The sequence below is a fragment of the Peromyscus eremicus genome, chromosome 8b, assembly GCF_949786415.1.
Source record: "Peromyscus eremicus chromosome 8b, PerEre_H2_v1, whole genome shotgun sequence".
In the NCBI taxonomy this organism is placed as follows: domain Eukaryota; kingdom Metazoa; phylum Chordata; class Mammalia; order Rodentia; family Cricetidae; genus Peromyscus; species Peromyscus eremicus.
This window is the reverse complement of record NC_081424.1, coordinates 36,676,102-36,748,190: the sequence shown is the minus strand read 5'-3', so window position 1 is coordinate 36,748,190 and position 72,089 is coordinate 36,676,102. Positions and strand designations below refer to the sequence as shown.

At 42.2% G+C, this 72,089-nt stretch overlaps 2 long non-coding RNA genes across 3 annotated transcripts; both read left to right on the top strand.

Moving 5' to 3' along the window:
- The first annotated feature begins 31,216 nt into the window (after positions 1 to 31,216).
- LOC131918544 (uncharacterized) lies at positions 31,217 to 65,878 on the top strand. 2 transcript variants are annotated; one of them, XR_009381019.1, is made up of 4 exons: positions 31,217 to 31,578; positions 31,821 to 31,933; positions 60,616 to 60,781; positions 64,307 to 65,878. It is a non-coding gene; the product is annotated as an uncharacterized LOC131918544 (long non-coding RNA). The 2 variants fall into 2 exon arrangements; XR_009381018.1 differs by lacking the exon at positions 60,616 to 60,781 and having other exon boundaries at positions 31,239 to 31,578.
- On the top strand, positions 47,828 to 49,287 carry LOC131918545 (uncharacterized). The gene is made up of 2 exons (XR_009381020.1): positions 47,828 to 47,919; positions 49,086 to 49,287. It is a non-coding gene; the product is annotated as an uncharacterized LOC131918545 (long non-coding RNA).
- Positions 65,879 to 72,089: the final 6,211 nt, after the last annotated feature.

The window sequence follows — 72,089 nt, the reverse complement described above, 5'->3', positions numbered from 1 at the left end:
GACAAATGTTTAGGTTTGTTTTTCATATTGCACAGCCATAAGTGAACACACATTTAAATATCTTTTTCTCATCCTCCCTCACCGACACGGTATGTTCCCAGGAGCAGGCCCTACCCACGCTTTGATCTAAAGGGATTCATAAAGACCCAGGCTACCACTCTGCCCCTCCCTTTCCTCCAACGCACAGATTTCAGAGACGATCTGGTGTCTTCATGTGGTTATTTGATTTCTCAGCCTTGGAACAGTAGCTCCTGTTTTATTCTAAGTGACTAACATGGGCTGACACATAGCCTGAGTCCAATCTATCTACCCTAAGATTTTTGAAAAGAAGGGAAATCCAATAGACTTGAGCCTGAATGATGAAGATTTGAACTGGCATTCCAGTTGGGAGCTAGATTACAAAACTGAGATATTTTAATATGTGTAAAATATATAAAATAAAAGTCCCGCTAAGTCCATAGTTCGAAGATAATCAGTGACTGGCAATTTCTCTGCTGTGAAGAGTCAGTATATGGACGTATATATTCATTCGTGCACACTTGTTAATATATTTGGCATTTGGGCATTTTTGTTTTATGATTTTCTCTAGACCTACAAGGATAAATGCAAGATCAGCTAAACTTCAGATACTTTGATGAGAGTTCTCATTACTTAATCATGAGAAAGGACTATTAAGACTCCTAAAAATGAAAAGTCAGACTTGTGCTCAGAGAGTTGGTGTGGACTCTCGGCTGTGGGCCTTATTAAAGTTAATGAGGAAGAAGATGTCTTTTTCCTAAGTGTCTTACAGATCGGATGCCTCCCCTCCCAGCCAATCTTTGGCATCTGAATAATCTTTTATTATTCAAGTTAAATACTTGTGCTTTCCTTGACATACATCAAGAACTGCTAGTAGAACTCCTTTCAGAATTGTGAGCTCCACTTCTAAGGGACAAATAATAAGCTTATTTTAAAATCTGGTACGAGAACATCAGACTTGTATCAATACCGTCTCCATTTTCCTTGCCACAATGTCCAAGCACAATTTGGCTCAGATCTCTAAAGGAGCTTGGTTCCGTTCTGGACCGGATTTGCTTCAGAATATTATCCGCCCGAATTCAGTGGTTCACGTTTATAGGTTGATAGAAAGATAGAATTGGGTGTTTTCAACTCTAGAAATTTATTGGTATTCTAAAATTTGTGTCTGCGAATACGGGTGGCAGATACTGTCTGAGTACACACAGACTTTCCTTAGGGCTGTCTGAAGGCTGCCCCGCGTTAACACGGAAAAGGGCCTCTACAAGGGCTCTCACTTGCTGGAGCAGTTCCTCTCCGCCCTCCCTGCCCCCAACCACAGCAGATGGTGTTTCATAGTTGGGCACAAATGGCTGTCAGTGAGTGTTTGTCTGCCTGCCAGTAACCTGCGGTTCGGGGACTCCCTCCGAGAGTGTACCAGCCCTGACTCTGCTGGTAACAGCATCTGAGAAAATGATCCCTCCTTTCTTGTCGCGAACGAAATTAGCCATCTCACTTTTAAACTGTTGACAAGGGGGATATGAAAGAAATAAAGGCAGAGGCAGCCCAGCGGATGTTTCCTCAGCCCCGGTTCTTCGAGTTTCATGCAGATCTGTTTAAAAGGGGACTTTATGACAATGGTGTTGTCAGCAAATAAGGCATCTTGGAGCCATCCCAGTTTGGGTACCGGCACTTCCTGCAGGGCCCTCGCTTGATCTTCAGAGCAACAGATCTTTCTCCACCCCAGGGCCTCCCCCAGTCACACTTCATACCCAAATGACCTTCAGTGGCATTGCCTTGGATAAATGGGAAGGGAAATCCCAAGGGTGGCACAGGTTCCAGCCACCATCCTTTTGGCTCTTGGCACCATCCCCATTTGGAAAGCAGGATGCCAGCCCATTAATCTTTGCAGATGTAATGCCTCCAATACATGGGCAGCTACTAATGAACCGAAGGGAAAAGGAATGAGAGAAAATGAAAGAGCCGGAATAGGAAATGAAAGAAGGAAGAAATGGCAGGAATACGGAAGGAAATAACATTTGTTGAGAAGCTATTATGTGGTTGTGGGCATGGCCGACGTCAAAATGCCTGATTCTTCCACTAATGTTATCAGTTAGGTGTGACTGCCCTTATTTTATGCTTGGAGAGAACACAGAAAGATTCCGATTCTGGCCAATACACTGGAGATTAAAAGGCTGTACCATAGAGGAGGAGTAACATTCCCAACTTAAAACCTGTCTCCCTGCCTCACATTGCATACCCTCTCAGTTTCCTTGTTTGTGAGATGGAACTATTTTAATAATACTTGCTTCATGGAGTCATTGTAAAAGATAGAGTCAATAAATAACCACTGGGAAGAATCTGGGACAAGAGGAAGCCTTCTATTGCAATGTGTTTTATTATTCTTTCTACTTGAGTGTCATTCAAGTATTTGTTTGGGTGTTTGGTTACCATCCCCTTGCAAGCAAATAACCTTTTTAGAATCATCTCTCCACCCATTTTTTTTCCAGTGTCCCAATGGCTTGTTCATTAGATTTTAACCAGGTGAAGAGAAATTCCATGTCTGTATTAGAATTTTGTGCATCCACATGAAAAGTGCAGCAGCCTTTGTATCAGAAAGTAGTTAAATATTCTACACCGTTCCTCAGTCCTCCGCCTTCCCTCTTTCGGTTCTCCCCATCCTTCCGTCCATCTCTCTTCTTTTCTTTCTTGCTTGCTTTCACAGGGACTGGGATCTATCACTGGAGCTCTGCACACACCAGGAATGCTCTCTTCTGAGTCACAGCATCAGTCCACGCCATTTTAAAACTGTGTCATCCAGGACAAGCTGCTAAACTTCTGTTAATCTCATTTCCCATCTACCTACCTTTATGATGGAAAAAAAAATATCAGTGATAAAAAGTATACAGAGTGCCCGGTGTACAGTTTTGTATTCTGTAACTTGTGGTTGCTATTATTATCTACTAGGTAAATCAAAGTTCATTTCTCTTGTGCAGATATATTGAGGTCATAGATGCATGGAATAGCTGGAGAATGTATGCAGGTTAGGAAGTTGATGAAGCTGACCCATGCCCTCCTTTTCTTCTATGACATCGCTCACATTTAATTCCCCTGAAGCAATATTCTGGGTAATGATTGCCAACTGCTGTAACCATTTTGTCTGGCAAAAGAGTGTCATTGCTTCACCCCAGACTGTGCCCTGCTCTGCAGAAGGGAGGCTTGGACCTCGGGGAGCTGAGCACTAAGCTCCCTTCTAATATCACAAGCTTCTGGTAGATGAGGTCAGCATGGTGATTATGCGGAATATCCTTCAAACCCTGTAATCTCTCCAGGAGACATGAGAGGTACCTCCTGCCAATTGTTAACGATAATGGTCTTATAATTCAAACACCACATTTCACTCAGGAGGATCCCAAATGCTTTGTGGATCTACAAATAGTGTCACCCACTCTGCCCAATAGGCATTAGGTGGATAAACTTGGAGTGCAGCCACTGGAGAAGAGGTGTTCTTAAATTCAGAAATATGCAAAAATAATGTATCCCAGTAACTATAAAAGTCGGGAGGCAAATGCTTAACAGTATTAGCAGATAAAACTGGAGTAAGAGAAATGAGAAAGATTTGTATTTTGCATTATTTTCAATAGGAATTTAATCATTTTACTGATTCTTAAAATGTGGGACTCCCAGATGAGCATAGCTTATTTCCACATCATAACGTCTTTCAAAGAGTGCTATGGAGGTAACAATTCTTAAATTTAAAGTACTCACCAAAACCAGAATGTAGCCTCAAAATTATAGCTGAGACTAAGGAGAAATGATAGAGGATTTATGGAGACAGTGTTCACACACGGCTTCCCAGATCTCCTCATTCTGATGATACACCACGGAGAAAGCAACTATCATCAAATTTGCTGTCTCAGAGCGGTAACTCTGTGTTTGTGATTCTGTCCACACCACATCCTTTCTCTAGCACACTTCCAGGCCCTCTAACATGGAGGTGGGCATGAGCAAGAACAACCCTTCCAAGAGGGAGGAAAGGAAGTTTCTTGAAGCCCCAGGGAGGCCCAACACTGCCAGTGCTGCTGTATTAGTTACTGGTCCCAATAGTGTAAGTCTCACAGAATTTCTCTTCATCTGGTTCAAAATCAAACAAGTAATTGGAAGAAAAAAAATGGCTGGGTTTCCCCACATTGATTAAGGTAACAAGATAATCCCTCCACAGAAGCGTCTACAGGTAGACCTTATCTAAACAATCCTGCATTGGGACCCTTTCCATCGGTGAGTCTACATTGTGTCAAGTTGACAATGTACACTATCACAGTCCTTGGTAGGTAAGTACTTTAGATTGCTTTCCTATGACCTCTCCTACTGACTCCTGTCCTGACTTCTCGCCATCCTCATCACCGTAGTCCCGAGCTTGGAAGGGCCCTCATCATATACTTAGTGTGAATTCAAACATGAGAGCATAGACATGATCCTACACTGCAATGGGGTACACCCTTCAGCGTGGCTTCTCCAATTGTATCTGTTTTTACTGCAAGTAACTTACACTATTTCTCCTTTACCATATGAGTGTTTTTTAGATGTTTCCTTTCTTTTCTCCAGACTCTTCATTTCTTTTGTGGGTCCACTTGGTGGAAACTAGTCACCTGACTACTGTCAAGTAGCTGAAATACAGAGTTTTAGTATTTTACCCAAAGAGGGCAGATTTCACAATGACTGGAAGGGCAGATAATTTTAGATGGATGGGTAAGGGTTCATGCCCAGAATATTCAACCTATTGATTGTCCTGTACCCTCTTTCCAAAGCCAATCTTCAAAACTATAACAACGCTAACTGCACATGCCAGTTCATGTACTACAACTATCTCTCATTAATGAGAAAATCTTTCCATGCTGCACAAATTGATGGACTCAGTAATATGTACTGACTGAATCCAATATTTAGTGTGCTCACTCCTTCTCCATTACAATGACAACCCATATTTATTCTCAATGGTTTTGAAATGCATATTATAAAGCAAACTGAAGCAATTACTTATATTGTTCTATTATTAAATAAAACTCGGGAGTCAGATATCAGAGTAAAAATCTGATAGCAGAGAAGCAACCAGTAATCTCCTCTCTCTCTCCTTCCTCAATCCAAAAGGGCCCACAAACCTTTCTAAGCCCCTCCCTACTACTTCCTGTGTCTCTCTATATGTCCTGGGTCCTCCAAAACCTCTATGGCTAATTCTGGTCAGCTAGTAGCTAACTCCACCCGCTGATTTAAGGAAAACTTGATTGTCAGTTTCAAGAATGTCAGAGTGCAATCAAAATATCCCACGGCAGTTAGCCAGTGCCAATACATTCTATTCAGTGGACAAATACAAGATGTCATTTTCAAGATACATCATTATCAATGTTGTGCCACATAAAAGAAAAAAAGAGAATGAAATATGCTCATTAATCTATAAACATGTTTGTTATTAATTACAATGTGCATTTTAAGCTCTGACACATCATCATATACAAAATGTGCTTTTATCTATTTCATGGATGCTAACATGTAAAGAATTAAAATAGAGTAAAAATGGAGAAAGAGAATGGAATCTATGAATATGCACAATAATGAATTTCTGAACTAATCTGTATATGATACAGCAAGAAAAGAAAACCTATACATATATTCACCATCCTAATTTCTATAAAAAAGCAAGAGCTTTGATTTTAATCTCTCAGTTCCTTCTTCAGTTATCCATTCCAGAATTTTTGTGCCTCACTTTGGGCAAAGATTTTTGGGTATAATGATGCAAGCCATCATTACACAGAGTGGTTTTGTATACTACTAGCACTTCCCATTAGCGTTTATCATTGGAAACATCTCTGAGTTGCATACACTCTCCTCCTTGGATACACTATTGAGTAGCAATCTTATTTACTCCTGAGTGAGCTAATTATCCTAACAAATTCATAAACTTATTCTTCTTGTGTAGATGTCCTTAGTGTGAATGTTCAAATACCCAAATTATAACTCAATGTGACTATCCTCAGGCAGTATCCAAAGGTAGAGCGTACGTTGCAAAAGTAAATTACTGTGTGTAGTAACAAAAAAAGCGACTTCCACTTTTACATTTGGTGAAATTTTCACACTCTACAACTAATGACTTCTATCTATTTGAAATCCACACTGTTCATATTATATACTGCATTCTATAAGTGAATACTTCAACTTTGTGAAGTGTAGTCTAACATAATATAGATATAATAGATAATAACAGATAACAATAAATCTATAGATAACATAGATAGAATAATACTGAATTTTTCTGATAGGACTGACCATTGTATGAAACAAGCTACTTCTCAGTAATATAGTACACATTACTAGCAAATCTCATGAGTATTACATCATTTCTCCACATTGTTTTTATTTTTAAGAATACTCTGTTGTTCAGGAGCAATATTGAATGAGACATAGATATAATTTTATTTTGTTTCTTGAGACAGAATTTCTCTGTGTAGCCATGGCTGCCCTTGAACTCACTCTGTAGACCAGGCTGGCCTCGAACCCACTGACAGTTGCCTGCCTCTGCCTCCCTAGTGCTGGGATTAAAGGTGTGTGCCATCACCTAGATGCATTTTTTTTTTTTTTTTTTTTTTTTTTTTTTGGTTTTTCGAGACAGGGTTTCTCTGTGTAGCTTTGCGCCTTTCCTGGAACTCACTTGGTAGCCCAGGCTGGCCTCGAACTCACAGAGATCCGCCTGGCTCTGCCTCCCGAGTACTGGGATTAAAGGCGTGCGCCACCACCGCCCGGCTTAGATGCAATTTTTTAAGAGCAATTTTTAAAAGTCCTCCAGGTGGTGGCATTGGAAGAAGACTTAAAGGAGGAAGAGGAACGTGGGTAGCCACTCTTGGTCACAGGACATAGAGAAATTAATCTGGAACTGAGCTGGAAGCTTCCTCCCTTCTGGCTAGTTTTCACAGTGATAGAAGGTCTACTGGGTGAGAAAAGTCATAAACAGTGTTACCCAGCTGTGAATTCTGTGCATTCTAAAACTGACCCAAGACGAGGCTTCTGGTGCAACTGTAGCATGACTGCTATAGTGGTAACTACTTTCTGATTAGATTTGGGGTCTACACCACAGAAGGAACTCATGTCTGGTACCATAAATCTGGTCAAGAGCCCTTGGCTGAAAGGGTCATAGACCCTAGGCAGGAAGTAGGTAAACGATCATGTTGTCAAACTACCTTCGCAATACTTATGTTTATACCTATAAATCAGTGATGCCATCAGCATTGGGTTTTGGTTAATGTAGAGACTTGTAACTGGTCAAAGTGCTGAGAATAGGTGATGTTAGTATGCTTGACTCTAAATGGGACATCTATTTTACCCCCTTCATCAAGGAACATCACGGACAAGGAGCCACAATGAACTTGAGAGACAGAGGATGGAAATATATATGCAACAACAACAAAATCTTCTAGACAAGACATAGCATTGTATGCATGCTCTCACTGTAGTTGTGGTTATCTACAAAAGACCTGCACAGATTGATCCCATCAACATTTCATCATAGGCGGGGGAGGGACCCACAGGAATTACCCATCCCTGAGGGACTATGGGCAGTTAGAGGTTGTCATTTGTAGGCAATGATAAGTTGCCCACGCTCCAGTAAATAACCTCTTAGCAATGCCTACAACTGACTACAATGAAATTCAGTGGGCCACACACAAAAAGAAGACACAAAAGTAGGAAGAGGTTCTGTTGGTAAGAAGGATTTCAGTGGGAAAGGGAAGGTAACGGGCGAAGGCAAACTATCAAAAAATTTAAAAATGAAATCTAAAACCAAAGCCTTTCTGTATTTGAGTATTAATTTGAAGTATTTTAAAAATAATATCTGTAGATGAGAACATGCTGAGTCATTTTAAGGCTTTCTTTGTATTCTACTTGAAGTTTTCAGTAATAAAGTATACCGGTTTTACAAAAATTTGAAAAGTGGGCCAGAAACACGTCTCAGTTGGTAAATGTGCTTACCACCAACGCAATAACGAGAGTTTGATGCCCTAGACCTACCTGATAGAAGAAGAAAACCAGACCCCACCTGTAAGTTGTCCTCTGAGTTCCACATGTATGCCTTGGCAAATGTGTGTAATGTGTGTCTGTGTCTGTCTGTCTGTCCATCTGTCTGTTTGCACTATTTCTCTTCTTTTATGTCTCCCACCATGTGATATGGTAAAGCCTCCCCTACAAGATTGCCTTACTCACCAAGGGACTGAGGAATGTGCCCCCCCCCCCCCCAGTATCTGCTTCTCCTGGTAGGGTTAATTTTCAGTCTTGCACTTATCCAGAATTGCTGTTCTTGAGCCAAATACCATGAAGGAGGATAAAAGTTTCATCTCTGAAACTTGATATCCTTTTTAATGAATGTGACTACATATAGGGATACTAATTAGATTGATATAAAACTGATGGCAACGCCAATGAGCATACGTATTGATATTTAATAATATTTAATAGCACCCAGTGAAAGAAAGTAATGAGTCAGAATGACCCCCAAAGCGGAGTGCCTAGAGCTATGAGCACACATGCTCGTGTTAATGAGAGGCTGTTAGCTTCAGCCACTGCTACGAAGTTTTCAAAGTTTATGGAATGATCAATTCACAAGAACCTGGATTATAAGCAACGTATAGACTACCTTTGTATTCGAATTAAAAGATTAAATTTCTACTTACAATCATTTTATTTCTTGTAAGTGGAGAAGAGGTTCCTTGCAATGATAGTTTTCTGATACATGCTAACCTTGCACAACTTGAGGTTGGCTTTATTAAGACTGCAAGCCAGATGCTCCTGGCTGCTTGTAGCTGTTCTACACTATGTTTGTTCACAGAAGTTTAATACTACAAAGAGCAATCAAGTGATTCGTGAGGTCAGACCATTGAGTCCGTGGCAGTCCTGAGTGTAAATCCGTCAGTTTGTTTATTGGGAGATAAGAGGTCTTGAAAGATTTAAATTAAAAATTAAAACCTGTAAGTGCGTATTAGGGAAGCATTAAGAAGGAATGTGAGAATAAAACTCCACGTGGTGCCTTAAGTGATCTCAAAACATAGTTTTTAGTATCCTTAACTGAGTCTATCTTTAGTCATTTCAACCAAGGAATGGAAAGCCTGTTTTTGTTTAAATTATTTAGATTTTCCAACAAATATGTATTGGATAACTATATTATACTTTAATGTTCAAATGTATTTTTATTGTTTTATTGAAAATAATTTTTTCATAAAATATATTCTGATCACAGTTTCCCCTCCCTCATCTCCTTCTAGATCCTCCCCACCTCCCTAATAATCCAACGCCATGTTTCTTTTGTCTCTTTCTTTAGAAGACAAAAACGTAAATAAAAAATACAAACCCATATTTAAAAAAAATCAAAGAAAAAGCACAAGAAACACACACACACACACACATTAAAACTCATTAAAAAATCAAAATTGGAAGCCATAATATACAAGCAAAAGATCAGTAAGGTTAAAAAAAATGGCCAAACAAAGCTATGTGAGACACACACACACACACACACACACACACACACACACACACACACAAAAAAAAAATCTGCAAAAATATTGATGAGCTCATGTTGGTCTTTTACTACTAGGCGTGGGGCCTACCCATAAGTGTGGTTTATATACCCAGTGAGGCTCTATTGGGAAAGAATGATTTCTCCTTTGTCCATGGTTGTCAGTTGGAGACAGCTTCTTGGTGATGGGTGGGAGCTTGTGTCCTCTTCTCCTTCCCTGTGCTGGGACCTTGTCTGGCTTGGATCAGTGCAGGCCCTGTGTGTGCTGGCACAGTCTCTGTGAATTCTTATGTGCCTCAGTCCTGTTGTGTTCGGAAGACACTGTTTCCTTGGTGTCCTCCATCCTCACCAGCTCTTTTTGTTGTTGTTGTTGTTTTGTTTTGGTTTTTGAGACAGGGTTTCTCTGTGTAGATTTGATGCCCATCCTGGATCTCGCTCTGTAGACCCGGCTGGCCTCGAACTCACAGAGATCCACCTGGCTCTGCCTCCTGAGTGCTGGGTTTAAAGGCATGCACCACTGCCGCCCGGCTCCTCATTAGCTCTTACAATCTTCTGTATAGTTGTCTGAGCCCTGAGGGGAGGGGTGTAGTAAAGACACCCCATTTAAAATTGAGTACTCCAAAGTCTCCCACTCTCTGCACATTGTCCATCAAAAATTGCTTTAAATTATCAATAAATGTACAATATTTATTATTGCTGTTTTCACCTTGTCTATAGAAAAATCGTGTTTTTTTCTGTAATCTTTGTGAATAATGCTCTCATAGGTTTCCAATGCTAAGCAAATTACATTGTTGAGATACTCCCAACTTAACTTAACCAAGGTTAGTTATCATTATACAACTGGATGCCTTGTCTCCCGTTCATAGAAATGTGGAATAGTACAGCTACAGGCAAATTTGTTAGTTCCCTATCACGTTGAATACGTATGATCTACAGCACAACAATTCCACTCACAGGAATTTATCTAATCTCAGACAAGCCCATTTCAGACAAAGGTTATGATGCAAATTCCTACAATGACTTTACTCATGACAAACAACAAAATGTCCATTGGATAGTAAATGTATAAATGATGGCATAATATTATAGATTCATATTTCTGAATAGTACTGAGTAATATAAAGGAACCTAAAGAAGTCAGACCCAAAGACTACATACTCAATCATACATTTATATGTTTTTTTCTAGAACAGACAGAAGTGTAAGAATGTGAAACAGGTCGCTGGCGTCAGAGGGTGAGTTTGGAGGAGCAGATGGATAGAGTGCAAAAGGCATGAGGGAATCCTTTTAAAAGTTCAGTGTAAGTGTATTTGAAGACTTGAGAGTGTGTTTCCAAGTGGAATGAAATGACTAGGATGGCCTGGAGAAGACAGCTGGGGTTAGTTTGCAAAGACATTTGGATTTATTGTCTCCTGCAGCAAAGAGAATGAAATGAATAGTGATTAAAAATGGGACTTGGGGTCCTAAGAGTGACATGGCTGTGTCTATGCTTTAAATTGCCATAAAGTATATGTGGCATAAGGATTATATCACCCCTTTAAAGGGGAGAGTTTCATGCATATTTTGTGCAGTTATCATCACCTAGTGGTCTTTAGAACTTACTCTTTTTCCCAAAGGGAAGTTTCCACAGGTGTTCTTTGAAATAAGCCTTGATGGTAATGTAGGGATGATGTGAATTAGGGGAATTCTTGACACAGACCAATTTGGAGGCTCATTGGAGAGCTGGAACATGGGTGAAGAACATTGGAGTAGAATGATGGGAAGTGAGATTCACATGGGTGCAGATGTGCTTGTAGGGTGCAACTGAATAATAAAATGTGGCCAAGGAAATCTATGATTATCATTCAGACAATTCTTACTCCAGAATCTAGAACACGGAAAGATGGGTGACTGGAAAGAATTGCTGAGCATAGGATGCTCTCAAGTTGTGTGTCTACCACTAAGATAGAGAAGAAAGGGATGACAATGGATCTGAGTGAGTCATTGTCATGCACAAGGCAGACACACTCTTATGAAGGGTTTTCCACTATTCTGTACATAGACAAAAAATTAACTGAGAAATCCTGAAACACACCAAATAGTCTTTAACATTTTTATTACCAATACTATACTATTTTAAAGACTTATTTATTTTATGTGTATATGTGTTTGCCCGACTTTGTGTGGACCACATGTATGCAGGGTTCCATGAAGGTCAGAAGAAGGCATTACATCCCCGGGAACTGGAGTTCCAGGCAATTGTAAGCTGCCATGTGGGTGAAAGGAATCAAACCCAGGTCTTCTGCAAGAGCAGTAAGCAGTCCTAACTATGGAACCACTGAATCATCTTTCTGGCCATATTAATATTATTTTCAATTGAGAAATAATTATATATGTGGTGTGCAATTTTTTAACACATGAATACACGGTGGAGTGATTGAGTTAAACTAGCTAACATGTGTATCACCTTACTTATCATTTTATGTAGAGAAATACTTTGTGTAAGGAAAATTCACTCTCTTGGTGGTTTTGAAGTATAAGTACATGCTTATCACTCATATTTATTCTGCTGTTCAAGCAACTCACAAAATTGTTCTTGATGTCCCTGTGAAACTTTGCATCCTTTGGATGCAAGAAACCGAACAGAAAAACAGACTAAGATCCAAAAAGTCATTTTACAGAAGGAAAACACAAATGACTAACAAGAACAGAACAGATGTTCAAATCAATTAGTACATGTTCAAGCATAATGAGGACAACTTCACACCCCTCAGGTTGGCAAAAGCCAAAAGTTTCTAAACACGAAACAGGGTTTACGGGGAGAAGAGTAGATGAGCATTTGTCTGTCTGTGCCCAGAATATCTACAGCTTGCCTGCAACACACAGAGATTCTCCAGGATGATTTGAATAAGAATGTTCCTTGGTCTTAGCTTATTTTAGTATTTAAAAACACTTACCAATGAATTTAACTTACTTAAAAATTTGTAAAATGCATAAAAATACATGGATAACATTTTGGTTTGTCACCTTGTAGTTTTAATATAACTAACTAATTAATTACTTTATTTTGTTACGTAGACAGGATCACTCTATGTATTCTTAGCTGTCCTGAAACACTATATATACCAGACTGGCTTCCAAATCACAGAAATCCACATGCCTCTGTCTCCTGAGTGCTGGGATTAAAGGTGTGTGCCATCACACTCAGCCTTCTTTATTTAAAAAATGAATATTTAGAGCTGGGTATGGTGGCATATGACAGCAACCCTAACACTAAGGAGATGAGGCAGGAAGGAAGATTTTGAGTTCAAGTCCAGCCTAGGTTATAGAGTAAGTTCAAGGCTAGTCTGGGCTAAATGATAAGAGCTTGTCTCAAAAAAATGAAGAAATAGAGATGTAGCTCTGAGGTAGAGTGTTTGTGTAGCATGCCCACAAACACAAAATAAAACAAAACTTGACAGCAATATATGAAGAGTGTCACATATTATACTATATATACAATTTACTTGCTTTGTGGTAATGTATATACAATATATATTACAGTATGTATTATAGTAAATATTACAAAAATACTTATATATACATATGCATATTTAGGATAGAATTTTTAATCATAGCATGCGTCTCTATGCTTTGTTTTAACCATTAGATTACACTTCTTTATGTTTCTTCCAGCTTTATTTGTACAATGAGCACATAAAAATTGTAATGTAGGTGTAGATGCTCTGATATGTATAGACATTGTGAGGATTGTAAAATGCATAATTATATTTTATTACCACTGTCAATCTATTTAGCATATGCATTGATTCATGTACTGGGGTGTGTGTATGTGAGTGTGTGAGTGTGTGAGTGTGTGTGTGTGTGTGTGTGTGTGTGTGTGTGTGTGTGTAGAGAGAACTCAGGGACTACTCTCTAACTGCACATTGCAGCGATCTCTATCGTTATGTGGTATGTTAGGATTCCAGCACTCATCCTTCCCATCGTTTGGAAACTCTGTAGCCTTTGACCAACAACTTCCTATTCCTGCACCTCAACCTCCAGCCAGCCTCACTCTGCTCTTACTCTTGAGTCTGACTTTTTACATCGCATGTGTGAGGTGGTGCAGTGTCTGCCTTTCTTCTCTGGTTTCTTCCCTTCTGTATAATGCCCCCAGGTTTCACCGTGGCCCTGTTTATGATGGCAGAGTGGGAGGCAATCCAAACTTCTAGCAGTGGAAAAACAGAGACACAAGACAGGAAAGATGTACTTGTGGGATTCTAGGGGGCAGTTAGAAGCAATGAACTTGAAGTGTTCCCGGAGAGATTTTACACACTGAGTGCTCAGGAAAAACAAACAAACAAAACAAAACAATAAAAAAACAAAAAGAGGTCCCTAGCTCAAAGCATTTTCTATAAGTAAACATTACATATTCTGCATGGATCTATGGAAATGTAACGTTACAAATCAAACATATTGGGAAGGATTCCCGTATGGAAAGGGAAGGTGGGATGAAAAATAAGTAAGGTGAGGCATGAAGTTCTATAATGCTAGTGAGACTTGAAGAAAAGAATATGACAGATTCGGTGCTTTGGCTGAGATCCCTCTCAGGTGTGGGACGGTAACAAACATGTACGCAGATACCCAAAGTATGGGAAAGTGTCTCTCAATTCCTTCATTTTCTTCATCTTTCTTTCTTACGAAAGCAAGGTTCTGGAAACAGAGAAGTGCTCGGGGAGTTGGGTTGAGGCAACAGTCAGTTCTTGAAACTTTAATTGCACTCAGTATCGCTTTATTTATTTATTTATTTATTTATTTATTTATTTATTTATTTATTGCTGATTAAAACCAGAGCCTCTCTTATGTTAAACCTATGTTCTGCCACAGAGTCAGCCCCCTACTCCCCACAATTACAACTACATTCTTTTGTTTTTATCTGTTTTTTTTCCTCAAGACAGTCTCCCTTTGTAGCCCAGGCTATCCTTCACTCACAATACCCCTGCTTTTGCTTCTTGAGGTTACCACCAAACCTGGCTTTAACTACATTCTCTTTTTCTCATTCGTTCTCTGTCACTCTCACATTTGGAGGTAAGAACTTGTTGCTATGTAGCTCAGGCTAGCCTCCAACTCACAATTCTCCTGTTTCAGCTTTCCAAATACAATTATGTGCAATGTCCAGATTGCAATTATGTGCTACCACACTCACTGAACTGCATTCTTTACGGTAGGTCTTCTCTACTCTCAGTTTTTTCATCTATACTTTTATGCTAACAATAGTAAGTAGAGTTTTGTGTATATTAATGCAATAAGGCATATAAAAAAAAGACATATAAAATACTTAGTGCAGTGTTTGGCATTCATAATTACCTTAATGGTAGTTGTACTTATTTTAGAAATCTCAGTGACTTTCTTATTGACTGCCATTCTTACTCTTTACACCATTTTACTCTGTGACGTAGCTAAAGAAATCAGGAGACAACACAAAGTTGAAAGGGAAGAGCTAGAGCTCAATCTGAAAATTCAAATGATGAGTCAATACTTGTAAGATCCTTTGTCAAAGGGATTGACATAAGTTGCATACCAAGTCACACCTAGGGTGCCAGACCTAAATGAAAGCAACTTGTGAACAGCCCTGGGAGTGTTGCTGTGCATTCTCAGGGCAGTGAGCCCCTTGAGAGTCAGCCTGGGCTGGGCATGATCCAGAGAGTTGGAAAGAATCTTACGCAAGTTTCCATCTGCTGTGCACCTGCAGAAAGCCTGGGCTCAGATCTGGTGATCTTGGTGGGGAAGGAAGGGTCACTAACTAAAGGATGTTTTGAAGAAGGAGAGAAGATGGAGACTACCACATGTGGACCTGCTGAAAGTGCAGAGGATTTTATGCTTGGACAAGGAAAGTCCGGGTTGGGCTCTAAAGGTGTCTCTATATTTAGTTATGAAGGTGAGATTAGCCTTTCCCACAAATCTACTCACTGGGGTTGGTCCTCAAGTTTCATGGACCAGAATTCACTTCGTGTATACTTGTCAGAACTGACCAAACAGATGAAGGCAAATGTGATGGTTAATCTTCATTACTAACTTGTTTAACTTCATTAAAAAAAAAAAGTGTAGAGGATGTGAGTGAGACACATCTTTGGGGGATGTCGATGAAGGCAGCTCCAGTGAGGAATAATGAAAGGAAACCTGCTCTAAATACAGGCACCATCCCATAGGCTGGATCCTGGACTAAATAAAGAGGGGAAAGGAGAAATGCAGCTGAGCACTTGGCCGTCACTTTTCTTTCCTTTTCGACTCCCAAACATGTGAACAAGCAGCCTCCTGCTGCCACTGACAGGATCTGCACCTGCTGTCCTGCCTTCCCAGCCACGATGGATGCATCCCTTGACCCACGAACCAGAAAAACACTTCCTCATGTTGTTTTTGCCAGGCATTTGATCACAGCAGTGAGAAAAGTAGCCAAAACACAGCTTTTACAGAACTGTGATATTCGTAAAGGACACTACACAGAATCCTACGATTTCCTGTCTAACAATATGGTCCGGAAGATTCCCAGACACATAATACACTGGATGACTTCCAAAACCGCCCACTTCCAACTTCCAGCTTCCAACACTTTCCAACAGGTGCTTATCACCTGCCAATAGCCAAACATTTATGGGAGAACAAGTTTCCGAGACTGCAGTCTCAATCAGTGTAAGATCTCAGTCAGTGTCAAGTCTCAATCAATGTCAATCAATGTTTTTGAGGAATACAGGTATTTCATGACCCATGAATACTTGCGCAGTTTTTAAAAAAACTGCTTCCATCCCAGAACAGCTTATACTTTCCATTCAATTAACCCAATCCCTCTTTCTTTCAATTTTTTCATCTGTGTGCCTTTGGTGTTTTAATAGCATCTCTGCTAAAGATGCTGCTTATGTCTCTGAAGGTGTGGGCTAGATCTTAACTGCTGTGGACTTACTGAAGTATCACTAGGACCACAACGAAGTACAGTGAACTTTCTGAACTGCTGCCTCACCACATTCTAACCTCCCAAACTCCTCTTTCCCCATCGCTACCCACTTTTCGGAGTCTGGAGTGGGAGAGCAGACGATCTTTCAAGCTGTAATCATAGGCTTTCACGCTTCGTGCTAAAGCTCGTCACAGAGTGGCCAACTCACTGGGTCCTAGACACACCGGCCTCAGGCAGGAGTGTGCTGTCTGTGATGGTGTCACGGCGTTCCCCGACACTAGATAATAAGCAGTGAAGAGAAGGGGCCTTAGCACGCCATTTGCCTCCCTCCCTCCCCTCACACAGTCCCTGATGCATAGTAGGCAGACAATGTTTGCTGCCTGGATTTCTGAGTGATGAACATGAACAGAGGAGTAGACAGCCGATGATGGAAAGATGGCAGCAAGCTTCCCTGCTTCAAGTTAAGCCCATCAGGGTTCGGCAGCAGTTCCTCAGGGCAATTCCTGCCCTTCCCCAGACTGACTCCCTAGGTTGAGCGCGATGATCCTGCGCCTGTGGGTAGAGTGTGTTCTGGGGGGAATGATCGTCGCCTGATATGAGAGATGATATCAGAGATTAGTTAACCGTATGGGCTGGGTCCCGGGGGAGGTGTGTGAAATGAATCAGATTAAACAAAATTGATAATGTGAATGCTTAATCAAACAGACAAAGGTAGTCTGCACAGCTAATTAGGGGCAAATAGAGCGTCCCTCTTGTACCTCATTTAACTGACAAATTGCGCAGACAGTTTTAATGGGAGTCTGTTTAGCAAAGAGAAGGCTGTATAGTTGACAGCTTGGCAAAATGTGGTTTCTGTAACACCACATGATGCTTATGGAAATGAGCCTGGTGCAGCTGAGCTCTGAGCAGTCCTGGGTTGTGCAAAACACAGCAAAACGGACCTTTCACAGCCCGCTGGTCAGGGCCTTCTTAAAGGCAAAGGACTCATTTTTAAATTTTTACTATTTGAAGAGGTCGAAGGGTTTAAGGTTAGCATTCTGTGAAACATAGCATTAACCAGACTTGATGCAGAAATCAGAATGAACGTGAGTGCTGTCCTGACAGGAAAATCAGAGTCACCACTCACAAAAACAAGAAGCTGTGGCATTGTGCTAGGGACACAGACTTAGACCAAACAAGACAACACAGGGAAAGTGGAGTGGCCCAAAGGTGAAAGGTGCGTCACGCTTCCTAAGACTTAATTATATGAGAACTTTCCAGAGGGCTCTCTGTGTCTTAAGCAACAGCTCAGCCCCTTTCTTCCATTCTGCCTCCTGAACCTCAATAAGCCCCATTTCTCACTGTTTTTTTCCCTTTCTTCACACTGCCTTGTCTTTGGACTTGTCACGTGGTTGGAGACGTCGGGAGGGATTTTCCAGCGCAAGTATGCTGTCGGGAACCGGTGACTTGCTCAGTTGGTGCTGGTCTCCCGGTTTCCGTGTTCAGAAACGGTAATGTGCGAACTCCATGGTACATACTGCCATGGTCAGCATCATTTGCCTCCCCGTGGAAAGTGAGAAGGAGTAAACAAGCATTTATGTGGGGATAGGAGCTCTGAGGGGCTTTCTGTGGTCCTGAACTCCTAAAGCCTCGTGCAATACCCAGCTGCCAAGAAGTAGGTAATCCAGGGACAAGCCGTGGCATGAATTTTGTGTTCACCTGTGGTCTCAGTGTGAGGGTGGCATTGTCTAAATGCAGAGACTGGAACGTGCCAATTGGATTCACACAGTGGAGTGGAGCAGCCCCGTTCTTGGGTACCAAAGCCGGGCTTGCAGCATCCACCTTACTGGAAGGAAGAAGGCTATGCATGAGGAGGATTCATTTGATGACATGATTTTTGTGAATCACTCCACCAGTCAGACATGGCCTTTTCTGGAAAATGAACAATTTTGCATAAAATGGTCCATTAGTGTCAATGGAGGGGTTCTGACCTCTTCTCACTGAGCACAGCGCTGCCCTGAATGCCTAGTCAAGTGGAACTACTGGGGCTGGGCTGGGGCTCAAGACTGTGCCCCACTACCCCATGGGATTGCTCTACCCTAGGATGCAAAGAGCAAAGGCAAGAGGAACTTTTCCTTTTGTGAAGAATGGACTTGGTAAAGTTGCTGGAGTACTTTAACTCACGGTAACACACACGACTTTCACAAATTATCACGGAGTCTATTTAAAAATCCTAAGCCAGAAGGATGGCATGTTTTGCCACACTCAAACTACACATACGTTCTGAACTGTATTAGCCTCAGCACAGATCAAACTCTTGCGAGCTTAGTCAGTGGGTCCATACAACTGAGTAGTTGGCAAAATGCATGTTCTGGAAAAGCAGGTAAAGCTATTTGGAGTCACTATGAAAACAACTTTTAGATTTCTTTATATTGTTGTGGTGTTTGAATTTAGTAATTGATTCCTTCTAAAAGGAGGGAAAATGCAGAAATTATTAGAGAAGAGGGAAGGACTTACAAAGAAAAAATTACTGATAATATCTTGTGATCTACTCATGTCTAAGAGAGTAGGCTTGTCTTCTATTTTTGGAATCTTGATTGGGCCCAGGATCTGTTTTATGTAAATGACAGTGGGTAGATGAATTATTCTGATTCCTAAAACTTTCCCCAAGGATTACCGGTCTTGTTTGGATGGAGGTGACTTCAGCTATACCGGTATAGGTGATCTGAAGTGCAGAGGGGGTTTCTCTGTATAACAGCCCTGGCTATCCTGGAACTCACTCTGTAGACCAGGATGGCCTCGAACTCACAGAGACCCTCTGCCTCTGCGTGCTGGGATTAAAGGTGTGCACCACCACCACCCTGCTTGAAGTAGCAGTTTTTAGCTGCAGAGAATCATAAAAGAACTCAAGCGGATCTCTTCGGTTACATTGTTACTAATTCCATTTACCCGTCCTGTGGATCAGTTTACACTTTAACCAACGTAATAGCTTAAACCTGTTTTGTTTGCTGGTTGGTTTGTGTCACAGTTCTGCTGTGAAAGAAAGGACAAATCAATATCCAATTCAGAAATGGTGGAGAGAGGCTCCTGCCTAAGAGAAAATTTGCGTTTTGTTTATTGAAATTCAAAGCTGGGATGACTGCATCACTAGACTTCAGCCGTATTTGTTCAGAGCTAGAGTCTCTCTCTTCCGTAATCTCCCTTGAAAGGCTTTGTTAATTGCCTTAAAAAAATATGAAGTCTTGGTATGTAGCTCTGGCGGCCTGGAACTCACATTGTATGCCAGTCTGACTTCAAATCCATGACAGTTCTCCTGCCTCAGTCTCCTGGAGTGGCAGTGAGGCTGGGGCTGGCTCCCAGGTATCCACTTGTTAAGTTTCAAACCCTGGACAAATGGCTAAGGTGCCTATTTAACATATCAAAGCAGACCTGGCTTGCAGGGTCCCAGCACCCCTCAGTCCCTACCTATGACAGGATATGGCTGGCACACGCTGCTCACTACCCTGAACTCTCCAGTCCTGGGGCTGGGCTGCCCTTCCCCCAGAGGCTCTTCCCTATATAATGCAGACATTTTGGTGACCTTCCCCTTTTGTACCTTTGCCTTCCTGCCTGCTGTACCTGGTTTCCCTCTCTCTCCCTTCCTCTCTTCCTTTCTCCACATAGCCCAACTCAGCCTGGTCATGTCCACTCTGGATTCTCCCAGATGTTCCTGCCTCTAGCTATTCTCTCCCACATATCTACAATAAACTTTCTCTTCTTCCATACCTAGGAGCTGTCATGTCCTTTCCTTTCCTTTTTATTTCTTTTTTCATTCACCCAACTTTAATGAGAGATTTTTCATTCTGTTCCAGTCAGTGCCTACAGAGTAGTTCTTGATTACAATAGCAACATTTGAAGTAAAGCTGGGCGAAGTTCTTTCTTAAGGTGTTTACACACAACTAGCTCACATCCAGGCCTCTCTAATGCAGCTAGAGGCTACATTATTAGGTCACGTGATTCTGCACCACCACCAGGCTTGTTTGCTTTTTCCAGACAGACAAGGACACTGGGTAGGAAGGGTCTTCTGAGTCTCGAAGAAAAGACTAGAGATTAGAAGATCTGTTCATAAGCTCTTTTGTTTAATGGTGGAATAAGCAAGAACTGAATTAATTTAAAAAAGGAAATAAAAATGGTACATGAACTCAAGCAAAGTAAGATTAGAGGCTATTTGAATTTTCCCCAGTTGAGTTACTTTGTCAAAGACTTTGACAGAAGCCACTTAAGGAAGGAGAACTTTTATTTGGGGTCATGTTTCAGAGAGTTTCAGTCCATCATGGCAGAAGGCGTTGTGGGTTGTGAGGAAGCAGTTCCTCTGTAGTTCGAATAACTTATCACTTGTCTTGTTCACAGCTCAGAGATGAGGAAGTAGAATGCTCTAGTGGTAGCAAAGCCAAGCTCTAACTCTCAAGAACTACCCTAGAGGCCTACTACACCGCCCAAGGGCTCCACAGCCTTCCCCAACACAGCGCCTCCCTCTGGGGACATTTTACACTCCAACCTCAACTTTCCCTAAATCGACACTTCCCTCACCAGACCCCCCTCACTGCTGCCAATGAGAAAACAAAACCTGGACAGAACCCCTACATAAGCCAGGCTAACCCTTTCTCTCTTCCTACCTCTGTTTTAGTTCAGCCATCTTTACATTCACTCGGTAGATTCCAGTTGTACAAACATAAGCATTGCTTATTAAACTTAGCGCCTGGTAACTTGATGTTAGCTACATTGTAGACATTCTCCAATTGGGATCTTAAGTCTGAATTTGAACAGTGGAAAACACCGAGGTGGCAGAGTAGAAATTCAGAGACCTCTACATTGTCTTTTTTAAATTTTCTTGCCACTTTTAAAATTTGGTATGCAAATTTAAGTGGCATGTGAATATAAGTTATTTGTAACTACCTTTAATCACAGTTATAGTTTCTGTTGAATAAGTGATAGCAAATTGTTATACTTCACTATTTAGTTTTATTTTCTAAACATTAGTCAAAATTATCTTCAAAAGCATTAAAACATGTATGTGCTTCTAAAGGTATTTTAAATCAAGAAATTTTCAAGTGATTATTGGTGAAGAGCATCCAGCAAGAGTTATCTCTGCCCCTTCAAATATCAGCTTGCTGAAATGTTCTTTCATCTTTACAATGTATTTGACAGCACTATTAATATTCATTTCAGTAGAAAAGTTATTCAATAGTTATCAGTTTTGTAAAAATTACTATTATTTAAGTATCTGCATCTTCTCAATTTTTTTTTGCAATCTATGTTTGTTTCAAATAAATTTGCAAAACTCACATAAATATGTTGATTTTTAAAGAGACCTGTAATGCAGCAGCCAGTGCCAATAATAATGAGTTCTATCAAGTAATGTAACTGCCCTTTTCAGAGGCAGGAATATTCTTCCACCATCTGAAATGACAAGCCATTCTCCCACCTCCCCCACCCTGAAGCTCACTTTTGGATGCTTCTTAGTTTCTGTCACCAGCAAATGTGAAGTTGTCCTGGACAATTTCATCAGCATGGCAGACCGGAAGTGAGGGCGGGCTGCTTGAGCTAATTGATAAACCTCTTCTTTTGATGATCAGGGTTAGCCTTCTGTCCAGCCACACAGTCGATTGCCCCTGCAAGGCACCAAGATTTCCTTGTGGGATTCTGGCAGATATTGGAAATGGTGGTGGCAAATTAGTGGGGGCCACAAACCAGAAGTGACAGCTCCAGAGCCCTGATGGGGAGAATGTTGCAATCCCTTGCCCACAGCAATTGGCCAGGCTTATCATATGGAGTAATCACAACAGATCTGGGGAAATAATGGGCACCAGATGTTATCGCTTTGTAGGCTGGGGCTCTCCAGAGACCAAGCCTTGACAGGAAGGCTCCCTAAAAACAGAAAGGAGAGGCTGTGGCTTATTAATCAAACCAGAGACTGGATGTGATCACCTACTCCTTCCCCCGTGCTATGGTTTCTTTCTGTTGTTAATGAATAGAGGAGTAATTTCTGAGAGAGTGTGCAATCCATATATCTGTACCACACAATGTACACACACAGTTCAACTTGGTATCTATTAATGCGTTTCTCAGATTAAATGTCTCTCTTGATTTAATTGCATTTCAGCAGTGGTATATTGGGGATTCTCTCAATTAAATCTTTGATTTTTTTCTTTATCTTATTGATTCTAATTGCCTTCCACTTTAAGATTTAGTTTTAGCACATCATGTGCTAAAAATAAGAAACACAAAACAACAACAAAACCCCACAGATCCCAAAGGTGTGCCAAACTATCACATGTTTAAAAATTGCTTATTAATCATTGTTTTAACTGTTCATACTTCTGGACACACGATGATGATTTAATACATGGATGAAATGTATAATGATAAATCACAGCACTGAGTTTTTTCTGTCTCCTTAGACATTTGAAACATTTGCTGACTAACATTTGATAATCGTGTATGTTTATGAGATAGTGTGATTTCCACATGATACATAATATAAGGTAATGATCTCTTTGGCTATAGATTATTTTGTTTTATATAAACACCATATCTCTTTAACCATTTATCCATTGGTGGCTATCTATGTTGACCCCATATCCGGGATTTAGACGAGTTCAGCAATAAGCATGGATGGATGGTATTTCTTTGCAAAGCTGATATAATTTCTTTCAACTATAGATTCATAAGAGCAATAACTGGATCAGATGATAACTCTAGGTTTGGTTTTTTGAGAAGCCAGCATGCTGTTTCCTACGGTGGCTGTACTAATTTATGTTCTTGGGGACAGTATATAAATGTCCTTGTCTCTACATCCTGTCTAGCATTTGTTCTTGGTATTTTTGTAGAATTGTTTTAACAGAGGTGAGATTATATCTTGCTATGGCTTTGGTTTGCATCTTCCAGGCCGCTGACGACATTAAGCAATTTTCATAAATGTGCTGGCCACTTTACTTTCTTCCTCTGAGCTGTGTCTACCACATCTTTGCTCCCTTTGTAATTGGGCTACTGCACTTTTATTACTGAGTCTTTTGAGTCCCTAATAACATCTGACAAATCTTTATGTGTCTTGACAGTTCTCCGAGGATACTGAGGTACCTCAAATTTATTTCCTAAAAACCAAACCCATACAATTTCTGCATATTGCACTGGGGTCTAAGTGAAAACCATAACCATGGTGCATTTGTCTAGACCTGGGATTTGGAAGTTAGCTGGTTCCTCTGTCTTTCTCAGTCCTTGTGATCAGTCTATCCTCAAGAGATAGTGTTGTCTTTATTCATATTCTCTCTCTCTCTCTCTCTCTCTCTCTCTCTCTCTCTCTCTCTCTCTCTCTCTCATTAGCTTCTTTTCCTTTTCACTTCAAATGCTAGTTTCTCATCAAATACTTTCATATGTGGAGAATTACTATAACCTCCAAAATAGCTTTGTTCCAGGTCTCTCTCCTTCCAGCTCATGATCTGACTCCAAGGTCTCTGGGATGCCTCACTAGCTTGGCATGCCTCACCCTCCTAAGCTCCAGCCACGCTCACCCCTACAAAGATGCCTGCCTCTAGCTCCCTCTCCATCTCTGTGCCTTTGCGCATACTATCCTGCCTCTGGCTGAGCTGAAAGGGATGGAGGACAGGTCAGGACTCAGGGTAACAGTTTAAAGGCTGTTGAAAAATCATGGGAGAGAAATGTGGATGTAGTTCAGTGGTAGAGCATGTACCTAACATGTGTGATGTCCTAAAACCTTTGGGCCTGCACATTTCGGGGTGAGAGAAAACTAAGCCCTGAACTAAACATTTGACAAATCAATTGGGGGGGGGGGAGACATTCTGGGGATGAACTATCACATCTAATATTTTATATTCTATATGTATGTATGTATGTATGTATGTATCTGTATGTATGTATGTATATATTGTAGATCACTAAAATTACAGCTTTCTGAGTAGTAAGTACACATTTTAGATTAGATGACCCTAAGAGCACCAGCAAGGTAAATATCTCATATCTGTACAATGTTGACTAGATGTCACACACTGTCTGAGAGCTTCCCAAACTTCCCAAACTTCGTCAAGTAGTTAGAGTTATTGACATTTTTAAATGTTGTTATGGAAAGTTTCAAGTCCTTCATTATGGGAATTTTCAAACAAAGTTATATGAACAATATCATGTGCTTTCATATACCCGCTAACCAAACCAGTGAGTGCCAACTCTGGACCAACTCAAGACCAATTTTAATCAGCCTGTTTTCTGCTACTACGTGTGCCTCCATAAGCAAAAGCTCAGGTAATATGCCACTTTATCTATCCTAGCGTTATTTTAAAGATGAGGAAACTAGTTTATACAGAAGCTAATCACTTGTCAAAGGTCACAGAGTAAGTGAGTGGCGGAGCCCAGATGTGAACTTCTGCTAGAGTTTGAGTCTGTGCTCTGATGTATTGCACTAATATCTTGGATAGCACCAAGGGTCTCTGTATACTGTGCATCCAAGTGGACGAAGCCAGGGACAGATAAAATGACAGATTACCTGAGATTTCTCTTTAGGTAGAGGGATTATAAGATAGGAAACGAGAACAGATTAAGGTCTGGAGAAGCAAGAGAAGGAATAAATGGGGATAAAGTTGACAAAGTACACTGAAGAGGTAGAAAATATTTGTCTCAGAAGAAAGGAAGGAGGGGATAAGGAAAACGTTCATGCACAAAGCTAGGTGGGGTAGCGGGAAGTAGAAGAAAATGTGAAGGTGTGATGGATGAGCAAGCTCCTGTCAAGCCCTGGCAGGGAAGACCTACCCCTTTAGCATTTCCTCAAAGCCATTTTCTGTTTTGAGCACTGGCCGGCTGTATGGCTTCCCTCCCTGCCTTTATTCCTACAATTCAAAAGTCAGGAAAGAAAATTATTTTCACATTAGCAATTCATTAAATAGCTCCATACTTGTAGGCCGATCGCTGCTGGATCCGAGTGCATTGTTTTTACACAACCAAATGCTACTTGGGGGCATTGTCAGCCAGGGCTTTAGGAAGGGAGCCCTTCTGTCATGCATATGGGTAAGTGGGTGGGGTGGAGCTATGTCACAGTCATCCATCATCCTCCATCAATGTCAATACCACCTGCGGAGACACAGCCAATGGGCAGTCAGTCACCCAGGCCTGACAGCTGGCCATCAGTCCCAGGTGGGAGTTCTGCTGGCTTTCCAAAGGATTAGTTTCTCTTGTTTCCTACTACCTGTGAGTTCCAGGAAGCCATTAGTCCTCAGAAATGCCAAATATTAACAATTTTACTTCCCTTCACAAAGTTGGCCAAAGTCAGGCTAATCAAAGATGGATTTGCTCTGTCCTTATCTAAAATTATGGCACATCATCATAGAAGAGCAAATACTAAGCAGTTTAAGAAAGAAACCATAGTAGATACTTCTATACACAGAAAGCATAATGATTATTTTAATGTCAAAACTTTAGCATCAAGCAAATCTAGACTAAGTTATGGCAATTGGCAATGGATAGCTAGTTGCCATGAGTATCTATGAAGTAAGACTTCATCACTGACTGTCTTTGTCACTGAAACTTTAATTGGTGCCTCCTTTTAGATGTTGAGGCTTATCAATTATACCTCGATGCAAAATAAAGATAATTAAACACGCAGTGCTATGATGTTTGGGGGTATGTACAGATCACTATAATAACCTCTCAGAATAAGATGTGGACTATCTACTTCCTTTCCTACCACAGAGTTCATTATACTACAAGTTATAGAAGCTTGGGACTATATTTTTGTCACTTTTACTGCCCTTTAAAGATGAAACCACAAAGTGAGAGCAGAGTAAAAGTGTAGCTCTCTCAATGCCTGGTGTGACATTTTGCTGTAGCAGATGCCTTATTTTTCTTTAAATAAATGAAAAATTCTCTTGATAATCTTAAAGTCAGGATAGGTTTTTAAAAATTATAAATTCTTAATATGAACATCAACAAGCAAATCAAAGTTAAAAAAAAAAAGGCTGGAGGAGAATGGAGCGAACAAAGCAATCTTTTATATTTCCCAATTGCAATATTGGAATTAATTGAACAAATATCTTTTTAGCAAAAGCTTGTAGGACAGGTTTTGTCCTTAGAACCATCAGTAAACAAACACATGGCCTCATAGAGGAACTTCCGTTCTAAAAGCGGAAGTGATTAGAGAGAAGGATACAGGAACCTTTATTTGAGAGATATTCTAAAGCAGCACAGAACCCTGAAAAGATCTGATTGTGTCTGGCAAACTCTCAGCAGAGCCTGATTTACCACATCTTCCCTGCCTCTCAGACAGGACAGTCCCCAACACAAGGGAAAGCAGAAGTAGAAAACATGCCTGTTTATTGTATTACCTTTTTGAAACGTTTATCCCTGAGTACTGTATTTACATCATTTCAATTCTTTTCTCTCCTCCCACTAACTCCTGTGTCCCCTGACTCCCTCTCAAATTCATGACCTCCTCTTCCATAATTATGATTGTTTTACACCCACACTCAGCGCTGTTTATTTATCATTGCCTCTATGTACATGTGTTTAGGACTGACCACTTGAGATTGGATGATCAGGGGTTCATTCCTGGAGAAAACCAATTTTCTCTCCCTCAGCAGTCATTGATTGTCTCATGTTAATTTTAAACTGATATACAGACTTGCTCATGTCATATCAGAACTTAGTTCTGGGAGAGAGATTGTGTACTAAAGTGAAAATCATTGTCAGTATTGGAGACTACAAAACCCATGAAAGAGGCTCAACTGGCTGATGAGCTCAGATGTTCCTACATGACCCTTAGCCAAACTTTTCTCAGCCTTTGCTTTGTTTCTTCTGCTCTGTCCTTAACTCTCAACCCTATGCAACACCAACCTGTTAAGGCATGAGTCTGGGATGTTTCACACAGGCTCATATGTCGAATACTTGAGCTGGTAGAAACTGTAGGAGATGGCTTCTGGTTGGCTGAGGCAAGTCACGAGGAGTGAGTTGTTGGGTGATGTGGGATATTTGTACACTGTGTGAAGATGTATTGCTGTGATTAGTGTAATAAAGAGCTGAACGGTCAATAGCTAGGCAGGAGAGAATAGGTGGGATTTCAAGAGAGAGAGAGAGAGAGAGAGAGAGAGAGAGAGAGAGAGAGAGAGAGAGAGAGAGAGGGAGCTCTGAGAAGAAGAGAGGCAGGCAGATGCTAGCAAGATGCAGAATAAGTCAGACATACTGTCCAGAGGAGAGATAGCCAAGCTGTGTGGCAGAACGTAGATTAATAGAAGCAAGTTAATTTGAGTCATAAAAGCTAGTAGTGGAAAAAACCTAAGCTAAAGCCAAGCTTTCACAATTAATAATAAGTCTCTGTGTCATTATTTGCAGACTGGCAGTCCAAGAAAGTCTGATGAAAAAGATTACTCCAGTTGGGAGTCAGGATCTTGCTCTGTTTCTGGTCCTTTTTATGATTCCAGGTCCATCACAAGGTAATAGCTGGCACATCCTCATGCTCATAGGAATTATGTCAACTTTCCCCCCATTTAATGGCTGACTTCTCTGAAACCCTGAGTTGCTCACTCTGATTTTTAAGTCAGCCCCCAAAGACTTTGAAACAGTAGCCCCCACTTTGGAGTCTGAATTAAGTAATAGTCACTAGTGCAGTATTCTATAGGCATGTAAGAACCAGCTAGGCAGTGCAAATTTGAAGGATTAAGGTGTGGGCCCTGTTACTGCCAAGTTGTACAACCTCCAACTTCTAGAATAGTCTAGCCCTCACACCTGGGCTTCTCCATGAGGCTCCACTCAAGGACCTGCCCAATCTACCCACAAGTCCATATGCCCTACTCTGGACCTTAGCACCCTGACTGATATCTATGTCTTGCCTTCATCTTTCCTAAATCAGAACTTTGCCTTCAGAATGGGTCACATCCAGGCAAAACAACCAAAGTGAATTGGCTTCTGAGTGTGTCATCGGTCTTACTTTTCCTATGTCACCTGATTTAGAAAATTAAACCTCCTGGTAGGTTTAAAATCATGTATAACAGCTCTACCTACACTTGCTCAATTGTCCTCCGTTTGTGTCCAGCAGTCATGTGTTTCCCTGGGTCCTGGCCTTGGGGTTGCTAAGGTCTCATCCTGCCTTGCGGATGAAGGACCAATCTTGTGGTACCTCACACCTTCTGGTGGTTTAATGATGTAACTCTAAACTGATGCAATCAATTTTCCACTGTGCCCCATACCCCTTCCCTGTCTTCAGGAGGCACTGTTTTTAATGCTAATAAAATAAATAATTATAGCAAGGCCTGTTCAGGCTTTTTTTCCTGTTGCTTCTTTTTGAGACAGGGTCTCATGTAGCACAGTCTGCCCCCAAACTTGCTATGTGGCCAAGGAGGACCTTCATGTTTTGATCCTGCTGCTTCCACCTCCTGAGTTCTGGGACTCCATGTTTATGTCACAAACCCTGGTTTACGAGGTGTTGGCGATTGAATCTGGTGCAGGTGCACGCTAAGCAAGGACTCCACCAACGGAGTTGCACTCACAGCCAGCCTCACAACGCCATCGTGTACAGATCGTTTATTGCCTCTCTACATGGTGTCTCTTCCGTCATTTATAAGGCAGGACGTTCGTCACACGGGGTCTTCAGGTACCTCAGAGGAGCAGGTCAGAGAGTGACAGTCTTGGGCTTTATGATTAACCTTGGAGGAGATGAACTCTTTGACCGGCCACAGACAAGAGGAATTTTGCTTTCTATGATCTACTTCAGGGAGAAATGTGGGTGAGTCAGGGAGAACTGCTTGCTTCTGATTCTCTATCTGACTGCAAAGCACCCAGCACGTTAAAGCACTAGGCTGTGGAGTATCATTTTCTGAGCCCCAGGGAAACAAGATATCAAAGTCTTCAGTCAATCAAGAACTATCCATGGAATTGGGGGTTAAAACCAATACCTTCTTAATTATATGCTTAAGAATGGGGAGGCAATTAAGTTCCTCAAGGAGACATTAGATTACTTATTTCAGGAGCAGGGAGAAGGGGTGTCAGGAACACAGTGAACAGTGGCATCTATAGTGGCTAAAAGGTGTCTCTATCCATGGCCTTCCCACTGGGTTGGACAATTTATACTTGGAGGCTCTGGAGCATCCAGAAGCCTGCCTGGCAACATTGAAAGAAGGAAGGAGTCTACTGGGCAGAGTATTATATATTAGCTACACACAGAGCTGCTGGGACAAAATTGGTGCATTCTGGGAATGGTCTGCTCATTGAGGGCGTGTTTGTGTGTGTGTGTGTGTGTGTGTGTGTGTGTGTGTGTGTGTGTGTGTGTGTGTGTCTGTGTTTCTTCCTACTTTGCTTAGATCTTTCCAGAACCAGTGGCTCCAAAACTGTAGTATTTAAGGAAGAGAAAATTTTTTTCTGATTCAAGGAACATGGTGACTTTGCTCTGTATGATTATTCAGAAACAGATTTCTTCCTTCTTGCAGCTGAAGCTGGTCACAGCTAAGAGGAAGTCAAGGTCAGGGCTTCCATTGGTTTCCTTTTACATAAATGTCTATATCCCCTCAGCTCATTTCATTGGTAAGTTTTTAGTCACGTGGCCTCATAGTAACAAGGGAAGCTGGGAAATGTAGTCCATAGCTGGAGTTGAGATGGGCAAAAAGTGCTAGAAAGAATGGGTTTGGAGGTAAAATTTGTCATAGACAGTAAGACTGCTACAGAAGTTTATGGTAAACAAAGAGATGGCTCGGATTACCAGATTTAGATTTAAGGAATTCCCTTTGAGCGTGAAGAGTACACCAGTATTCAGTTGTGAAATGTTGACAGTCTGAAGCAATGCTTCCTTGGAGATAAGAACAATTGTCGAAGGATTGTTTTCTTTGTATTTGTGTTATCATGTTTCCATGGGTCACCAATTCCGGAGAGGTCTAAGCAGGGTTTTTTTTGTTTTTTTTTTTGTTTTTTTTTTTTTTCCCAGCATCTGGCTGCACACTCACAAGAGTGAACAGTAAGAGAACCCCAACTATTCAGAGGCGGGGAATAACTGTTCCTTTAATACAGCAGGTAGAGAGCAACTGCTTTTTATAATACAACAACTAAAGCAGAATGCTGCAGTTTTTCCTCTTCTTTTTAGCTATGGAGATCTGTTCTCTGTACCGGCCCCCCACCCTCACTCAGCCTCATTTTCCTCCAGGTGTCTGGTGACCAAAGATCCACAAGCTACTTGCAGCTGGTAGAGGTAACACATTAGAAATTCATTTTTTTCCTGTCATAATAAAATGGGAAGTGACAGCCTGGGCGTAGTTTCGTGTGGGAAAACCCACAGAAAGGGACAGCTGAGAGAAGCTGTGCTTCTTGTCAGGGAGAGCCATCCTCAAAGGCCCTGGAGAGAGAGAGAGAGAGAGAGAGAGAGAGAGAGAGAGAGAGAGAGAGAGAGAGAGAGAGAGAGAGTTGTTTTCCATTGTCTCATTTCCAGGAGGAGTTCCGTTCTGTCCTCCCACCCTTCGACCCTGTTTTTGCCACATGGAGGTAGGAACGCCTGACCCAGAGTCTTGGGGGTGTAATTTCTTTAAATTCAAGTCTCTTGTAGAAGAAAAACAGCAGCTCAGGGAAGTATATAAGGAAAAAACTTTCCCCCCCTAACATCGCGCCCCTGGGTTTGTCTCTTACGTCCTAGAGATGCTAATTTCACTGGAGGGAAATTAAGGGGAAGGGAAATGAGATCCCTTTTCAGAATGAATTAATTGACGGAAGCCAGTGGCGTGAGCACATGAGTGTGAGCATCCTCGGCAACAGCTTTTTACAGAAACATGGGAGCCTAAGGGTGGGAGTCTAGGTCCTCAGTGCTCAAGCTGATGAAATCCAGCCGTGCACAAACTAACACGTGGCAGCTTGGTTGCCTTCCTCGGTGCTTGGCTAAAAGATCCATGGCTTGACACATGAGGAGATGGACGTAGCAATGTCCGTTAGAATCAGTATCCATGGTAATAAGGAGAGCGATACTAAAATGTCCGCTCTCCCGCGGAGCTAGAGACCCAACCCGGGACCTTGTGCTTGCTAGCCAAGGCATCTACCACCCAACTAGATCTTCAACCTCCTCAAACATCTAGGAGGCAACTTGAAGAATGAAGAGGTTCCAGAGCCCCCGAGGAGAAGGAGTGTTCAAAAGGTGTGGACTGCCTTCCCTGGACACAGGGGTTGCTTGATGCCCGTGACGCTTTTGGAAGCTCACGGGAATCCACTGTATTTTACCTAGAGGAGAAAAGAAAAATGTTTAATGTTCTAAAGTCATTGATATCACTAGGGTGGGAGGGCCTCACAAAGGCCCAAGGTAACGGAGTCTAGGAAAACAATGATGAGGCTCAGAAACTGCTTCTCAACCCTACCACCATTCTTGTCCCTCCTTTGCAGGCATGAATTAATGCATGCGCCTTAGTTCCTGGAGTTCAACGTCGACCAGCAGGGGTTGCTAGAGAACGGGTCCAGGTTTTCTGTCTCTGCCGAGGCAACTTGAGTGAAATACAGTAAGTCCCAGGGAAACAAAGCCTTGGTGGGGATAGGGGCTTCACAGCCTCCATAGCACAATTCCGATTTGCCGTCGAGAAGCGAGCTGTTCTGAGTCGAGAGACTGGGAAATGAACAGATAATAAACGACTTCTTTTGCCCGAGCTTCCGTGAGTGTCCTGTGCAGTTTCTCCTGGGGACCCAAAGCCTGGGGAGGTCTGGTGAGGGGGAACGGCGCAGGGGAGGGGGAGGAGGCTTTGAAGTCACTCCCCTAAGGGGACCAGCCCACCTCTGGGTGAAATGCTTCATCTTAGGCTGCTCCTCCAGGGGTGAGTTTTGCGTTTTCTTTGGTGCCAACTTGAAAATGAGTCAAGATCTACTTTGCAGCAGTAGTCAGACGGAAGAAGGTGCTCTCTGAAGTAAGTCCACTACTAAGAAACCAGTGGAAACTTCAGAGCGGTTCTAGGTTTTAACAAAGTGCTGCTGCTCTCTGTAGACAGTTTTAGTAAAATGTCCCTTGAATGGCCGTCATTATCAGTAAAAAGGGCAGTTCCAGGAACTCTTTCTTGAAGTGGCATTTACAGTCTTGCTGATATCTATTGTGTTAAAGGTTTTTTTTTTGTCTCTCTGTGTGTGTATGTGGTGTGTGTGTGTGTGTGTGTGTGTGTGTGTGTGTGTGTGTTTCTGTTTCTGGCCCGGTTGTAAATGTTTTGAATTTAAAAGACACCCAAATTCATTAAATGTGTGAAATGATGGGAAAAAAAAGTGTGAAATTGTAACAGTCGGTTTGTAGTTGATTAATAGAAATCTCCTCTAACAATCCCCAGAACCTTCCGGGGGTCATTGGAACGGAGCAGCTGTAGAGACAGCAGGAGCGGGCTCGTCACTGCCCAATGAGGGCTCATGGAGTTCCAGACAAGTGGGCAGAGGCCCATGCTCTCTGGCTCCGCTGGCCTCTGGGAGAGGCGAGCTGCAAGGTCAAATGAATATGCAGATTGCCCGGCAAGGTGCTGCCTTGCCCTTGAAAGGGGTCGTTTTCAAGATGTATGGAGGCTTCAAAGTGGATGAAGTCACTGGGAGAAAACTGGTCACCTTGGCCCCGGGGAAGCGGCTCGCTCAGGGACAGCTTGACCAGTTGTGCCATGAGCAGAGCTTGGTTTTTTGATGTGTGGCCACAACTTGGAGGCGTCTTGAAAAGGGATTGCTTAAGGAACACATGATTTGGCAATCGGTTGGAATATCTGGATCCCATGTGCCACCCTGCCCTCAATACAGGCCCGCCCTGACAAAGACAAGGAAAGGGAGTGAAAAATCACCTAGCTTTGGGGACAACTTTTTCCCCACGTTTTTTTTTTTTTTGTCTCCACCCACCCCAAACCTGTAGCGTCTTTGAAACCCTGCTGCAGGCTACAATTCTGAAGTTAAAGGCGTTTTGCCTTCCTCGATGTACAAAGGAAACATCAAAGAGAATGTCCTCCTAGTGACATAAGGATAGAATAATGGTGACCTATCAGCTAGAGTCTTGGCCAAATGCTGAAAGTAATTCACGCCACTCACTAACAATAGGGGATGTGTGACAATGATATATACCAGGGGACAAGGACAACCACTTTGCGGGGCTTGGATGCCCCACAAACCCAATTGTGGGCAGCTCAATACTGTCATAAGACAATTATCAAAGACCATCACCACATCATATTTTCATACCATAAGCAGCTCAAGGCGCCAGGGATGGCTTTCCTACAGAAAGCACACAGCATAAATTTGAAGGGTGTGAAATTGACATGATTAATAATTATAGTTATTAGCACATGTGCCAGCTGCTCATGTATGGTTTATCCCTTGATTTATGGTGCCATAAATGCCCATCTCTCCCTCTGATGCCGAATCAAGGGGGCACACAACCGTGGGCAGAATGAGTCTTTCTCTTTGCCAGGAGTTTCATCGAAATAAAAGAAAAAAAAAGTGGGCTTAAAGTCTCCCTGGATCGGGAGACATCTCGGAGAGAGGGAAGCTGCTTTTGTTTGCCTGGCTGCTTTATGGGCTGCTGAAACCTGTCTGGTTAATGTTCCCAAAGCCTTTGAAGTTTGGACTGCGGCTAACAAGGGGCTATAGTTTTCCTGGCCCCCTCACGCTCAGAGCTGTTGCCAGGCTGCGAACAATCAGTCTACATATTACAGACAAGCCCATGATGGCCAACAATGGAAGAAGCAAAACCACTAAGCTTTGGTCAGGAGATGCAATTCCAGATGAGGGTTTTCAGAAATGTTTTTGATGACTTCCTATGCTTCTCTGCAGATCTAGACACTAAAAAAATATCCGAATGTATTTTAAGATCTGGTTCCTCTCAGCAGACATTGTCATCTTTAGGATGAAAAGACCCCTCCATACGATTTCAAGTTTAAGCACATGGATTTCCTTCGCCATAAACCTTCGAAATCAGTTAACTACTCATGATTCACACGAAGTTAACACTGCATGCTTGAGAGAAAAATGAGAGCGTAAGGACGAACATGAGCTGTTTCAGACATTTCATCCTTGACTTTGTAGAGATAAACAATATGTCAGAAGGGAATGTTTTGAAAGGCAGAGTAAAACCGACACACCAAACATGGAGACTACAGAGCAAACCCAAGCTTGGTAAAGATGACAGAAAATGTCCTTTGGAGAGTCCCCTACAAGCATCAGAAAGTCTTAATGAGTTCCTTTCCTGCCAGGTTTGTGGTTCCCTCACCCCTGTGTTGGACAGCAGCACTGGGCAGCATGGAAGACCAGCTTCAGGGTTTTACTGCTGTGTGGCAAAGTGCAGGATGGGGCCATGGAGGTTCCTGCCCCTCTTCCTGAATCCAGCAGCTCCTACTATGGAACTATCACAAGATAGGAGGGCTGTTCATTCTGCTAATAGGTCAATTCTGACAGGCCATGCCAATACTTACAGACTTTTCAGAGTGATGTACCCTGAGGTATAGCACTCTAGAATAGAACTATAGAACTCAAATTCATATCACATATGACTAAAACTCCCCGTGGGGAAAAAAGACAAAACTGAAAAGATCAGCAGAGCTACCACTCTTTCAAGGCAAAGGGTTCTCAGTGATAGTTTTGGATGCAAGTTAGTAAAGACACCAACTGTCAGGGCTTTAAAATTGTCCCAAATAGTCTAAAAGACACCAAAGACTGTCTTGAAAAGAGATGTTTGAAGCATTATCCAGAAAATAGCTTTATTCACTATTGTATATAGATAAAAGTGAGAAAGTCTTTAACCCAACATTTGGCAAGTAAAATATAAGCAAAGTAGTTACTATTTGAATCGATAACAAATTTCCATCTGATCCCTTTCAGACGAATGACTTGTTTACAGTGTGACAAGGTCACAGGCATCACATGTTTTAAACAATGTTTTGAAGGCAAATCAAATCATCAAGAAGAGATCACTACATTAAATATCATTCCTAGCTGCAAGAAAAGTCAGAAGATACATTTAGAAGCAAAAGATAATTTTTATGAAAATCAACTTGATAGTGAAAAATATACTGTTGGAAAGATTCAAAATTCAAATCTGGTGAAGGAATGTATAATTTCTTATTTGCTTAAATGTGCCCAACAATATTACATAGTCATGAAATTTATTATTTAATAGTCATTAAATAATACATTAGAAACTTATGTGAATTTACAAAGCAGCTTAAGGTAAAAGAACTTGTTCAAATAAAAAATATAAGAAAGCATATTTAGAGATAATGAAATTTTCACATGTTTATATGTTTCAGACTTGTATTTTCTACATATATAGAGCCTGTAGTCTTGTCATATTTTTAAATATTTTTTGAGATTATAATTTGAGATACAATTACAACATTCTCCCTTTCTCTTTCCTCGCTCCCAACCCTCCCATGTACCCCCACCTTGATCTCTTTAAAATTCATGGCCTTTTTTTCTCTAATTGTAAATACACACACACACACACACACACACACACACACACACACACACATTCCTAAGTATACTAATATACTTAGCATGCTCAGTCATTGAATGTTACTTATATGACTATGATTTCAGGGCTGACCAGTTGGTATTGCATGATCAGTTGGGACACACTTCCCTGGGGCTTTTCTTTTTAGACTTGAGTTTCCAGGTATGAATAAGTGTTGACATAGCAAGAAAATTCTGTAAAATTTATGAAATAAAACTGAAACAGTGTATAAGTCAAAAATTATGAAGACAAATGTTGCAGAATATTATTTTAAGATATGTTACATTCGTTCTTGCTGTGGGACATTTGTTTAATGATGCAAAGATGTGTTGCATTCTTTTATGCTGCATTTGCTTAACTCTTTGAAGCTGTGTTACTTTGCCTGCCTAAAACACCTGATTGGTCTAATAAATAGCTGAACGGCCAATAGTGAGGCAGGAGAGGGATAGGTGGGGCTGACAGGCAGAGAGATAAATAAGAGGAGAAATCTAGGCTCAGGAGAAGAAAGAACAGGAAGAACAAGAAAAGGAGAAAGAGAGGAGGACAGCAGAGGCCAGCCACGCAGCCACACAACCAGCCACAGAATAAGAAGAAAGAAAGGTAGACAGAGATAGAGAAAGGTAAAAGCCCAGAGGCAAAAGGTAGATAGGACAATTTAACTTAAGAAAAGCTGGCTAGAAACAAGCCGAGCTAAGGCCAGGTATTCATAAGTAAGAATAAGTCTCCATGTTTTTATTTGGGAGCTGGGTGGTACTTCCCCCCCCCAAAAAAAAACCCAACTACAGACAAGTACTGCATTTACCCTTATATGTCAAAAGTATGTTTAAAATTATATGTGTGTTTGTGTTTGTATGTGTATAGATAATGAAACTAGGAAGGGAATCACGAGGGGAGACGGAGAGATTGAAAGGGAGACAGGAAGCAAAGGGGTAATGGTGATGGAATCTACGTTAACAGGCAAGCAGAGGGAAAACCAACTCACAGAAAAGTTGGAGCAGCGAGGCTGTGTGGGGAGGTCAGTCAGGAAAGAGAATGAATGGAAAGAAAACTCAGTGACATATATGCATGAAGACGTGGCTTGCTGCACTTTACTGGGAGGACATCTGACTAAAATCTGCTTGACTATGAATTCTGTTCCTATTTCTTGACTCATATGGGCATCCTCTGGCTTTGTGCCTTCAAAGTCACGAGTATAGTTCAGTGTTTCAAAAGGGGAACTTGTGAACGTAGGTTTCCTGATGACAATTCCACTAGACTAGTCACCAGTGTTGCTGGGTCTGAAACTTATTCAGGGCCCCAACGTTCATCAGCTGCATCTTTTGAGAGTCTAGAAATAAGTCTATGTCAGTTCCCAGCACAGTGTCCTTTGGATACATTCATAGTGTCACCTGGGAAGGCTTTCCTGGAGACGTTCACACCAGCATCCAGATCTGCTGGTGCATCCTAGAGCCAGGCTTGGTAAGGTAGATTTAATGAAATAAACCTAATCCACCAGCCAGAAGTAATTCTGGGTGACAGGGAATACATTAAATTGAACATTGATTCTGACACAGTTGGCACATCTTTGGCAAAGCAGATTTGGGATTGGAGTCAATCTCTTTGAGCGGCCAGATTTCCTTAGAGTTGCCAGAGACTGAGCGTCTAATGTTATTAAATGCTCTTAGAGATGAACTATACACATGTGGCCGTGGGTTATGCCAATCAACATGGAGTTAGGACTTTGCTAGGATTAAAGATGCTACAGAGGAGGAGAGTAGGCACTGCTTAGGGGAAGACACATACTGTAGATGCTTTTGGTCTTGACTTCAAAGAATTCACCATAGTCTTGGGGAGCATGCATATAAAACGTATAGCACCCTTGAAATCATAAAAATGGTCAAAGAGCGTATGGCTAATGCCAAGCGAAAGCGCAGGACAAGACATGTTATCCAAGTTCCAAAGAGTCAAAGGTCAGGTGAGAGAGGCCAAGGACTCACAGAATAGAGGGGACTTTGATGTGATCCTGAACGGTGAGAGGACTTTGATGGGCAAAGGGATACAGAAGGGGCTAATGTGAAGGAAGAGAGATGGAGGATGATGAGATAATATAGAAAGAAGGGTGGGTGCCAAGGCAAGGGTAAAATGGACCTAAAGCAGATTCCAGCTGACAGCCTACATGGGTACCAAGTGTCAGAAATGCACTCTGGTCTTAAAACTCTGTAAATTCAACTCTGTGCATCAGTTAAACACCACTGTTGGTTTTTCTGGATACTTGGCAAACGTCAAAATAGTAACATTATCCTTCTTCAGTGTTCTGGGTATCCTGGCACAACAGAGCCTATGTGCTCATTGCATTCCTTGTGATTTAGGGGCAGACTCTTGGCTGGGTTGAGCTATCTCCTTTGGTACCCATATATGACCACCATGAAATGGCTGTGTTCATTCTCCTGCTATTCCTCCGGGAAAGATAATAATCTTGGTGTGGTAATAAACAAGAGAGAAAAGTTCTACAGTCAAGGGAGGAATGTGGTGAAGTCATCAGGAACACGATGACTCCAGCATGGTTTCACTTCGATTGCTTGAGTGGATGTCCACAGGCGGGAACCACCAAAGTGTGAGGCTTGTAGAAGTTTAGCTCCTTATGAACTTGCTATTTCTTCATATTTTTTTTAGCTGTATAGACGAATTTCTAAATGGTCTTATTAAATAAAAAACATGGAGCCAAATATAGGGGTGAAAGCCTTAGATCAGGAAACTAGGGAAAGCTACCAGCCTACCTTACCTAACTAACTCTCTAGGTTCCAAATGCGAGTTACTTCCTGTCTACCCACACCTTTATTGCCTTACTGTTCTGCCAGTCTGAGGAAACAAGATCAGCTGAGAAGTTAGCAAGGTGAGGTTGGATGTGGCTTGTTCTGTTTCTCTGATCTTTCAGCGTTCACCCCAATACCTGGCTCCGGGTTTGTTTTTATTAATAAGACCTTTTAAGATTTGTGTTACATAGATGTTTAAGTGATCTTGAATTTAATTATAAATGTGTGTGAATATTTCTAAAATACGTAAGTACATAATTCCTGCTTCCGTATTTCCAATTTTCTGAAATATTTAAACAATTTAAAAATAATAATTCTTAATTTTTTAAAGTCATCCAATGGAGGATGCAGAATCTCTATATCTCTAATCCCAGGTCTTTGGTATTCTATGCTGGCAGGTAGACTGGGCCTCAGAACAAAAGGAGGCCTTCCTCACCCCTTCTTTCTCTTCTTCCTCCTCCATCTCCTTCTCTTCCTCTTTTTTAACCTCTTCTTTCTTTTAAAAATATTTATTTGTATTTTCATTTGTGTGGATGTGTGTGTGTGTGTGTGTGTGTGTGTGTGTGTGTGTGTGTGTGTGTGTACATGCACTCGTGAGCTGAGAAGAGAGTGTCAGACCCCTTAGCAGGCAGTAGGTGCTGGGAACCAAACCAAGATCAGTATATGCTTTTAACCTCTGAGCCATCTCCAGCCCCAACCTCTTCTTCTTTCTTGGTGAAGGACCCCGTTCTATGTCCTCTGATCTTAGATCAGGATGCTGTCACTCCTACTTGGTCATCATAAAACCTCCCATAGGTGCATGAGGGACAACATGCTGTTTTCTTTGCCACTCTTTGTGGCATTTTCTATTTACAGCATCCCTGTCACCTTTATCTCCGCGAATGCCAGCTGCCTATCCTTACATGGCTCCTGATTATTCTCTCGGCAGTCCTCTGAGTTGTTTACTCTTCAGGTTACTATTTAGTCAACCTCATCATGTTTTCCCAGCACCCTAGAACAGCTATGCAAGCCCAAGAACACCGTGTTAGTGCCTCTACTGATTTGGTCCACATTCATATCTCCTTTGCCTATGGTACACATCAGATGACTCTGCTGCAGTGACTGTTCCTCCATGCTTCACAGCGTGGTGGGCTTGCTTCACGGAGTTTTTAGAATGAATATGTCATACGGTGGTAAGGTGTGTTCTGTAGCAGCAATCTTAAAAGTTCTTATTAATAAAATCAAACCGAAGCCAGGTATTGGGGCGAACTGGAAGATCAGAGAACCATAACAAGCCACAGCTACCTCACCTCACCGGATCCTCAGCTGGTCTTGTTTCTTCAGACTGGAGGCCTCTGAGTCCTCATCCAGAATGGGTCTCAGCTGAACTGCTGCTCAAAAGCCTGAATGCTTAACCAGGCCAAATGCTTAACCAGGGCAAATGCTTAACCAGGCCAAATAGTTCTAGTTTCTGGTCCTCATGCCTTATATATCTTTCTGCCTTCTACCATCACTCCCTGGGATTAAACACTTGCTTTCTGGGATTAAAGGCATGAGTCACCATGCTTGACTGTATCCTTGAACACATGGATTTCTGCCTAGCTCTGCCTCCCAAGTGCTGGGATTAAAGGTGTGTGCTACCACTGCCTATCCTCTATGTTTAATATTGTGGCTGTTCTGTCTCTAACCACAGGTAAGTTTATTAGGGTGCACAATATTTCAGGGAACACAATACCACCACAGTGTTCTCATTCTTTCTTGGTTCCTTTGCTCAACTTCTCTAGGAATATTTGGGCTACGGTTCACTCCATTATATCACAATGGACTGTCTCCTTGCATTGCATTATAACTAGAATAATTCAATATGTTGTCTGGTCTAAAGCCCTAACTACTCTCCACAGCAATCATCCAAAGGCCAGACAAAGACAGAAACAACTCGAGAGTGTAGGTTGGCCGAGATTTAGCTGTCGGTTAGTCAAATGGCAAGTAGTTAATAGCATCTTTTCATTACTTGGATATAAGAGAAATGAATGAATACCATACCATCAAGAATTCATTTGTAGAGGCAAAAGGAGCAGAAGCCAAGTGTATCACCATGTTCCTAGCATGTTTGGGATGGAACAAAAACGAAGTGCGTGATCTGAAACCTGATGATTGCACCTTTTGATGAAGTGTGCTGTGTAGAGAGTAAAGGAAGAGTAAATACACAGGGAGTGAAGTCCTAAGTGAATGTATGTTATTGGCAAGGACCCTAATGCCTCAGCCCAGGGGAACGTACACAGCCTTCCTCTGATCCATGTGGCCTGATGTTGACAGAGTGTCCAGAAAGCATAGAGGGCAGCTTCCTCCTCTTAGATCTTCACAGCATGAGACTGCTCCCCTCGGACACCTCTCCCTGAGGCTGGCTAACCCCTGCTGTGCTGTGCATAATAAATGGGCCCAGGTTCTCATTTGTCGCATGGTAGGTGCTGCTCCATCATAGTGACATGGCCCCACCTGTCCCCAGCTTTTCTGTACGTGCATTTGTATGTCTGTCATTTCTTCATTCCATTGTCACCCTGGTCAGGGACTAAGCCATGTAGGCCACAGCAGTCCTGAGTTAATCCTAACATTACTGGTTATGTAACCAAAAAAGTGGAGCTCTTTGCTATCTGTCCCATGTGGGTGCCAATGAAAGGAGACAAGAACGGATTCTTTTCAATGATGTTTTATCCAAAGAGTCAGCAACCCTAGAAGACAGTTAACCTAAACTTCTGTTCCTGTATCTCATCTCCAGTAGGAAGATTTTACAGGGAGAAGGTGGGGTCAGGGGTGGGGTGGGGTCAAAGGCAGTCAACCGTTCTGGAGTTCAGTTGCCCTTCCGGTCAGGTGGTCAGGCATGCTTTTGAGACTGGTGATACTTGTGTATCTTACTCTCTGTAAGGTACCTCCCTGTACCTCCCCTCACTCTGTAGAAGTCTGAGCTTAGACGCTTCTTGAACTGCTGAATCAACTTAGAGTCTACCAACATCAACCTTGTACTCCTCCGTGGAATCAAGGCTAGAAGGGGATTTACTCAGCACAAACAAACTGTTAACCGTGTGTGTGTGTGTGTGTGTGTGTGTGTGTGTGTGTGTGTGTGTGCTCTAGTAACATGCATGTTCTGATTTCATTTTATAGTATGGAGTGTAAATGTGCCTTTCCATTAGAGAATATGAAAATACCGTATCAGAAGCAGAAGAGGTCCTTCAGCTCAAATAATGCTAGCCATAGCAGTAAATGGTGCCATGATGCTCTGGGTGAGTGTTGTTGTTGGTCTATTGCTTAGGTTAGACCAATTCCTTGTACCATAGACTCAAGTCAGCTGCAAGAACACTCACCTCAGTTTAACCATATACAAAAGAGCCCTGCGTCTCTTGACAGAGACTGGTTTTCATAGAGGTTTATATTTGATTCAATTTTCATCAGAACATCATAATTCAGCACAATAGGGATAAGTAATATTGTTGGCGGAATATTTGCCTCATTAAAAAGCAAAGACCAAAAATTCTGTAAGAGGATAAAACACCTGATGAAAATCAAATTCCTTAGATGACCACTGAAAAAGTAAACGCATTAAACATTAAAAAAGGAGAAAAATCAGAAGTTTTCCTATAAAGCATAACCTATGAACTCTATTAGTATGAGATTTCCTCTTGTTATTTCACTGGATCCAATTATGTCTCTGTGCAGTTGAAAGGTATCAAAATTGGAAACTGAATTATCAATTTCAGTCCACAAAGATAGGCATTCAGTTCCTCTAATAGGTTTATTCTAACCATGGAACACTAGAAACTCTCGGTCAAATCAACAAGTCCTCATTAGGGCACTGGAAAGAGATTTGTCAAGTAAACCAGACATCTAAGCTATAATTCCCACCATTGCACTGTTACCTGGTTCAGGGTATGATGGTGAGCCGCTCACAGAAGCACATTGTTGGTCTAGTTTCTAACCTTGCCTACAGCTCGTTAAGCATCATCTCCTATCTGAATAGGGCAGAGAAGTTAAATCCAAGTTAGGGAAGACTGTAAAAGGTTGGCTTTAACCATTTCATGTAAATGGAAATATGTGATAACAATATCAGATTAAGTCCTTCAGTCACCTGAATCTCTAAATGTTCATCTGAGTGAGTTGGTATCTTCAAGAGTGTTTATACTTAAGGAGTGGGCAACATTTTTACTGCCTTTCTTACTTAAAGAACTCTACCTATTCTCCATGCAAAGATACCTTCTCCAGAAAAAGTATTCTGACTCCTCAAGGAGGGTTGGATTTATTCCTTCTTCCCTAACTCTAGCACCTGCTACACAATTTGAGTATGAAATGACCCTATTAGAAATACTTGTTTGTTGGTTACATTTTCTCTAACGTTGAATCCTGGCAGGGCAAGCAGTGTCTCCATTTTAAAATATTCCAGTCTATAACACAGTGCCTGATGCTTGGTAATTAGTGAAATGTGTGACTTAGGGTGTGTTTACAAGGATGCTCCAGGAACCAGAGTAGGATTCACTTGGCAAATGAGTAAGTTCTTAAATCAATTGCAGGACACCCCTGAGAACTTTTGATTTCAGATGAAAAGGGCACTAGGAAATGTCCCCAGACCAAATGGGATACTCCTAGCTTACTGAGGGTCAGCAAGAAAAGGTGATGCCATACCCATCCTGTAATACCAATAGCTAAGGGCAGCTTTAGCTGTTCTCACTCAGTGCTACCAGTGAGATGGATTTCTGTACCTCCACCCTTGGAGACTCTACCTTATACGCCACATGTGTTTTCTGATATTCCAATGGCTTTTTAGACATTCACTGAGTACCTGCTATAGCACATGACTATACATAAAAACACAAGAGATGCAGATCCATTACCACAGAGCCAGTCAAGAAGACCTGTATCAGGGAGTTTTCTAGAACACCTGTTTTTCCATTACTTTAATAAATGGAAAGAAGGAGGGGAGGGGCCATGATCCCTAATATGTAAAAATATTCCTAAAATAAAAAAAAATTAGTAAAATGGCAAAGATGTTGTATGCTGAGTTGTTTTTCCCTGGCACATCTGATGTTGTCCATCCTCATCACTCTGACCTCCACTTGAGACTGTGGTGCTAACATCTGGAACCAGGGATGCTCTTCAGAGCTGTCCATGATCTGAAGAGATGCAGCCCTCGCCAGATGCCTTCACCAAACCCAGAGGCCTGATGGTAATGGCTGTAGAAACTGGCTTTTTAAACGGTTTCCTCATAGGTAAATCTCCATTCTGTGCACCTAGATCTCTCATGGTTTGATCCCTTTCCCAATCATTCCCATTTGCCCGTTTTGTTTTTTCTTAAAAAAAACAAACAAACAAAAAGTTGTGTTACTTCCAATCAGATGAATACAAATGAACACATAACTCCCGGGGTTATCAATTTGTCTGAAACAAAATGAAAACCTTTTAAAGAAGCTGTATTGGACAAATATGCATGAGATTATTTATATTATTAGTAATTTTAAAAAATGAAGAAAAAGAAAAAATAAATAATAACAACAAATCTACAAAACAGCCGGCTAGAAGAGATGCCAGGGTTATGACAACTTACTAGACAGCTGGGATCATACGTGCTTACGTGAAGGGGAGATTACATGGGGGATTAAATTATTAGGCTCAGAGGCCCACTGCAGTAGATCAGCATAGTCTGGAAACTTGGTACTAAATGGGAAATTTAATTTAAAAATTTAGACTTATAAACTGACCTTGGATTTTCTACCTGAGAGGAAAAGAGACACCCTTAATATGTTTGCTTGTATAAAAAGAAACATTCATCTTTACATCCACTTAGTTATTTTTATCAGGATACTTGCCTATTCAGGCTGTTTTCTCAACACTATTTATGCTGAAATGGGCATCTGCTCAGTTCACCCAAATCAAAACAAAGATTTGCATAATCTATTTGCATAGCAGCAAGTGGGTGTGGTTTAGGCAAGTGCACAGATGAACATAAAATTCAAATATGGGCAGGAGGAAACTCAATTTCATTATAAAAAAAACCATGTTTGTTTAAACATAAAAAAGCTGTGTAAACGATCCAAATGTGTTTACCATAGTTTAGCCTACAAGGCTTCCGTTTTGTTCCCATCCTTTTAGCAGTTCAGTTGAATGAAGGCACATAAACTCTGACTCCTCGCAAGAGACTTCAATTTAAAAATCTCCTCTCAGAAAAAAATATAAGATATGGGATAGAACAAGGCATAAATAGAATGGTGTCCAGATTGTGGAATGTGTGCAGAGAAAAATGTGTGAGACAACATAGAACCCAAGAAAGAAATTTTCTTTTGAAAATTATGCTGTCAGAAAATGAAAAGGAGAGAAAAAAATGAAATTTAAAAGCTAATATTTAAAGATCTTGGGTAAGTGCAGTAGCTGGCCTACTTTGGGCTGACCTACTATGAGCTGGCCTACTATGAGCCAGCCTAATATGAGATGGACCATCGAAGTTAATGAGCATAATTTAAGATGATTGCATCCCAGTAACAGAGGCAGGGAAGGAGGAAAAGGATCGTGGAAATGGACTCGCACTTAGAAATGTTTTGGCACAGTGAGCATGCTTATCTTTGTTGGATCTAAGCACAAATCGCTTAGACAGAAGAAACAAAAACCTAGACTCAGAGCTAACATTTTGTACAGCTGAATTTTAGCAAGTAGACTGTCATCTGTGGTCAGCCAAAAGACTGTAATGTGAGGTCTATCACAACACAAACTGGGTATTAATGGAGCCATTAATCACCATCAAAACCATATTAGAAGTGAAGATAGCCAAAGAGCGCTTAACTGACAGCAAGTGGCCATAAACCTGTCCAAAAACTAATTTGATTACCGCCATATCGGCATCTGTGCCACTTATGAGGGTTCATTTTTTTGATGAAATTAAGTAGACAAGTCATTCATGCGTATAATAGACATCTAAATCACAGTAAACATTTTGCTGGCAAGAGAAGTAGTTAAAGAAAGTGGGGGATTGTTTCGGTGGCTGAATATAGAACCAACTCAGTGGAGAGCGGCCTTTGCACAACAGTTGGGTACCAAATGCCATCAAAGAAGCTTTGGATGGAGCCTCTCGGCCAAGGGAGAGATGCATAGATTCAAAGTCAGCTGGTGAGATTCAGGGAATGTTGTTTATTTATGGAAAGAAGCGTTTTGCCAGAACAAACTCTCACTCTTTATGGGTCATAAATGTTCCCAGCAAACAATCTGTTTTATTTGGAGACATTTGGATCAGTTAAGTTTCAGTCTTGACAGTTGGAATGGTGGCATGTCATCACTGGGGACAGTCTAGTGGAGGAACAGTGCCTAGGAAGTACACTATGAGGGAGGAGCACTGTGAGGGAGGGAGGAGCACTGTGAGTAAGTGGAGGAGCATTGTGAGTGAAGGGAGGAGCACTCTGAGTAGGGGAGGAGCACTATGAGTGAAAAGAAGAGCACTGTAAGTGGAGAAGCACTGTGAGTGAGGGAAGGAGTGCTCAGAGTGAGGGGAGGAGCACTGTAAGGGGTGCACTGTGAGTGAGGGGAAGAGCAGACTTTATTACTCAGAATGAGTACCTTCCACTACACTCCTACTACTACTACTCTCTCTCTCTCTCTCTTTCACACACACACACACACACACACACACACACACACACACACACACACCATTAGTTTTTGTTTGTTTTTGTTTTGAGACAGATTTTTACAGTGTGGCCTAAGCTGGTCTAGAATTCATTATCTATCCCAGGCTGGCCTCCTATTCATGGCAATCCTCCTGCCTCAGTCTCTCAAGTGTTAGGATTATAGGAGTAAGCCACCACACCCAGCAGGCCAGCTAAGAATTTCAAAAGAATATGGAATACCTTACCCAATTTGTACTTATATTATTTGACCCTAGAATTTGGCTTCAATATTGTATAGTTCTGTTACTCTATTCCTTATATGAAAACACATTCTCTTCCAAAAAATTTCCAATTATTCACGTTATTAGAGGAGGAATACAAATCATGTATTTGATGTAGTGAGAAAAAGATCCATTGAAAAATATATTTTATGCATCAAAATTTCAGACACACTTTAATATACAAAAGAAGTTACATATGAAACGAAGCTGCGATCATGTAGATTCATGTACCACATCAAATTAGGACACAATGTAACACACATAATCCCCTCTTGATCAATATGCTTATTCTTGGAAACTAGGGTTTGGCTATCTCTTCAGTTGTATCTGTTTATTTGTCTTCACACACACACACACACACACACACACACACACTTTGGAGCTTTGAACAGAACCAGCTAACTTGAGGAAGAGGGCATTTTTCATTCACTATCAAGACTCAGGGTCATCCCCCAAGGATCTCTAAGGAAGCTGTGGCAGTGTGAGACTTGCCTTCAGCCCCTTGAAAATGCCACGTGGCTAACAGGAAACACCTTGTAGCCTTTGCAGTGAGGAGCCTGAGCCTCGGGAAGCTGCCTGTGCTCACAAGCTGAGGCCTTGTAGGGCCTGCTCGGCTTACCTGAGTTTGCAGATGGGCCATTTCCCAGGTGGGTCCCGGCCAAACGCTCCTCATTAATCATGGCTTAAACCTTTCTCAGCGGGGAGACCTCGAGTTAGACATCATTTGGAAACAAATCGGGTGAAAAATAGCTCTGACAATAAGGAGCCCACATGGAATTCCCCTGTGAGGGCTTCAGTGGCGTGAAAACAGGCTCTTCCAAGACACTAAATGATCTGTCAGTTAGTGAGTGACATTATAATTCAGTTTTGTGTCATATCCAGCTCTGAGCCATTGCTGCAAGCTCCAGCCTTTAGCTACGTTTCCAGCCCTCTAAGCTCAGTCAATTTACAGAGGGCATCAGGATTTAGAACTGAAAAGAGGTGCGTGCATGTGTGTGTGTGTGTGTGTGTGTGTGTGTGTGTGTGTGTGCATGTGTGTGTTTCATGTAACAAACATGCATGCTATGGCTACATAGAAGCAACGAAGAGCAATTGGCCATATGCCTCCTCACTAAAATGATACTTGGCAAACATCCTTGTGGGACTAGAATAGTCATGTGAGTATAAGCTGTAACCAGACTAATTCTATGGAATTTTAGAAGAAGGAGGAAGAGGAAGGAGGAGGACGAGGAGGAGGAGGAGAGGAAGAGGAAGAGGAAGAGGAAGAACAAGAACAAGAAGAAAAAGAACAAGAACAAGAAGGAGAAACAACTTGGAATCATGACGTTATTTATACTCTAGGTGAGAAAAACTCAGCCACCTTTCCTTCAAATGCATCCAATCTTCAGAGCCTTAGGATGTACTTATTAACTTTGAGCTCATTTTCTTAAAAGTAACTGTGTTTGCCTTAAAGCAACAGATGGCTCTCCCGCCACATTTTAGCCATTATTTATACTAACAGATTGCATCCAAACTCCCTGTAAACCAGTATATTTTGCCTTTTGTCAGTTATAATTCTCACCTTAGGATGATTTAGTGGGAGGGCAAAATAGAAGACAATTCCAACCCATCTCCTCTTAGTACCAAGACTTCATTTATAAGACAAATACTTCTTGGGACACAGAGCTTTGCTCCTCTCTTGTCTGAAGTATGCCCAGTTCAGTAGACTTCTCCTGGAATATATTCTGGAAAATGCAGGACACTTGTATCTCTGGAAAGGTCAAAGGGCTTTGTCTGAGCTCCTAGTTTGTTAGAATCCAGAGATGTTTATACAAACCATAACGTGCCCGTAATTCCTTAGCTTATTCACAACCAAGGAAATCCTCTGATCTACAGGTTTCAACTGGGAAAGAAAAATGTCTTCATGTTCCAAAAGGCCCCAGAAAGGCTTGTGAGGGTACATTGGTTCTGGGAATCAGAGACACCTCTAGTGCCAATGGCCAAGAGGATGTACAAGAAAGATGCTCCCAATTTCCCTCGTGTGGGAGGAGCTGGGTCCTAGCTAGTTTTATATGAACTTGACACAAACTAGAGTTATCCGAAGGAGGGTAACTCAGCTGAGAAAATGCTTCCATGAGATCCAGCTGTAAGGTGTTTTCTTAATTAGTGATCAAGGTGGGATGGCCCAACCCACTAAAGGTGGTGTCATCCCTGGGCTGGTGGTCCTGGATTCTACAGGAAAGCGGGCTGAGCAAGCCATGGAAAGCAAGCCAGTAAGCAGCACCCCTCCACGGCCTCTGCAGCAGCTCCTGCCTCCAGTTTCCTGCGCTGTTTGAGGTCCTGACCTGACCTCCTTCAGTGAGAAACTAGAACGTGGGAGTGTAAGCTCAATAAACCCTTTCCTCCCCAACTTTCATTTTGGTCATGGTGTTTCATCGCATCAGTAGTAATGCTACCTAAGACAAGCTGGTATAACAGATTTTAGTATTAGAAGTGACAGTGGTCTTTCCGTTCACTTGACTTGACAGTGAGGTCACACGTGGAGAAGAGCATACAGCTTGGGGGTTTGCTGCACAACCAATGGACCTAGGAAGAACCGCAGGATGGAGTGACAGGCCAGATCTACGGCTGGCCTGGACAAAGACAAATGCTACATTAACAGGGTCTCCTGATTCATTGGTTTGAAAAATTGTGCAGATTCTTATTTTTAAAGCCTGTCTAACTATTGTACGTTTGATTTGAGAGTTTGTTCTCGCGAACATCTCATCTCTCCTTTTTCCTTTTTAAAAAAATGTTATTTTTTTTAATTTTTTTGATGGTACTTGTCCAGCCCAAGTCTTTTCCATGAATAGTCTAGCTGTGCAGTTCCCATTATCTACTGGAAAGCTTCACTTGGAAACCAAGGCCTCATGCATGATAGACAAGCATTCTACCACTGAGATTCCCTGTAGACCCTATAGAACTGTTTCCAACCTAACACATTCAGCATTAAATTCCTTACTCCATCATAGCAAATGGCAACCTCAGATCCCCAGTTATTAGAGCTAACTAATTAGGACTCATCTTCCCATCATATCCCTTCCGCTGGCAGTCTTCTGAATCCTTCTTCCCAAATGCTCTGCAATCTCCACATTCCATGTCATTAGATGGATGATGATAACTCTAGGAATTTACTTCCAGCAATGGCTTTTCCCTCTGTAAGTCCTGCAGCATCCACACACAGCCCAAGGAAAGGTGAGGGTTTAAAACTTCACGTGACTGAGATAAATTTTTGCCACCTGGGAAAAATATTGAGTTGTACTGAAATTAAATATCATGAAAAGCACAGTTGTGCATTTAAATATGTAGAATGTGGTTCCTCTCCACTCAAGAGTAACTCTGGGATGTGTGTGTGGGTGGTGGTGGAGAGGTTCATTCCATGCCTAAGATAGGAGGCTCAAATAGTAAATCAAGAGAGAAGCTAAGAGAGAAAGATCTGTTGAACAGATAATGTGTGCCAAGCACTGTGCTAGATTTTATGGTATTTTCTTATCTATTCTTTACATTATTACCATGAATTTAGTTCTTTATCCTTTTTTTTATATAAATAGGGAAACTGAGGAAGCTTCAAACATCTCTGGGTCTTGCTCATTTGCTCTTTAATCATTGATTTGCAAATGTTAGTTCAGTGCCTGATTCCCTACCACATAGTTTTTTTAGCACTCAGGATGGACAAGTGAACAGGTCCACTGATATCTGCTGCCAGGAAATGTACTTGACATTCAGGATCCAGGCTGTTTATGGGTGAGCATGCCTGTGCAGTGTTTTGATGATGGAAGACGCAGGGAAGAAAGTGCAGGAAGCTAATGAGCTTGCTGGTAATGAATAGGGGTGCTTGAAGAGGTATAAATACTTTACCAACATTGGTAGGACTAACCTCTCCAAGGAAATTTAAGATCAGTAAGTGAGAGGCAATGGGGGTAACAGTCTTAGGGAATGGTGTTCCGTGTAGAGGGACAAGCAGAAACAAAGGTGCTGTGATAGCTTAAGTGACTGAGAGAAGATCATTGCTCACATCATGAGGATTGGAAATAATAGGACTCTGGGCTTTTCTAATGTACTAGAACCTGAATTAAGTATAACTATAAATATGTACACACACACACACACACACACACACACACACACACACACACACATCCCAAAGTTAAGCTTTTTTTTTAAAATGTATTTTTATTCCTTCTTTGAGAATTTCATACACTGTATTTTGGTCACACCCCCACATTCTTTCCCCCAACTCCTCCCAGATCCACCAGCTTCCTTACTCTCCCCACTCCCTGTCTTTTTTAAAAATTTTGAGGTCATTGCCTTCAATTTTTGTTGCCCAACTACCCTTACATGTGGGGCCAACACCTGGAGAGTTGTTGATCTACCAGGGATCGAACCCTTAAAGAAAACTGACTCTCCGTCTCTCAGCAGCTATCAATGACCAATAACTCCTCAGCGAGGGCTGGGGCTTTATGCCCACTTCTTGCTCCATCCTAAAATTTTGTCTGCATTGAGCTTGCGCAGGCCTTGCACATGCTGTCGTAATTCCTATGAGTTCATATGCGCAGTTGTCCTGTTGTGCCCAGAAAACACAGTTTTGATGAAGACATCCACCACCTCTGGTTTCTACAGTCTTTCTGCCTTCAATTCCACAATGATTTCTGAGCCTTGCTGGGAAGGGTGTGATACATTCTCTTTGTGGCAGAGCATTCTGCAGTCTTTTATTCCCTGCACGCTGACCAGTTATGGGTGCGTGTTAATGGCTATCTGCTGTGAGAATTTTCTCTGAAGAGGGTTGAGAGACGCAGTCATCGATGTGTGAAGTCTTTGTGAGTGGGTGTCGCACTATGGCCACCTAGAATAACGTAATAGCTTCTCCTCTAGGGCCTGTGATCTATGTAGCAACTGTTTCTCCATGCCTGTAATAATGCCAGACATGGCTTCCATCTGGTCAAGTGGGTCTTCAATGAAACAGAAGGTATTTGGTTACTCCCTTAGCGGTCGTGCCTCTCTCAACCAAGCGGATGTCAACACCTCATCAACATCTTAGCCTCATGGACTGAATAACTGAGTTACTTACAGACATGATTAGTCATCAGATGCATTGTTTGACAGTTTGTTTCAGCCATCAGAAACGTTCATCTAACAGCCTGTGTATGAAGATACACTTATCACCCATTATTGTATTCTAAACGATGAGATATGGTTTAGCATAAAGTTCATAGCATTCAAAAATGCCTACTAGCATATTTTCTCAATTAGAAAATCTCTTTCCATGTCAAATACATAACAATAAGTTGTTGTGAAAGGTTACTTCATAATTAGGACTCTTTAGCCTGAAATTCTATTTTGCTTTTGATTGTCTCCTTGACTCAAAGGCAATCAGCATGTCTTCCAGCACCTCTCTTTCCTGTTCCCTGAATACAACTGCCCCCTAAAAAGCTGAACATAATGGTAAGTTTGTGTGATCTCTGAGGAACTACTAGAAATCCCTTTGCTAATTCATTGCCTTTACAAATAGGTTGTAAAGAGGCCTGAATAGCTTTCCAGATGTTCCTGGCTTGTTTCCTTGGGCCCATTCTCAAGGAACTATCTCCCACTTGGTCCAGTAGAGAACTATGTGGATGGGAACAGGAGCTCCAGGGAGTACATGTGGCTTGAGGCTCGGGCTGAAAGTGCAGCCCCAGGAAGACAAGAACATAGAAGTCTCCAATGGTAGATGAGATCTCCAGTCATGTGAGAGGAGGCGTTAAGGGTCAAAATCAAAGCCTAAATCTGTCTTCATTTGGAAATGGCAAATCTAAGGAGAAAACCAGGGGCAGAGAATACATCAGGACAGGGTGTCAAGAGAGGGAACAGGCAAATGTTCCTCAAATTAGTCAGATGGAGGCTGAGCAGCTCAGGGCAGGAGGCAGGGAAGGGGGACATACATACTTACGGGAGACAGAAAGGACCAAACTAAGCTAAAATGAATCTGAATGTCTAAATCATGCTTAAACAGAAAGTAACTATTAACAGAAACTGGAGGTAGTTTTTGTCTAGAAAACAGATATTTAAGCCAGATGTGGAGACTAGTTTCGGTTTATAAAACAAATCCTTAAAGCAGACATGGTGATGCACACCTTTAATCTCAGTGGCAGGGAGGCAGAGGCAAGTAGATCTCTGTGAGTTAAGGGCTACAAAATAAGACCCTGCCTCAAGAAAAACAAAACAAAACAGAAAAACAAATGTAGCAGAAATCTTAAAGAGTCTTATTAATGAAATCAAACCCGGGGCCAGTTATTGGGGTCAATGCTGGTAGATCAGAGAGACAGAACAAGCCACAGCTATCTCACCTTGCCAATTCCTTAGTTGGTCCTGTTTCCTCAGACTGGAAGCTTCTATGTCCTCATCCCAATGGCTCTCAGCTGAACTGCTGCCAGAAGCCTGAATGCTTAACCAGCTAAACGCTTAACCAGCCAAAATGCTTAACCACGCAAATGCTTCTAGTTTCTGGTCCTCAATGCCTTATAAACCTTTCTGCTTTCTACCACCACTCCCTGGGATTAAAGGCTGCTTTCTGGGATTAAAGGCGTGAGTCACCATGCCTGGCTGTTTCCAATGCAGCCTTGAACTCACAGAGATCCAGAGGGATTTCTGTCTCTGGAATGCTAGGATTAAAGGCGTGTGCTACCACTGCCTAACCTCTATGTTTAATATTGTGGCTTTTCTGTTCTCTGACCCCAGATAAGATAAAATACACAATATTTTGGGGAACACAATATCACCACAAACAAACAATGTAAAACTATTATAAAAATATTTATTTTATTTCAACTTCCTAGTTTGTACATTTTCAGCCAGATTCTTACCTGCAGGTTTGTACTTAAATGTTAAAAGAACAATGCGCGCGCGCGCGCGCGCGTGCGTGCGTGCGTGCGTGCGTGCGTGTGGTGTACATGTGTTTATGCACACACGCTCCTGATCCTGTGTGTGAGTTGGGAGTGCTCCTCATGAAAGCCAGAAAGTTCATGGTGGGTGTCTCCTTGATCTCTCTCCTTTATCTTTTGTAAAATGACTCTCACTGAACCTGGAGTTCACCAGCTGGGCTGGACTCCCTGACCAATGAGTCCCTGGGCTCTGCTCACCTCTGCCTTTTACCCCTGGGATTGCAGATGTGCAGGGATTGCAGATGTGCAGCTACGCTGGGGTTTTGGATGCGGGTGCTGGGGATCTGAACTCAGGGACTTATATGGCAAGTACTTTACCAACTGATCCATCTCCCCAACCCTTGAAAGATTTTCTTAAAATTGCAGTTGTACTATGAATGTACAAACAATTTTCTTGTGATTATTTCCTAAACAATAGAGTAGTATAGCAATCATTTCTACAACATTCATATGGTGGCTGAATGAGAATGGCCTCATAGGCTTATATATTTAGATGTTTGTTTCCCAGTTGGTGGAACTGTTTGGGAAGGATGAGGAAGTGTGGCCTTGCTGGAGGATGTGTGTCCCTAGGAGAGGTCTTTGAGGTTTCAAAAGGCCATGCTAGCCAGGCCCATTCCCCCACCGCTACTCCCTCTCTGCCTCCTGCTGTGAATCAGTTGTGAGCTCTCAGACACTGCACCAGCACCATGCCTGCCTGCCTGCTTCCATGCATCCCACCATGATCAATGGACTAACCCTCCGAAACCATAAGCAAGGCCCCAATTAAGTGCTTCCTTTCCTGAGTTGCTTTGGTCATGGTGTTTCTTCACAGCAACAGAAAAGTAACTAAGACAATTTATACAGTATTAGGTGTTATAAGTAATCTAGAAATGATTTGAAGTGTTTAGAAGGGGGTGTGTGGGGTATATGCAAATTTCATAAGCCTTGAACATCTGTGGCTTTTGCATCCACAGAGGGTCATAGAACAAACCTCTTGTGGAAAATTCCTTTCCCTTTGAAAAAACCAAGATCAGCAATATGCTCAAACTTGGACAGAAACTTTCCCTGTGACATTGTGTCCTCTCTAAAGGAAGTCAGTCTTTCTGAAGTTGCTGTGTGCTTTTCCTTATAATATTTTCATGGTTTTGCTATATACCTCAAAGTATTTTTCTCTTCTATTACACAGTTACACAATAAATAAACCATTTGTAGCCTTGCTTACTTAACCTTTACACAAACTATATTTTTCTTTAGTATTCTGCAACTTGCTTTACTCAATGCATCTTTCTGATGACATATATAAAGCCAGTTAGTAGTTCATTTTTAATGGTACTGTATTAGTCCACTACAATCACTAACTATAATTTATTTATATAGGTCATCCATCTTTTACTATCAGATTAAGACCCTGGTTTTGAAACAAGAAGTCGATTCTTCTTCTCACTGTAATACCAATCCCACACTAGTGCCATTTCTGGACGACCCATCTCTACACCTTTCATGTGCATGCTTCTCTTCTTAAGAGTTGGAGAAACTAAACTAACATACACTTTATGAGAATGTGAGGGACTTCTTCACTTACCTCTGGTCACTCGAGTCCTAAATACACCGAATGTGAGTGTATTAGTTGGGATGAAAATTGCCCCCACAGGCTCGTAGGGAGGGGCACCATTAGGAGGTGTGGCCTTGTTGGCAGAAGAATGTCACTTGGGGTGGCTCTGAGGTTTCAGATGCTCAAGCCAGGCCCAGTGTGGCATTGTCTTCCTGCTGCCTGCTGCTCCAGATGTAGAACTCTCAGCTCCTCCCCCAGCACCACGTCTGCCCGCAAGTCCTGCTTCCCACCATGATGATAATGGATTAAAACTCTGGACCTGTAGACCAGCCCCAATTAAGTGTTTTCCTTTGTAAGGGTTGTCACGGTCCTGATGTCTCTTCATAGCAACAGAGACCCTAACTAAGAGAGGGAGTCATTCCACTTCTCAAGTGAGCACAGTCCAATCCCAGCGGCCCATTTCATAATTCCAACAGAAGTGCTGATTTCATAAGATGCTCCATACATACACACACACACAGAAAAGTGGCAAGTGAGTACCAAAGACCATGTAAACTGCACATTAAATGGGAAACGTCCATTTAATGCACATTAATCTGAAATCTTATCATCGTCAATGTCATTATACCATCAATTCCTAGCACATGCTGAGTGTTTCCTGAGCACCCAGCACAGTGCCAAGTACTTTGAATGCATTGTGTTATTCAATAGATGATTTGCCCTTATGGGCTAAGTGCTATTTGGGCAGTGAGATAGGGCCAAGGACGACTTCTGTAAGAATTCCTCTTGTAAAAACACATGTTCCCCGAGGGACATAGTGCACAGCAGAGGCAGGACAGTAAGGCCAGCAGCCTGGCTGAACTCGGCTCTTTGCCACTGAGAGAAACACTACATTCTCAGGAACATTCAGGTAAGGACTCAGTTTTCCACAGCTCGGTCAGCTGGAGGATTCTCACCCAGTCACTACGGCCTTCAATGGCATTCAACTCCTGACAAATATGGCTTCTGTGTCCCTTAGATGGAGACTGTTTCAACTATGACTAGGCGCCTGGATGGAAGAGCTGTGAAGCTTTGCGTGAGCCCACGCACCCACGCACGCACCCACGCACGCACGCACGCACGCACGCACGCACACGCATGCAGGCACGCATTCTCTTCCCACGCCAATGCTTCTGCAAGCCAACTGAGCTCTCTCTCTGGAGCACCTGCTGAGAGACCAGCCCTACCAAGACAGAAGTGGAATCCCCAATGCCATTTACAGTAAGTCCCCTGGGGAAAGGACCAGAGGAGAACCCAGTCCTCACCACTGGGCACAGAAAGAAATGGAAAACAACTTCACAAACTGTTTGCTAGGGCTATTCTATGCTCTGAAAAAGTTGTCAGCATCCTGGAAAGGGAGAGAGATTCCAAAGAGGCATGGAGCCAACACAATTAACAGAGTTTACACGGCAGATTGCCTTTGGATATCCAGGCATGAGCCGAGGCGCTTCGGAAGCAGGACGGATCCGGTAATCATCCCATTTCAGTACGTTCGCACGTTGAACCCAGGTCCCAGAGAGCAAGGGGCTGCCTCCGGCTTCACTCATCACACAGAGTTAGCGGACATGTGAGGGCTAGGGCACGGCAGCTCCACACAGCGGCCACTGAGCAAGAAGATTGATTGCTCTCTTTGACAGGCTGCTCTTCACAAGCTAAGCATGATACATCTGGAGTTTGGAAGCATCAACTTGACATCTAACAGGAAAACAAACCTTTGGTGGGGAGAGGAAGGGGTTACGGGAAGCTAGCAGTCTTCAGAATAGATTTCCCATTTCCCTGCTAACCCTGACGGTTGGTCCGCACTCAGGGTCATCACCCTTTGGAAAGGAAGCACAGGTGAACCCTTGGTCTGAAATGATACAGTGAAGTTGTAGATTCACTGCGCGGAAAGGCACTTTGGGTCCTAACAGGGTGGCACCTCTTTCCTGGTAACTCTGTGGAAGCTTCTGTTCTTCACATGTTGTAGGAATGCATGCTGCTGAGAGGCCTCCTCAATCTCCTGTCCTATGCAGCTGAAACAGACTCCAGGTGCTTCAGGTGAATGAGAAGTGCTTGAAAGTTCTCTTTTGGCTGTAGGTCTACGACGGCAAGGGTCCCCTCATCCCTCTTCCCACGCTGTGACTCGACCCTTGCAAGTTCCCTTTTGGCTGTAGGTCTATGATGGCAAGGGTCCCCTCATCCCTCTTTCCACGCTGTGACTCGTTCCAGCCACCACCTTCACTTTCTATGTACTGTCTCTGCGTTGAAACGGGGATGAAGACAAAAATCATTGCCTGCTCAGGACAGAAGCCGACGTTCTACCTGGAGTATTACCACAGACCCCCACCTTTGCCATGGCTCACTGATGATTAGAAACACAGTTTATTTAATCTCATGGATCCACTGGGAGCTATGGCTCAGAAGCCTATGAAGAAAAATGGCAAGTTTGCTCAGAGCATTGAAGGCAGTCGAGACAGTTTGTTTAGCCTGCTGCTAAGTGCTTTAAGAACTTAGCCATCCTGGCTGGAAACAGTGCATGCCCACACCCATCAGAAATATCTCATCTCCCAGTTAATATTCTAGCTAGTGAGTAAGAGGTGAAATGGGAGATTTCGATCGAATTCTGCCTCTTTGGCTCCCTATGTGCTCGTCCCTTGAACTCTGCATATACTCTCTCCTTTAGCCCTCTCTCTGTGTTTCCTTTCTGTAAAGCTCTCTCTCTTTCTACCCATCCTTTCTCTCCTTGTCTCTTACGTCTTCCCCATCCCATCACGTGCCCAATTCCTCTTCTGACTCAGAAAACCAAGGAGACCATCAGCAAGGGATTTGGGTCACACTCCCTGCTCCGTCCTATCACAAAACACTAAAATTAAGCAATGCCAGCAGCAATGATGAAGGAGAGCTGAAGTGCCAAGAAGTTCTCCATTTTCATTTATTTATAAAGTGGGTTTTAACTTAGATCTTTCTGAAAAAGACATATAGTCTTAAAAAAGAAAGATGCAGAAACTGAAGACCAGATCAAGAAGGATGGAGCAGAGAGCGATGTCAGCTGCTGCCTGGGGAGCAACAAGATGCCAGCAGATGGCAATGCCAAAGCCACATGGCAACATATAGATTCATAGGAATGGGTTAATTTAAGATGAAAGAGTTAGGTGGCCAGAAGCTGAAGCCATAGGCCATACAGTTTGTAATTAAAAAAAAGAAGGGAAGGAAGGAAGGAAGGAAGGAAGGAAGAAAGAAAGAAAGAAAGAAAGAAAGAAAGAAAGAAAGAAAGAAAGAAAGAGAGAAAGAAAGCTGGTCTTCTTTTTGCTCTTACTGATTGTGTGTGTTTAGGGGTGTATGCCACATGTGTGCAACTGTCTAAGGGGGTTATAAGAGGGCACTGAATTCCCTGGAGCTGAAGCTATAGGTATAGTTGTGAGGTACCAAGTGTGTGAGTTCTAGAGACTGAATTTGGTGCTAGAAATAAAACTGGGGTCCTCTGGAGGAGTAATAAGCGATCTGAATCACTGAGCCATCTTGGAGAAATAATGGAGAAAGTATTGTTTTGACCTTTGGGTTTTTGTTTGTTTGTTTGTTTTTTGGTTTTTTTTTTTGTTTTTGTTTTTTGTTTTTTTTTTTTTTTTTGCTCTTTTTCTTAGAGAAGGAGAGAATATGAAGTTGGGTGGGTAGAAAGTTGGAGAGAATCTGGGAAGAGTTGGACAAGAGGAAAGTATTAATCGAAGTATATTGTATATAAATATATTCTTGTAAATAAAAAAGACAATTTAACTGGTGGGCGTGGGGTGCTGGACAAAGGCTTTCTAACTAGGAACCAGGAACAGATGTGAACGAATTGGCAGCTCTAAGAAGAAAATAATAAAACACCCACTAGAAACAAGATTGACAAAGCCCCAGAGGTTCCTGGCATCTCATCCTCTCACATCCTCACCTCTGTATCCTGTAACTGAAGTTTTTATAAGGACCTAGATAGGCTGAATGACATGGGGATGTGTAAGACTTGGCTGTCGTTCATACCTGCTTCTCCTCTATAATAGAACTCCACTCTGACTTTTGTGTCACAGTGGTTGTAAGGGGGGAATTCAAGGCATTTCCACTTCGCAGTATTTCTAAGAGTGTTGGCAGGGCCATGTAAGGGGGCAACAGTCCAACATAAATCATGGAGGTTAGTCCACCTGGTATTGTCATGTAGAAAGTGATGCCCTTATTGAGAATCAGGTCAGCACAAACCATGATGCTAGACAAGGCTTCACATCTGTCAGGTCAAGAAGGCAAGAGTGGTCATGGGCGTTTCAGGTCACTGGTTACAGCTCTTAACAAATTTGCAAACAGGAGATACAGTATCAGGAAGATCCCAGGCAGCTTGCGGTCTGCAGGAATCACCAAGGCATCAGAAAGAGCTCTCAGCCTCCTGGCTCAGTGAAGCCACATTCTCACTAGTTTAATCTAGGTAGGTCTTACTCTGTTTCAGGAGGCCTCACTAGTTATTCAGTTCTCTATTTTGTGAGAACTAAGATTATTCCTAAACAATCAGAAGTGTTTCTGTCCCCACCAAAGACAAGGTCTCAGAAGCACCGGGTCTCAGAGGGCAGAACACTATGCCAGTCCTCAAGCAGGAGTGAGTCAATCCCTCAGCTGTGGCTGCAGGTCAAGCCTTGGAGACTGAGGCAGGAACACAGCTCCTGTCTCCAGCTGGAGCGTTGAACCTTGGACTGTTTATGGTAGGTGTTTAGAAGTGTCTTAGTTAATATTCTATTGCTGTAAAGAGACACCATGACCATGACAACTCCTATAAGGAAAGCATTTAATTGGGATTTACTTACAGTTTTAGAGGTTTAGTCCATTATCAGCATAGTGGCACACAGACAGACATGGTGCTGGAGAAGGAGCTGAGAGTTCTCCATCCAGATCCACCAGCAGCAGGAAGAGAGAGAGATACACTGGGCCTGGCTGGAGCTTTTGAAACCCCCAAGTCCACCCTCTGTGACACACTTCCTCCATCAAGGCTGCCCCTCCAAACACCTCTCAAGTAGCACCGCTCCCTAATGACCACGCATTAATTATATGAGCCTATGGGGACCGTTCCTCTTCAAACCACCACAGGAAAGATGCTGCAGGCTTCCTCCTCCTCCATTTTCTTCCATGAGTGGTCCCATGAGTGTGACGATAAAGTCTTCAGTCTTCCTTCAAAGTGGGGGAGCCAACTGAGAGCCAGGAGGGTAACTCCACAACCCCCCACATTGTTGGGATGTGTGCATGCACTGAGGTGAAGAATAGAGGCCAATCAGGGAAGCACCAGGCAGACGCAGAGGAGAGAAACCAAAGCCTGGCAAAACCAAGGGAGTTTTTCAGTCACAGCTGATGTTTGGCCCCATCCCCCGCCTTCCCTTTGTGCTACAGATGAAGCTAGAACAGGAGGGGGCTGGGACTCTGCTGCATAAACACCTGGGGGATATTCACCTGGATTCCAGCTGCCAGGATTTTGTTGTTGTTAGTTATCTCCAGCTGCTGATTTGGCTTCCAACTGGGGCTGTTCCTGTCCTTATCAACTAGAGTCCCCTGTGACAAGATGCTTGGATCATTGGAACACTCCATGCAGAACCCTCCACCAATTTGCGACCTTTCTCCCGGATGAAGGAGGATTCTGGGCCAGAAATGATTCGAGGCTCATAGCAGTCAGGATTTCCCACACCCTTCCTTCTCTCTGCAGCTGGCACAGGTACTGTCCTACAACTGTCTGCCCCTTGTTTCCTTTCAGGTAGCTCCTCCATGGCTCGCTGTCTTGCCTCCAGCTCTTAGATTCCGTAAGCCCTTGCATTTTTGCCACACTTTTGGGTTGTGTACGAGGGTTCATCCTGATGAGAAGCAGGAGGTTAAGTCAAAAGCATCGATAGCAGGGATCTGATAAAGAGCTGAGAATTCCTCAGTGGTCCCTCAAGCCTCGACTTACCTCAAGATATCACTAGCGGGTGGTACCTGTGGTCAAATACCATGTTAATTCTCTGTGTGTTGAAGAACTATCCACCCCACTGTTGAAGAGAGGCCACACAGGAATGACTTAATGTTTTGGGATATTTGTTTACACCATGTGAAGCTGTGTCTATGATTTGCCTCACCTGCCTAAGGCACCTGATTGGTTTAATAAAGAGCTGAGTGGTCAATAGCTAGACAGGAGAGACTTCTGGGTAGAGAGAAGAACTCAGGGTTAGAATCTGGCTCAGTAGGAGCTGCCAGGGAGACACTCAGAAAGTTGGATGTACAGAATGGAGGAGAGGTAAAAAGCCACATAGTAGAATTTAGATGAATAGAATCAGGTTAATTTAAGTTATAATAGCTAGTTGGGAACAAGCCTAAGCTAAAGGCCAAATTTTCATAATTAATAAGTCTCTGTGTCATTATTTGGGGGCTGGTGGTCCCAAGGAAAGTCCAACTAGAAAGCTTGCTACAGCTTCCAGACACAAAGCCTCTTCTTTTGGTGAGCTGAGCTACACATTGCACATACAATTGGACGAGACATAACAGTGAAGGGGTATTGGGCATTCTCCATTCCGCCAATGTGGGGAGGTAGAGGTAGGATACACCAAAGAGTCCTCATGACTCCTCCTCTCTATCCAAAACACTAAAGGAAGCTCTTGAGGCCATGGCATCAGAAGAGGTGAGCTGTGAGGGTGCTGAGGATAGAGTGACTTGGCACAATAACCTGATGGTGACAGTTTTCTTTTAGTATATTACCCGACCATGACGTTGACAATGTTGTCGTTGTTGTTTTTAATCATCTTGTGTACAGAATCCAGCCTCCATTCACTGAAACTGTGTCCCTACTGTGTCACTGGTGTACTGTGACTATTTAGTAGAGTCTATGAGAACTCACTGTGAGCCACCATTAGTAAGGGTATTAAATATCACCAATAAGCTCATGTCTGGCAGGCTCAGTGACCAGTTGATAGTGTCACTGGGAGGTGGTGGACTCTAGGAGGTAAGGCCTAGTAGATGTTACATCATTAGGAATGTTCCTGACGAAGGGATCCCAGCCCTTTCTGCTTCCTGTTTCCCATGAGGTGAGCAGCTTTGCTCCTCTACAAGCTCCTTGCCACAGTCTTATGCCTCACCACAGGTCCAGTGTTGGGTCCCAGCAACCACAGACTGAAAGGAGCCTAAATAAACCTTTCTTCCGCATAAGTTGTTTGTCTCAGGCATTTTGTCATAGTAGCAAGAAGCTGGCTAACATAGTTGATCCTATGTTGGTAATGTCTTACAGCACATGTTCTATATTTGGAAATTTAGCATCCTTCTCCATTAGAGGCCTGTGACATCCCACTCCATAACTCTTCTGAAGGTCCTATCCTGTGCTACTCATTTCTCTGCCTCCAGCTAAAAACATCCATGTTTCTAGTTCTCTGTGAAACTCTACATGTGTAGAGGAGAATATTATACCAAGTCCCATCAGAATGTACAATTAACATACTCACAAGTGATAAGATAATAAAAATATTCCATATGGGAAAAGTGGCCAGGGATTACTGGGAGAGATCCCTCCAAGCTCCCAGGGGCCTCAACCAACATAGCTCTCTGGCCTAAATTTCACAAATCTGGTGTTATATGTAAAATATACACAGAGGGAGAAGAATATTAATTAATTTAAAAATGAAATACAACCACTTCCTCTTTGTTTCTAGAACCAGGAGAATAGTCATTACTAGTTTTCCCCCCAATAGGTCTGATTTTTCCCTTACATTTCAGTCCAGTCCCAATGCAATCATAGTTACTTTCCCTCCCTTCTTGCCTACTCTTTGCTCCTTCCTTTTGGGGTGGGGATTTTTATTCTGTGTCATTGTCTACTGTACCATTGTTCATTAATTTTATTTCACAGTCAAGAGATTGACTTGAGTCTTTAGACTTTTGAAGAGCAACTGTTAAGACTATGGGAGTCTCTGAAGTTGTAATGAGTTCATTTTGCAATGGACAGCCATGCCCCTGTTGAAGTCAGAGGTAGAATAGTGTGCTTCAAAGTGATGTGTTTTTATGTCAAACTGTCAAGAGATGGACTCAGGATAGTTAATTTTGAATTCTTGGTTTGATTGGATTTAAAAACACCTAAGATATTTAGGGGGCATACTTTAGAGTGTCTTTGAGGGTGTTTTCAGGGAAATTAAGCTGAAAAGGGAAAATCCCTGCTGAGTATGTCCAGAATCATCCCTTGGCCTGGGGCTCTGACTGCATTAAAAGAGGAAATGGAGAAACCAGTTGGAGTGCTGATACTTCCCTTTCTATGCTTCTTGGTAGACAATGACACTGGCCAAGCCACTCCTGCCACTATGCATTCCCCACCTCTAAACCTAGTCCAGATAATCCCTTATTCCATCAAGGTGGTGTTTTTCAACCAGGTATTTGGTAACAACGGCAAGAAAAGTAATATAGATGGTAGACAGATGATAGATAGGTAGATAGATAGATAGATAGATAGATAGATAGATAGATAGATAGATAGATTATATATATATATATATAGACGATAGATGATATATATATAGAGAGAGATGATAGATAGATGATATAGATATATATATAGATGATAGATAGATAGATAGATAGATAGATAGATAGATAGATAGATAGATAATGTTATAAAAGAAAAGAACAGGATGCTTTGTGCTCATAGGACAGATGACAATCTACTTTAGATCAGATACTGTCAGGACGTTTGAGGACCTGACACTTCAGCCAAGACAAATAGGCGAGAGAGATTCTAAAAGGACAAAGGAATGGTAACTTGGTGGTGAGTATTCTGTAGTGTTTTGGCTTGCAGAAGAATATTGTTTAGGAAGGACACAGAGTAAGACACTTAACATCAGCTTCAGCTTGTCCTTGTGAAACACAAATACTTAAGAGAAATATTCTTTCCTTGTGAAAACTCAGTTGTCTTAGGCTGCTGAATTATTATACATTTTAGTTATTGATAATACATACAATAATTTCTTGAGGTTAATAAGGAGGCCATAGTAGGATACTAACAATGTATAGATCATAGATACTGTTTATAACTTAAGTTTATTTTAGTTAGGCTTAATCCCAACTCTCCTATACTTTTAAAAAGATTATATATATACACACACACACACACACACACACACACACACACACACACACATATATATATATATAATTTCTTGATAATACAGTCCAAAAATTCAAAATCATATATCCATGCGGCATTCTGATTAGTTTGTGATCCTTTCCCTGGCAGGAAAGGCATGGACACATTGAGAGGAGTCTAAGGTTGGCAAATAAGGAAGCCCGCTGTGTGCCAGCTTGATCAGACAGCAGCGATTCCTTGGAGTGTTGCTCGGAAGAATTCTGAAGCGAGAGCCAGACTTAAAATATGACTGATTGCTGATGTCCGCCACAAGTGTGGGAGCAAGCGCATTTGTTCTGTGCCTTGGGTTTGTAAATCAGTCCATTATTATTTAATTTTGCCCAGGACCCAAATATCAGTATCTTTATCATTGCTAAGTGCTCTTCAGTATGCAAGAGCACTCTTTAAAGTGCTCTTTACTCAGCAAGAAGGAAAGAATATGTAGGCTCACAAGGTTTATATCACTGCTAACTTCAGATTCATAGGTGCATATGGATAGGGGTGTGGTCCAGTGCATAAGGAGGCATTGTACTGCAACTGCAGTTAAGAGGTAGATGCCTGTCACATGTTCCAGCTGCCTTATGTGTATGTGCATACCCTGTGTGGTAAGGAAGCCCTATTCCCTTGAAAGGGATTATTTCTAGCGTTAACTATTTATTAAACAACATCACCCCAGAACAGCAGCCCCCAAAAGCTACTGTGTCAGAAACTTAGATGCTCACCCCAAATGTAATATAAACATGTCCTGTTTTTGCAGAATGCTAAGCCATGTGTACAAAGACACAGGAGAGCCCCATAGTACATAAGCAGTATTCTTTTTGTTTCTCTGTGTAGCTTTGTGCCTGTCCTGGAACTCACTCTATAGCCCAGGCTGGCCTCGAACTCATAGAGATCCGCCTGCCTCTGCCTCCCGAGTGCTGGGATTAAATGCGTGTGTCGCCACCACCGCCCAGCTAGGCATTACTCTTTACACATCTAGTACACATCAGATTGTTTTGAATATCATCTGGGCTTAGTGCTAATTATGATTAAATGTGAATCTGGGAGAAAGTGATGAGTAACATCAGGGTGACTGAATCTCCAAGAAACCACTACCATGAATTCCACTCAGGGGTTACCCACGCCAAAAGAGATGATATAATTAAAATGTAGTACCTCAGAGCTGTTAGCATTTGGTAGCTTCTGGGAAAGGGAAGAGTCACTTTTCTTTAATTTTGTGACTCCTGGTAGGTTGACCACACATCGGGACAGACCTCACTCTCGAGAATAACTAACTATAGGAACTGGGCTTATGGGAGAGGAGTAAAGAAGAAGAAATCTTAAAAGGGATGGAAAAGTGGAGAGGGAGTGCAAATGAGAAGGTCTGGGGGAGTAGATGTATTCAAAATACATCGTACAAAATTCTGAAAGAATTAACAAAAAGTCTTGCAAAAAGTCGCCGCATCCTGACTCAGAGTCTTTAGATCATAACGCTTTATGTCTTTGGTTGTCTGATTACACTGTATAAAATTGACTTTACCTCACAAAAAGCCATGTTTTTAAAACAACAAAAATTGTTTAAACTATATTTTAGTTCTTTTAATAGCAAATGAGAAAGGATAGCTGAACACTTTTCAACAAGAAGGTGTCTAATTTAGTTATGTATTGCAATAAAAAGTTACACTGTGTTGGTGTTCAAGCCTCTTCAAATGTCTCTGTTCACTATTTCTCAGTTTGAGGAAAACGGACCTTTAAAACCCCTCACTAACATTTCACTAACTCATTCCCAGCCTTCTTCTCAAATATTCCCCACCCTACTCCAAACACCCAGGCACTGATACCTGGCTGTGAACAGCCTCACCTCCACAAGTGTGGTTCACTTCGTGATGTTTCAGTTGGAGTGAAGCAGGGGAAAAGAGCCGTCTGTAAAGTTTTCTATTTGTTCAGGTTTTCCCCGTCCCTTAACTTTGCCTTTTCTTCCCGGTGAAGAGGCCTGGGATTTACAGATGGGGAAACAAGGCTGCTCCTTGCAAGGGTGGAAGGCACCTATGGAGCGGAGCATCTGGAGTCCCCGCGCCCTCAGAGGCTTCCAGCGGGAAGACAGCTTTCCACATTCATGGCTGTTTCCTAAGGAAGGGGAGAAAAGCGACAAGAGAGGAGAGAAAAGGAGCGGGGAGTCTCTTTGTATCTGTGTCCAATATGGTCTCTTTTGATTTTTCATTCTCCATAGTGAAGGGCTCCCCAGGGATTCTCATCTGTTACAGACTCGGCTGTACCTGCCGGCCTGTGTGAAAGTTGTTCAGCTGCTGCCCCGGATGAGGGGAACATATCACATCTATCTCCCTGGCATCCACTGAGCCCGCGGCCTGCAAGGATCATGCCCCACGTGGAGCACAAAGGCAGGTCTGGAGAGAAAGGCCGACCTTGTGCATTGTTGGGTGTTCTTTGTGTTAGACTCTGGGGGTCAGCGCTTGCTCCACATTCCTGCTTACTCTGTGAGACAGGAGGAGCGTTCCCGAGTGTGTGTGTGCAGGGTGAGGTCTCCATCTCCCTCCGGACAAAAATGCAAGATGATTAATGGTCAGCCGTTTCCCAACTGTTTACACCACCACATAAAACTGAGGGCATCAATACAGCTGACATTTTTGAAGACCAGTTTTTCTGTTCTGACACAAGACAGTATTTTAAATTCTGATGTTTAGGAACATGGCATAGAGAACTGGAATTCGTTTTAGACCAAACCAGTGTCCACTGACCCCAGAAAAGGAGACACTAAATATCAATTTTCTTTGTCATCATCATCACCCATCATTAATCGTCATCACTATTTAAATATCTGTTTTAGAAGGCGTATGATTGATGACTAAATGTTGGAGTGGAGATACACAGAGACGGGGTAAAATAACAATCAGAGATTTAAAAAGAAAAAAGAAAGTTTTAAAATATGGAGAACTTTAAAATCTGATGGTATAGTTTATATTGCCCAAGATATTTCATTCCAAAGCATGTGATAATCACTGAGCAGCTAGAGCCAGATATGAGATTCCTTATCATTCTCACGGATGCCAGGGCTATAGCTGAGAGAGACCACGTGCCTTAACATTCTCACTTACAACTTAGCATTCTCAGTGCCCTGGGTTCAGTCTCCTGTGCCACAAAGAGAAAAACACACAGAGAAGAAAAGAAAACAAGTCAGACATGGTTGCTCACACCTGCAACCTTCACTCTTGAGAGGCTGAGGCAGAAGAATTGCCGTGGGTTTGAGATCACCTAGAGCTACAGTAGATGTTTGAGTGTAGCCTGGGCTATAGAGTATGACCCTGTTTCAAAAAGCAGAAATGAAAGAGAAAAAAAAAGAATATGTTATTGTGTTTTATGTATCCTGCCTTTTGATAAAGTTGGTTAATTAAAAAAAAAAAAGATTCTTGCCCACTGGATCCTAATCTTTGGTCTTTCTATGCCTGCATAGAAACTTTTCTTCCCCTCCCCACTAACAAAATGTTGTATCGTGATTTAAAAAAGTAAATTTTTCAAAAATTACTACTCTTCCCTAAACCTTGCCTGGTATGTTCTGCTTGGGAAGCATTTGCCACTGCAGAATTAGGAACAGGGAGACATCCTTTAGTCCACGGTGTCTGCGGTACACCATATGTGTGTGCTATGTACTCATTAGCATCTCCCCCTTCAATAAACAGATCTCTAGTCCAGGCTGCAGGAAAACAAGACTTACCTATGACCGTGCCCTGTCACATAGATTGCCCCTCTTAGCCAAGCGCTACCTTTTCCTGGGGCCACTGTGTCTTTAAGAAATGCTTTTTCCCCATCCCCGCCCCCACTGCCTCCTTCCCCTATCATTCTATCACTGAGAAGACACAGAAAACAGGCAAAAAAAAAAAAAAAAAAAAAAAAGCCACCGTGCTGCGGTCCCATTCGTTCCGCCCTGCCCCCAGAAAAAGCCGATATTTTCAGGTTGACTGAAAGTTTAACTTTGTTATTTTTTTTTTATTTTTCAAGGAAATCCAGCGTGACGTGGCACGTGTTCGTGCCCTCTTACTTAACAAATTACACGGGTTTTTTTTTGACCTGCGTTAAAAGCTGTGCAAATATCCCTTGTCTGTGTTTGCATTGTGCATGGATTTCCGTGGTACAGCCTCGGACGCGTGCGTGGTGGGATTCGAAAGGCTTTCTGCCCACAGCCGCCCTTTGTACCTCTCCACTCCCAAGAAGACACCATCCGTGGAAAAACGTGGCCCTTCTTTTGATGGCCGCGCTCAGTTACTTTCCCGTGAGTTGTCAAAAAGCAGAGGAGGCGAGATTCCTGTCAGCCCAGCTGCCTTTGTGGTTCTTTCTAACACAGCTGATCTGCGGTCCTGACTGGAAGAACAACCAAGGCTCTCAAGTCTCCCAACCACTTCTTCAAGGCTGGAAGGATAAAAATGACCGCAGAACACACAAAACCCAGCCTTTGAGCGGGAGGAGCTCTTTGCAATGGTGCACCAAATTCTCCTCCAGGTGACAATGTATTTTAGAATAGGACTCGGATTGGTTTTATGCTGCCGTTTTCCTTTTCTGTGGTGATGATGGCACGAACAAATGCTACCTTTTGCGGGGAGGGGGATCACGTTGGAGAGATGAAGCTTTTAAGTCCCGAGGCAGCTTTTCTAGCCCCTGTGACTGAATGCACCAACACTTTCTTTGCTTGCTTAGAGAACTGGCCTGGATGGAACCTTGTTTTTTTTTTTTTCCTTGTGTAATGAAGGTTGAACTGGTCACGCCTGGGGATAAGTCCTTTCAGCCAAGCCTCCTCCCCACTAACATCCATTTCATTCTCAAAGGGGAATATAGTCTACAGCCATAAATCTCTTCTCTTTCTTTGCCTGCTTGCAGCCCCTGCCCTTATGTGGGAGACTACCTCTCAGAAGTTTTTATTTGAGCTGGGCAGCTCAACCTGCTACACAGTTCCATGGCAGGTGACTTCAAACAGCAGGTCGGGGTCTTGAAGGTATTTTGAAGGTTCTGTCTGCTACATAATGGTGGCGTATCTTTGTCTGCCTCTCTGGAGCTCTCTATGACAGGTTCTGCTTCATGACAGATGGCTGTCTACACGTTGACACTGCTGTATCTCCAGTCAGCCTGCCTTCCACTCCCAGTGCAGGGCAGTCAACCCCAAATCCTTCAGAAAACACCCTTTATATTCGAAAAGGGAAAATGTTATAGCTGGTGATAGACTTGGAGAAGGTGGTTTAGGGCCAGGTTGCCAGGTTTGGAGAATTGAAATACCAAGAGGGTAGGACATTCAAATGTGATTTGCCAGGCAAATGCCACTGACCACCACCCTTGGGTTTTTTCCATTAGTGAAATCCCATTTCTCGTTCTTGTCCCTTTTAGTTCCCATCTCACCTGTCAACTCGATGTCGTCTCCTTATCTTCTTTAACACATCTTGTTTACTGATTTGTCTCTTTTTGTCTTCATTTCTTTATTTTCCTTGTTTCTCTTCTCTAATGTTCTATATGCAAAATGTCACATTAATCCTGCAGTGGGTAAAAGCAAGCATGGTTGACCATTCCTACGCCTATTTCCACCTCTTGTACAGTATGACATTGGAACCAATGACAATGATTGATGCTGTATGTGATGTACCTCTGTGCCTGAAGTACTAACACAAGAAGTCAGCAATCCTTAGAGTAGGTTTTCACAATGAATAAAATTTCCCATTGCTCATCCAGCTCTCCAGAGCATGCCACCATTGACGTTCGGGATCAGATAATTTTTCGTTGTTGGGAGGAGGGTTATCCAGGACATTTCAGGATACCTGGTGCAATTCCTCCCTTGATTTCGGGGGGGGGGGGGGGAAGGTCTCCTAATGTTGCCGACTATTTCCTATAGAGACAAAAGATCGCCCACCTGAGACCCATTCATGGAGATCAATGCTGTCCTGTAGAGTTTCCTGGGATGGTCCAGCATCCTATCTCTAACATGACGGCCACTAGTACCCCATAGTTACAGCCCACTTGAAATGTGGCCAGCTCAAACAGACGTGCTGTGAGGTCAGGAATGCTGGCCTGTAATCACAGCACATGAAAGGGGAGGTAAGAGGATCAGGAGTCCACACTTATCAGGCACGTAACAAGATATGTCGTAAGTGTAAGACACACAATAACTACTTAATATCAAAAATTAAATATCAAGCCAATGAGATGGCTCAGGTGGTAAAGGTACCTGCTGTCATGCCTTCTGACCTCAGTTCAAGAGCCCCATAGTAGGAGAGAACTGACTCCTGGAAGTTGGCCTCTGACCTACATGCACAAAGACACTCACACATAATAAGTCCTTTAAATCACATTAATAATTTAATGTTGATTATATGTTGAATATAATATATATTTATATTCATATGTAATACAAATGTTAAATATATATGATAATTTGGACATGTTGAATGAATAAACTACTCAAATTAGTTTCACCTTTCTTTACCCTGTTTTTTTGGCTATTAGAAGCCTATAATTACAATAGCACAGTTCCATGAGTTGTTTAATATCTGTGTGATTTTTGAGTAAGTCTGTCACTCTCTAGTCCTTGCTTCCTGGAAATGTAATGCCAGTGAACTGACATGAATCTGATACCTTGAGTTAGATCTGCTGTGTTTAATAAAGCACTGAGGTTAATCCACGCACTCTGAGGACAAAAGTCCCCTTCGGATCCAGCCTACACACTCTACTCTCAGACCCAGTCGGTCTCAGGTCAAGGGGCACTAACTCAGAGAAGTATGTCCTTGAGAAGGCCAGCTGAGGGACTACGAAGAGGGAAGCATTCCACAGTTAAATCAGTAGTGAGACAAATCTAAACGGGTCTGTTCAACTGCAGATGATTTCCAAACCTTTACTACGGTGAACTGAAATGTGGAGCAAGTCCAATGCAGCACTAAAACTGTTGTGGATACTGTGTTCTGCTACAGATTTCATCCTGAGAGTAATGACAATTCACTGAAGCCAGTGGTGACACAGTGATTAATATTTTAGAGGGGTCTCTCAGGGAACCATGGATTCAGACTAGAAGCATAAAACGGGAGGTCACGGGGAGGCGGGAGCAGAGGGAAGTGAAGACCATCACAATGGTCTTGACTCATCTCGGAGTAGAGAAGGGAAGATTTGAAACCTGTTTGCCAAATTCAGGCATCGTGATATAGTGGGGGGCCGCATTTTTGGCTTGGAAACTCAACAGATAATGGTAATTATGAAAGTTTATGGACTACATAATAAGTCAGACATTTAGCTGGGCGGTGGTGGCGCACGCCTTTAATCCCAGCACTTGGGAGGCAGAGGCAGGTGGATCTTTGTGAGTTCAAGGCCAGCCTGGTCTACAGAGCGAGATCCAGGAAAGGTGCAAAGCTACAGAGAGAAACCCTGTCTTCAAAAACCAAAAAAAGAAAAAAGAAATCAGACATTTAAACCAGTTATTACTGAACAATGCGTTGTCCAAAAATGGGAGATAGCTGCAAGGTGCTGAGGGACAGGCAAAAGCTGTACCTTACCCACACAGATATAAATGTATGTGTGTAGGAGATGCAGGACTACCCCAGTGATAACCATTTTTCTAAATGTTCCAATGGTGAATGTGTTCAAGTTTAAGTCAGGTGTTACCTTTCAATGTTGTGGGCTGGGAGTACAGCTCAGTGGGAGAGCACTCTCCTAGCATTATTCAAGGTCCTGAGTTTGATCCTAGCATCACACACACACACACACACACACACACACACACACACACACACACAAGCATACACACATATCCATGATTCAATTTATACCTAATAAATGGAGATCCTGTTGGAAAGAAACTTAAAAGTTATCAATAGGTATTTACTATATATATATAATAATATATATACAGTACACACACACACACACACACACA